The 65,350-nt window shown below is 34.6% G+C and overlaps 1 protein-coding gene across 2 annotated transcripts; it reads left to right on the plus strand.

Moving 5' to 3' along the window:
- Positions 1 to 9,658: 9,658 nt before the first annotated feature.
- On the plus strand, positions 9,659 to 52,458 carry kcnj10a (potassium inwardly rectifying channel subfamily J member 10a). Of its 2 annotated transcripts, none has more exons than XM_030162090.1 (6): positions 9,659 to 10,175; positions 34,253 to 34,649; positions 36,412 to 36,623; positions 36,953 to 37,084; positions 39,839 to 40,016; positions 51,518 to 52,458. In XM_030162090.1, exons 2-6 carry the CDS (start codon positions 34,271 to 34,273, stop codon positions 51,919 to 51,921), a joined length of 1,305 nt encoding a protein of 434 aa, XP_030017950.1. In that variant the 5' UTR covers positions 9,659 to 10,175; positions 34,253 to 34,270; the 3' UTR covers positions 51,922 to 52,458. The 2 variants fall into 2 exon arrangements, with proteins under 2 accessions (XP_030017950.1, XP_030017951.1); XM_030162091.1 differs by having other exon boundaries at positions 34,263 to 34,649; positions 51,518 to 51,921.
- Positions 52,459 to 65,350: the final 12,892 nt, after the last annotated feature.

Genomic DNA, 65,350 nt, shown 5'->3' on the forward strand with positions numbered 1-65,350 from the left:
CTTATATTACTATTATTAACACATTGCATTGTTGATGGAAACAAATGCAAAAATATATCAAATAAAAAGTTAATGTGATGAGAATAAATACTTCGATAGTATCGTCTGGTTAGTTTCGGCCTGACTACAGAAGAGAAGATACATTTTATATCACAAATCTGCTGTATATAGAATGAATAGATACACATATTTAGATTATTAATGCTAATTCATTCTTCTGAGATCAAATATGGTTTATCTTTGAGGTTTTACTCAACTCTATGGAGAAAAAGCATCCACTTTCACACAATATTCTTTATGTGAATGTCATGTCAGAGATACCAGTTCTAGCTCCGTCAAACATTAGAGGGAGGAGACGCAGAGACACTAAGGATTTGTTGGAGAAAAACCTGCCGATGAGGAAGTTCACTTCACTCAGCAACTGACACCGGGTTCAACTGAACTCACTTTGTGAAACTGAGAGAGTTTAACATGCTGTCTGTGGCAGATTCGATCATGTAGACCAGTGTTGCTCAACCTTGGGGTCACCTGGAATTCAAATGGGTCACCTGAAATTTCTAGCAATTGATAAAAATTTAAAAAACAAAAAAAATACTAATAAAAAATATATGGTGAGTTGAGAGAGACAATCTCAATCCATAACAGACATGACAAACTGTGAGTCTGAAACTGAAGCACTGTGGTTCTGTTTATCTTTCAAATGTTCATTGTGGTCGGTTTCAGATGCTGCAGCTCTTTCATAATTCATAGTTTGAGTTCTTGTTTGTTCAGTATTAATTGTCAGCCTTGTAAATCCAAGCTGGACTGACTGTACATATCCTGACCAAGGAAAATCAAATTCTCACTTTGTGCAGTAATCTACACCTGACTTTTCTGCCTCTGTCCATAATAATATACATTATATAGGCAAGGCAAGGCAAGTTTATTTGTATAGCACATTTCAGCAACAAGGCAATTCAAGGTGCTTCACACAGGACATTGAAATAAAAGAAACAAAAAGAAACACATTTAGAACATTATAAAAGAAACATATAAAAGGTGATTAAAAACAGCAAGTAAGAAAACAACACAAAAAAAAAAAAAATAAATAAATATATATATATATAGACTAAATGCCATCTAAAATTAACGTTCATTTGCATCATATTGTAGCAAACTATTACATTGTCAAAAACAAATTAATTTTAGCAAAAAATGTCTCTGTTTTGAATGTCTGGGGTCCCCAGAAATTTGTGATGTTAAAATGGAGGGGGTCCGGAGCCAAAAAAGGTTGGGAACCATTGATGTAGACCACGGGTGTCAAACTTATTTCAGTTCAGGGGCCACATTCAGCCTAATATGATCTAAAGTGGGCCAGACCAGTAAAATAATATAAATATCAGGATAAGAACTTATAAATAATGTCAAGTCCAAAGTTTTCTCTGTGTTTTTGAGTGAAAAAGTAAAATTCCATTATGAAAACGTTTACGCCTACTAACCATACGTTAACGTAACATGAACAAACATGAACAACCTGAAAATTCTTAAGAAAAAAAGTGCAATGTTAACAATATTACGCCTTAGTTGATCATTTATACATGTGCATCACAACTTAAAGATTTAGTAACAGGTGGAATATTGTTAAAATTCCACATACTTCTCTTAAAACATTTCAGATTCTTCATATTTGTTCAGGTTATTCAGATTTTTTTTTTAAAGGATAGTATATAAATGTAACTTTTTTTTCTAATTGTACTTTTTTTACACTGCAACAAAGAGGACAATTTGTAGTTTTCATTATTTATAGGTTATTATGGTAGTATTTTACTAGTCTGATCAAATTGACCTAAAAGGATTTCAACATCCTTGATTATTAATATCTTCAGTGTAATTTTTGTATTTCACAAATTCATCCTAGGGGCCAGATTGGACCCTTTGGCGAGCCGGTTTTGGTCCCCGGGCCACATGTTTGACACCTGTGATGTAGACTGTAGTGTACATACACAATAGTTTCATTTACACGCCCGAAAAGTGGTGAGAAGAAGTACAACTTTCACATTGAATCTTCCTTCTTCTTCTTCTTCATGTGTGAAGAGGTTTCTTGTGAGAAAAACAATCACCTGGGGAAACTACCAGAAAAACAGACCTGCAACGGAAGTGTGTGTCTGGAGGAGGGATGAGGGTAGTGAAAGTGACCGAATGAAAGGAGAAACAAAGAGGAACTCTAACAAGGCCAACATGTGATGGAAACATAAACGTCACTGACAGAGAGAAGGATCAACAAAGAGATGGCTGAAGAAAGGAGGAAGGTAGAGTGTACAAAAGAGGGGAGAGGATGTCCGATTGGTGGGTACTGCACCATCATGTGGCTCTGTCCTCTCCTTCCTTTGCTTTGTGTGCTGGTCAGCCTCCTTTCTGCTCCATCACAGCCTCCATTCCCTCCAGCTGCCTCTCGGCCTCTCAGCCTCACAGCATGTGTCACTCTTCTTCCTCCTCCTCCTCTTCCACCCATCCAGCCTTTCCTCTCTTGACTCGACTCCCTCTCAGTGATCCCTGACCTTTGACCTTTGCAACACAACTTTCCTAAAACTCTCGCCACTTTGAAAACAGACAGCAAACGTGTTAGGAAGGTCACATTAGTTCAGACGTACACTCTAAAAAAAAATGATTCATGGGGTTAGTAAGTTAAGCTTAAAATCAAGAGCTTTCTCTGCTTAAAAAATTAAGTTACATGTACACATTGTAATCAGTTGATAAGTTATTTTATTAAGTTGGTCTGAATGAAAAACAAGGAAAACATTCTTAACTTAAGAACATATCGATTTCGAACAGACATTTCTGCCTTTAACTTAACAAAGAAGTATATTAAGTTAGTACAACTTAAAAATCTTGTAAACTTCCTTTAAAGGCTGAGTACAAATCTGACGTACCTGGACATGTTTTACTGACAGACCACGCCCACCACAAGAAATGGAGGGAAGCACAGAAAGAAAAGGAGAAAGATGATTTTACACAGAACTTTACTAAACTTTAAGGCTTGATAGAATTTAGCTTTGTTTCTGCAACAGTAGTTTTAATTATTCAAGGACTGAATAATACACATTTAGCTCCTTTCTAATTTAAAATTGTAGTACATATTGTGGCGTGTTTGCCGCATTGCATTGTGGGTATTGGGTATGTCGTTGAAAATGTGTTATTTTCTGTGCAGGGGTTCAGCAGGGTTGTGGTGTTGGTGTTAATTTGGAGTTAATGTGTGCATGCTAATGTTTATTGGCCTTTATGTGTTTATTTTTATATTTTTATAGAAATGTACCATGAGTCAGAGCCATAGGACAAACCAGGCCTTTCCTGTTTATTAACAAGTGTAGTTGTAATGTTTAGTGCATGTCATCACTGTTAGCCAAGTATAATTTACTAATTGCAGTAGAACAGGGACAACGCTATTATGTACCATAGAGATATTAAAATACAGACGGATCTGGTAATTAAGATGCATAAAGAAGTAAACAGTTTGATCATATAATTGGAATTTTTATGTAGAATTAGTTGTGATGTCCAGAAATAAGTTAGGCCACCTCAAGAAATTAGGGTAACTACTTGTATGGACATTTTTGAGTAGAATAAAAGTAAAACAATAAGTTAGTAAAACTAAATGAAGTAGTTTTTGCACTATTAAAATTAAGTTGGTTCGACTTAATTAAGCTGGCAGAGTAAAAAGCAAATGATGTTGTTTGTACTAAACTAATAGAGTTTACTGAACTAGAGAAGTCTAGTGGCATTTAAGCAATGTGCCAAGTTGAAATAACTTAAAAAGATTAATGGAAATTGTTGCCTCAATTTTTTACGTTGAACCAACTTATCATTTTTTAGAGTGTACATGAATTAGGCCACAAGTGTCAAACATGTGGCCCGGGGGCCAAATCCGGCCCGCCAAAGGGTCCAGTCCGGCCCTTGGGATGAATTTGTGAAATGCAAAAATTACACTAAGATATTAACAATCCTTTTAGTTCAGGTTCCACATTAAGACCAGTTCAATCTCAAGTGGGTCAGACCAGTAAAATACTATCTCAATAACATATAAATAATGAAAACTCCAAATGTTTCTCTTTGTAAATGTAAATATTTTCATGTATTTACATGAAAACAAAGTATAATTTTGCAAAAAATGTGAATAACCTGAAATGTCTTAAGAGAAGCAAGTACAATTTTAGCAATATTCTGCCTGTTACTCAATGTTTTGTGTATTTGTAGATCCACTGTGGTCTGTAAGTTATAATGTATGGAAGTAAATCTGTGTCATCAAATTTTGAATTATAAAAGCCATTGAATTTCTAGCACTGATTTTTTTTTTGCACTGAAATTAAGTATCTGAATTTTTTGCACCTGAATGTTTGCATCTGAATTTTTTAAATTCTGAATTTCTGAACATAGTTGAATTCAGAGACAAACAATTCAAATACCTAATTTCAGTGCAAAAAAAACAAAAAAAAACAAAACAAATTCAGATACTTAAATTCAGTGCAAAAAAAAAAATTCAGATATTTAATTTCAGCGCAAAAAAAAAAAAAAAAAATCAGATACTTAATTTCAGTGCAAAAAAAAAGATACTTAATGTCAGTACAAAAAAAAAAAAATTCTGATACTTAATTTCAGTGCAAAAAAAAAAAATTCAGATGCTTAATTTCAGTGCAAAAACAAATTCAGATACTTAATTTCAGTGCAAAAACAAATTCAGACATTTAATTTCAGTGCAAAAAAAATTCAGATACTTAATTTCAGTGCAAAAAAAAAAAAATTCAGATACTTAATTTCAGTGCAAAAAAATTCATTGCTACAAATTCAATGTCTTTTATAATTCAAAATCTAATGACACAGATTTACTTCCATAATAATGCACATGCGTAAATGATAAACTGAGGCAGAATATTGTTAAAATTACACTTATTTTTTCAGTTTGTTCATGTTATTCATATCTTTTGAAAGGATAGTTTGTAGATGTAGATGTTCATAATGTAAATTAACTTTTTTTGCTCTAAAACATAGAGGAAAGTTTGGAGTTGACATTATTTATATATTATTATGTTATTATTTTACTAGTCTGACCCATTTCAGATCAAATTTAGCGGAATCTGGCCCCTGAACTAAAATGAGTTTGACACCCCTGAATAAGGCTCAGTATGATGCATTCACTTGTCTTTTTTCTAAGTAAATATGAACTTAAAGTTTCAGTGTTTGATATTTTGTGGCATCTAGTGGTAAAGTAACACATTGCAACCAGCTGAATTTCCCTCAGTCTCACTTTTTGTTGCTGCCAAACTGTGAAAAATGTGAAAGCCCTTGTTTTACTGTTCTAGGTTTTTTTCAGGAGATATTAATTCTTAAGATATCAACCTGCAGTTTATTTATGTTTAGGTTTTAATCTGTGGTCTTTTTTATCACTGTGTATTGTGTCCTATTGTTTTATGCATATTTATGGTATTTGACTAAATTATTTCTATCTTCTAATTTGATCATGCTCTTAGTTGTAAAGCACTTTGGTCTTCTTCATGTTGTTGTAAAGTACTATATAAATAAACTTTGATTGATTAATTGATTGATTGATTTATTGATTGATTGACTGATTGATGAATTAGAGTTACAGCAGAACTTTGAGGCTGATATGTATGCATTAGTCTTAATTTGAAAGGGAACATCCTCTAGTTTTTATGTTTAATATGTGGCTGAAACAACTAAAATCAGTTTAAACATAAATCAGGGGGTGCTATTTTGGCATGACTTATGATTGATTATTGATTGAACTATAAATTCCATTATCCTTCTCCTTTAAACTGTGCGGAGAGGAATGGAACCCCGGCATGAATAACAACCTGGACTTGACTCTACAATAAAGCTAAAAGGATTATCTTTTTTTTTTTCTTTTTTTTTTTTTTTTACCAAAGCAGCATTTATGTGTAGTTGTGTGTGTGTGGAGGGTGAACGTGGCAGTGGATCAATCAGGAAATGATGACAACTTGGGGATGACAACTTTGCAAAGAAATTTTGTGGTTTGTGTTTCTAGCTGCATAAACATGTGTGAGTCACAATGAACACTGGGTAATTTAATACTGGATTCCCATTGGTTGTTAAGTAGCTGTTGGTTCACACCACAGATACTAGGACAGAAGAAGAATCTAGAGGCTGCATCAGCTTGTTCCTGTCTCCGACCAACAGGTTCCCATACCAGGAGACCTTTTCATATATATATATATATAAACACTACCAGTCAAAAGTTTGGACTCACCTTCTCATTTAAATGGCATGAGATGGACCACAGATGACCAACAAGCGCTCAGCGTCACAGGGAACTCCTTCAAGACTGTTGGAAAACATTTCAGGTGACTACCACATGAAGCTCATCGAGAGAATGCCAAGAATGTGCAAAGCAGTAATAAAAGCAAAATGTGGCTATTTTGAAGAATCTAAAATATAAAACATGTTTGAGTTATGTCACGCTTTTTTAACTCCATAATTCCATATGTGTTCATTCATAGTTTTGATGCCTTCAGTTAGAATCTACAATGGAAATACCCCTGAAAATAAAGACAAAACAGCTGAGTTCAAACTTTTGACTGGTAGTGTATGTAGCAAAATTATTCCACATTTTCCCAGTTTCTTTGGCGTAAATGACTGTGAGAGGTCATATACTGATAAAAAAACTGACTATGAACTGTGAACTGTCAGTTATCCATTTCTATCTTATTCTTTTCAATCAACATAGTCAAAATAAAAGTGTTGAAAATGTGCCTGGGGTGACCTCTGCCCTTCTGACTCTTTGTTCACCAGTGTTTGTCTGATGTTTTGTGTCTTCAGGTGAAGCTCCTCTTCTAGGAAACAGCCCTAAGTTTCCAAATCATCATCATCAGCTGGTCTCTGGGATGGTAAACACATATATAACTGGCCCCCCTGATGCAGGGGCCCCTGTGCTCCCTGGTAATGGAGCCCCAAATTCAGCAGGATAAGAGAGGCTGATGTTTAGGAGGAACAACAGTCGCTGGCAGGTCGCCGGGGGCCCACAGATTGATGTGCGTGTGAAAGCAGTCGGGGCCAATAACGTGCAGTGCCGGGTTCATTGTGCGGCGCATCCCAGCCGCAGATTCATGCGTCTGCGCTCCGCCTGGGGCCGCATCATCTGAGCGCAGGCTGCATTTAAGACAGTGATAAGAGCAGGCTTCAATGGAGAGCTGACAAGTTGGCCTTTTCATTTCTCCACTTCATGACACTTTATAAAGCTGCTCCTATAGGGACATATATTAACTCTATGGAAAGGTGGACCTTATAAGACACATAAGGGCCGCTGTAGCACCAGGAATACTTCTACAGCATTATTATTTTTCAAAATGAGGGTTATTTGTGTCAAACATCACAGAATTAGTATATGACACTGGAATTAAGATTAAAAAACAAAGGAGCTCTTATTTTTAAATCCTGTAAAATTCATTTTAAAAAAAGAACCTATTCACAACTTGCTTTAGGAAACTGAATGGTAGAAGGTACTCAGTACAGACCGAGGTCCTGTACTTAAGTAAAAGGGCAAGACTGGTATTTCATGTCTTCATACTATTCTCTTGATGAAATATTTGTCACTGATGAACAAGGATGGATTTTTCCTTTGGCAACAATAAAGGAAACGAAAAAAAAAAAAAGAAGTATGTGAAATTCGTCCTCATGTGACAATAAAGTCATAATATTTCAACAAATAAGTCATAATATTACAAACTACAGTGGTCTTTTTATCTGTATAAATTCTGGAAATCACTAAGCAATAATTTAACTCATCAAATACAGTATAAACAGCAGCTGATGGACTCTGAGTCTGAGTCACCTGAGAATCTGAATAACTCTTATTAAAAAAAACACACAAAAGAAAAACTTGGTCATAATAGTAGAGCTACTGTACTTTTCAAGTGAAATTGTCTCATTTCTTGTAATGTTTTTGTATTTTTTGTATTTTTATTTCAGTTCTATTTATTAACCTTTATCTTGGTATATTAAATGTATCATTAACATTTTAGCATTAGCATTTTTCTATAACTTATCATTTTCATATTTTCAGTTTCATTCTCTGAATATTATAACTTTATTTCAAACTGCTTTAACTGACTTACTTTGAGAAAAAGTCAGACTAACTCACAAGAACAAATAAACATTTTTTTCCCTGAATTTTCTCATACTATTATGACTCTAGTTTCATATTTTGAAATATCACAAGTTTACTCTTGGAGCATTTCAATTTATTTCCAAATGTTATAACTTTATTTTTTTAATCAAATTTCTCTTGGTTTAAACACTTGAACATTTTTGGTGAAAATAGACTGAATTATTCCAAGAAAAAGTCAAAATTTTACAAGAAATTTTCTCAAAATAACACTTTGTTCTCATAACATTTTGACTTTTGTAACAACTTTTACTCTTAATATTACATAATTCCCAAATTATCTCAGAGTTTTTCTTGAAATATAACTTTTTTCTCTTAATATTTAACCTTTTTTTGTTTAAATAGTGACTTACTCTTGTCATATTCTGTTTTTTTTTTAATGAAATATTAGATTTCTGATTTATTTTGAACTGAAGTAATGAAAGTGCACTTATACCTCTTCTTCTGAAAACTGGTCATAGAGCTGAAATGATTAACTGATTAAATCGATTGAAGAAATTATTCAATTACATTTTTCCTGAATCAAAGCTCAGTTTCTTTCATTTTCCTCTAAACATTAGTTCCACTGTTGTGTTTCACACGGACGCTTATTGTGATGCACATGACACCATAGATGTCATTTGACTTGTTTGTTGTTTATGTATATAGATATATTTATATATACTTTAATACTGTTGTCGATGTTGTTATTTTATCTATCTATCTATCTATCTATCTATCTATCTATCTATCTATCTATCTATCTATCTATCTATCTATCTATCTATCTATCTATCTATCTATCTATCTATCTATCTATCTATCTATCTATCTATCTATCTATCTATCTATCTATCTATCTATCTATCTTTCTATCTATCTATCTATCTATCTATCTATCATTTATACTTTTTGTTGTTGCTGTTTCACCAGGTTCTGGAATAAAAGACACGTTATTTGCCTTTTTTTCACATTTTTATCACTTTTTTCACCTTTAAATAATCATTTACTCCAATCGAACTGTAGAAAATAATCAACGCATCAGTCGATTACAAAAATAATCGATAGCTGCAGTTGTAATGGATTAACAGAGCGAAGTGGTCCTGGTCGTCCTGGGCACACTGGGCACCCCCTCCTGGCAAAACCTCACAGAGATGTACCGCCGTGATGCGTTCACTGTGCACTGGCCAACGCACAACTTCGATAAAGGAGCCCTGTTTAGTCTTACTTTGATTTGTAAATACCTCCATCTGAGTGAAACAACTTCCAGGCTTGTATCTTATAATCATCAAACATTTACATGAGAAAGTTGACAAAGGCTGAAAGAGTGGAGGAGGCCCGTAACAAAGAGACCCTTTTATAGTGTACAGTGAGAGAGAGAGTCGCAGAGGGAGGGTGGGAGGACCAGCTGGGAGGAGAGTTGAATTAATGAATTAAAAATGTGGTGAAACAGCGGCGACTTGAATACTTTGGTTTTTTTTTTTTTTTTTTTTATGGAGAGGCATGCAGGGGGGTCCTGGAGGAGTGGACTTTAGGCTGATTTAACTTCCCTGTGTCTGTACGCACACTGCTCTGTCTCAGCTGCACATGCAACAAGAAGAAGAAGAAGAAGAAGAAGTGTGAACTGCACTCATCTGATTACATAATGACCCAATAACACAGAGCAGCTGGGACCGGTACTGCCAGGACCACAGTGTACGTCTGCGGGGTCACCAACATCAAGGCATCCCATCAAAAACTTCCATGGTTTTTTTACTCTGAGTTTTTATTTCTGAAGTAAAATCATGACTCCAGCACGAGAAGATTTCCAAAGACAAACAATGTGATGTCAAAAGTAAATGTCAACAAGTGCACGTCGCTCCAAACTGTACATTTTCCCCCTTTTTTTTCTTCCTTTTGAATCCTGATAGTTGATGATTTCGACCTGTTTGCCTTTTTCACATGGTTTTTGGACAGTGATATTCAGTAAATCCTCCTGTTTTGAGGCTGTGGACAAAGTGAAGTGTTCAAAGTCAACACAAAGGTAAGGATACAAGTCTTCTGTTTCAGTCACCACATTTAAAAGGATAAGGTATTCAATAAATGTAAAATATCAAGATTAACTAAACCAAATATCAGTATGAATCTAAGATTTTGCTTGGATTATATTATTTTTTTTATCTATATTATTGTTTAAAACTGCATTATCTTATTATCTGGTTTTGTTTCTGCAACTTTCCTTCTTGTATATAGGCATAAATAAGTTGTTGCTTCTGCTTACACCTTTTCACCCATGTTTAATACAGAAATCCAAACTGTATGTATGTATATATCATGTTTTGTTAAATGCACAGATAAATTACTGACTTACTTACTTACATACACACAAAAAAAGTGAGTTTCTGTTGATGTCGAATATGCAACAAAACAAAAATAATCTACTTTAGTCCTTAGAAACAAAACAGATTGCAAGAAAACATGAAAAACTAATACATATACATGAAAACAAAATATGAGAGGATGTATTTAATCCCATTTACTTGTTCATTTAGTGATGTTTGTTATGAGTTTGAGGCTACTATGGGCTATAGGTAACTTATAAACCTATAACAAAACATGCCATGTGCTTATATTGGTATTTATTTACTTTCCTACTACTTTACTCCATTTTATTCAGCTGTGTCAGTTTTTTTTTTTTTTATTAGTTTATTTAATTGGGAACATGCATGTTTATGAACACTGATGTATAAAAAAAAAATACACCGATGTAAATATGCCAAAATACATTGCTTGTTCATTTTGTATTTTACCACTGCAAATCAAAATCTACTTCATTTGTAAGTTACTGTCTTCAAAATGTCTTTAAAATGAATTATAGAGTGTCTTAACTTCTTTTTTTTTATCTATGATACATGAAGTCTGATATTATAGTATGTAATTTTTTGGGATTTTTCAAGCATGGTCGTGTGTTTGTCGTTGTCATGGAGAACAGCTGCAACTATTAACTATTATTATTGTTTGATCCGCAACAATTCTCTGATTTCAAATTCCTACTTTAATATGTTTTGTCATTTCTGTCCTCCTTTATGACTGTAAACTGAATACCTTTGGGTAGGTGATCCAGCATTTGTGGATATTTTTGATTTGTGGGGAAACACTAATTGATATATTTCACCATTTTCTGACGTTTCACAGACCAAAATAATTCATTTGTCGATCTGTGTAGAATAACGTGTGCAGAATAGTAACTTCTTTTGACTGGTTTATTAGTTCAGCAGGTGCTTTGGCTGCTGTTGTTGTGTTTACAGTCCAGAGAGAAATTAGCAGTGGGTTACAAAGCAGGAAGTACAGAGGAAACACAGAGTCTTCACTCATGGAAAAGTAATAATGGACACCACCAAGAATACACTGTGGATGAATGAAGAGTTTAAATAATTAACCCATAAAGATCCAGTGGCAGTTCCCAAATGAATTTTTCTCTCTGGTCAACCTTTCTTAAGTAATTCATCATCATTTATTATAATATTATTCTCTGTATTTTGCATTTTTCACTGTAAATCATATATTTTCCTATACTTAATTTACTTTTCATGAAAACTTAGAGTAAATTCAAAGGTTATTATATCAAACCAGAGAAAACTGAATGAAAAGTGACTTTTTCTGCAAAATATATCAATAACTGAATGTAAAAACAAGCCTCCCTATCCATTGTCATTGATCCAACTCCATGGGTTTTACCGGCTTCAAATTTCTGTGTTTAATATGTGGCTGAAACAACTAAAATCACATCAGTTTAACCCATAAAGACCCAATGCTACTTTTATGGCACTTCCCAAATAAAGTTTTCTCCATATCTCACCTTTCTTAAGTCATTTATCAACCTTTTGTTATAATATTATTCTGTTTATTTTAAGTTTTTTCAGTGTAATCATGTATTTTCCTATTTTAATTCACTGATCATGTAGATGTTCATTAAAACTCAGGTTAAAGTTGAGGGTTATTATATCAGAAACAGAGAAAACTGAAGAAAAAGTTGAAGAAAAAGTGACTTTTTCTGCAAATATATAATTAACTGAATGTAAAAACAAGCATCTCCATCTGCTATCACTGATCCAACTCCATGGGTTTTACTGGCTTCAAATTTCTGTGTTTAATATGTGGCTGAAACAACTAAAATCACATCAGTTTAACCCATAAAGACCCAGTCCTACTTTTATGGCACTTCCCCAATAAAGTTTTCTCCATATCTCACCTTTCTTAAGTCATTTATCACCATTTATTGTAATATCGTCCTGTTTATTTTAATTTTTTTCAGTGTAAATCATGTATTTTCCTATTTTAATTCACTGATCATGTAGATGTTCATTAAAACTCAGGTTAAAGTTGAGGGTAATTATATCAGAAACAGAGAAAACTGAAGAAAAAGTTGAAAAAAAAGTGACTTTTTCAGCAAATATATAATTAACTGAACATAAAAACAAGCATCTCCATCTGCTATCACTGATCCAACTCCATGGGTTTTACTGGCTTCAAATTTCTGTGTTTAATATGTGGCTGAAACAACTAAAATCACATCAGTTTAACCCATAAAGACCCAATGCTACTTTTATGGCACTTCCCCAATAAAGTTTTCTCCATATCTCACCTTTCTTAAGTCATTTATCAACTTTTTATTATAATATTATTCTGTTTATTTTAAGTTTTTTCAGTGTAATCATGTATTTTCCTATGTTTAATTCACTGATCATGTAGATGTTCATTAAAACTCAGGTTAAAGTTGAGGGTAATTATATCAGAAACAGGGAAAACTGAAGAAAAAGAGACTTTTTCTGCAAATATATCAATAACTGAATGTAAAAACAAGCATCCCCATCTACTGTCATTGATCCAACTCCATGGGTTTTACTGGTGAATCAATGTTGTAGAAGATGACGGTGTTTCCATGGTAACTATGGAGCCTCTGAACATCCAAATGGGTCATATCTGATGCAAGGTTATAATAGTTTTGGATTTTTCATTATAGTTTAGTTTTATTAAGTTTTGACAATTTTTTTCTCTAATTCAGTTAGTTTTAATTCGTTTTTTGAGCAGGTTTGCTAGTTTTTATTAGTTTTCATTTTTTTCTAAATGCTTAGTTTTAGTTTAGTTTTAGTATTACTTTTAGTTTTGTCGTATCTTTTCTCTTCTTCGTCGTTGTAGTCAAATAAATCCCAGACAGAACTCTGCTTTCTCCCAACTTTAGTCTCCATGTTTCCAGGTAGAGTGGGGACCAGAAGATGACTGGAAACCACAAGTGACGAGACGTGACAGACCGTGAAGTGTCGTATGGTGCTGCTAGCTAAAATTGCTAGAGCAAAATAAATCACTTTTGTACCAATCTGACATTGACAAAGACGAAAACGAAGGGAATTTTATCCATAATTTTTATCTGTTTTAGTTAGTTTTGTAAGCTCACAATACAGTTTCAGTTAGTTATTGTTTTTTTCTTTTAATTATAGGTTTTATTTATTTCAGTTAACGAAAATGGTTTTTCAATTCTAGTTTTCGTCATTTCGTTAGTTTTCATTAATGATAATAACCTTGATCTGATGACCATGAAAAGATGACAAACTGTATTTTACACTAATTATTTACATGTATTGATAGAATTAGTAGATCAACAGGTATTAAACTTTTCGGTTGCCGGTGGAGGTTTGGGTCTTTATGGGTTAATGGACAGACATCATCCGTTGTTTTTTTAACTGCTGTTTCAAAGCCTGAAGTTTGGGATTTAGCTGTTACTATGACAACTCTTTGAAGCCACGGACAGTCATCCTTTTGGCTCCATACTTAGCCATTCTCATTAAAGCCATTACCAATAAATAAATTAACTCAACTCAACCAACGATTTCATTAGAATGAAATGACTGTCATTACACCTGATTCAACACTACTTCAATCATACTTTATATATTCAGTATGGAAGATTCATGTCGGATTCAAGTCTGTTTTGTACTGAGAGCTGATTTTTTTTAATTTTAATTTTATTTTTTTATTTTTTTTTTTTTAATGTTCACTAACTCTACTAACTTAACAACAGTCTGGGTTGCCCACATCCATGGTAACAGCCACATTACACTGACTGCTATGTGGAGTACTCAGTTGGGTTAAATACAATATATAATATAATATAAAAACTAATTATAACCTGTATAAGGAAGGAGCTGTATCTGGGAGAATCTGACATTTATTGCCTACATGTCTAAAAACACCTGTGATTAAACAAAAAATTGCAGCATTGGGTGGATTTTCTATAACCTGAAAATACTGACAAGAAAGGGACGCAAAAATCCTCTCACACCACTTGAATTACAATATACTGAAAAGTAACAGTGGATTTTTTTTCCCAGTAACACCAAAGAACTACCAAGTACTGCAGCTTTAAGTACAATACTGCAGTAGAATTACCTCAGTACAGTCCACCTCTGAATCTGCGTCTTTGTGATTTGGACACAGGACTATGAGTCACAACATTTCAAGGTCAAGGTAACTTTATTTGTACCCGTGGGTAGATTTGTTCTGCAGTAACAGGAGAGGAACATCAGTATTATCAAGTATTCAAACAAAGCAAAACACAGACACGGAGGACAATATAAATACACATGGGCAAGGATACAGGCTCAGATAGAAGCTCAGATAAAAATGAGACATAAAATAAATTAAGATCCTAGGACAAAGAAAACGTCAAACTGTAACTACTAAAAGACTTCAGTAGAGGGTTCAAAGATTAAAAAAGTGCACAAAGACTTATTTAAAAAACAAACAGCAGCGTCAAACTGAAGAGAAAACATCAAACTGTAATAAATGGAAACAAGAGTACAAATAATCTGTACGGTGTGACTTTGTGCAATTTCTGTTGTAAATATGTATATAGTCTGTATAACCGTTTATTACTATTATTATTTTTTTATTATTATTTTTAATTATTTTATATTTTTTGTTTTTTGGCACAAAATATGCATGTACACTTGTTTCTTGCACTTTATTCATTGCTGCCTTGACCATTGAATTTCCCCATCGTGAGAATAAAATCTAATCTAATTTAATCTAATCCAATCTAATCTAATTTAATCTAATCTAATCTAATCTAATCTAATCTAATATAATATAATATAATATAATCTAGTTTTTTCTAATCCAATCTACTGTAGTCTAATCAAATCTAATCAATTCTAATCTAATCTAATCTAATCTAATCTAATCTAATCTAATCTAATCTAATCTAATCTAATCTAATCTAATCTAGTTTTATCTAATCTAATCTAGTCTAATCGAATCTAGTCTAATATAATCTAGTTTGATCAAATCTAATCTAATCTAATATACTCTAATCTGATTTGATCTACTCTAATCTAATCTAATCTAATCTAATCTAATCTAATCTAATCTAATCTAATCTAATCTAATCTAATATAATATAATATAATATAATATAAATCAATCTAATCTAAAGAGTAAACTTCAGTAAAAGGTCTTTCAAGAGGAAAACAGTAAATAATATCTCTTCATAAATATTTAGATGCATTTTGTGAATGTGTCTTAAACGTTGGAGAAGCTGCAGTCCAAGTGTCTATTGCCCTGGTCCTCATTCCTGGTCCTCCAGAGCCACTATCCTGCATGTTTTACATGTATCCCTCTTCCCACACACCTGATTCAAATGATAAGCCAATCTATTATCAAGCTCTGCAGAAGCCTGATAATGACTGTCAGGTGTGTTGGAAGAGGGAAACATCTAAAACATGCAGGATAGTGGCTGTGGAGGACCAGGAATGAGGACCAGGAATGAGGACCACGGGTCTATTGTAATAACATTGAAGAGGACAGGTGTGATGGCTGTTTGGACTCCCAGTCAACAGGAAAACCTGGGTCAGAAAAATTAGGTGAGCAGTGGAAAATAAGGAAAATAATAGGGAAAATAAGGAAAATCAAATCCTCACTTTGTGCAGTAATCTACACCAGGCTTTTCTGCCTCCGTCCATAATAATATACATTATATAGACTAAATGTTGTCTAAAATTATCATTTATTTGCAACATAGTACAGCAAACTATTACATGATCAAAAACAAATTCATTTTTAGCAAAAAAAATTGTATCCGTTTTGAATGTCGAAATTTGTGATGTTAAAATGAGGTCACAAGCCAAAAAAGGTTGGAAACCACTGCCTTTTTTTTTTTTTTTTTTTTTTTTTATTGAGCAATTAAATTATGGGTGAAAAGTGTGTTGTAACGTAAGCGCTACTGAACGTGTACTGAGTAAAATATTACTGAAAATTGATTAGTAATGCCTTACACTACTGCATTACAGCAAGAAGTAATCTGTTACTGTAATGCATTACTTTTGTAAAGCATTACTCCCAACACTGTTAGTGTTAGAGCAGTCAGATTTACAGCAGGGAGACAATCCAAAGGCTCCTGTTGATGTGACAGACAATAGTTTAGGTCTGTAGTAGATCAGAGCATGGTGGCCTGCAGCTGCTCTCATTGTCTAATGGAGGTCTGGGCTGTAATTCTTCACTGGGTAACTCTGGGCCGAGGAAGTCGAGGTAAGTGTTTGGAGTTAGTGAGACTTGAACGGTCCTCTGGGCACCCAGACATATTAAGACAAATGTCACGTCACCATGGCGACTGGCCACAGTTACTTCCTGTTCTTACAGCTCAGTATAAACTGTATTTGGCAGACACATGCAATGTAATTCAACAAAGGTTTAGGTAAAGCCGCTCAGTTTGGAGGGTGGCATCATACAGTGTTTTGGACTTTTTTTTGAAAACTTCATACACTTACTGTCAAGCTGAGCAGAGAAATAGAAACTTAAATGAACCACAATTAGACTTTGACTCTTCGACTCCAGAACATTCACATTTCTGTGTTTTCCCTACATACAGTCGGGGGGAAAATTATTAGACCACCCTTGTTTTCTTCAATTTCTTGTTCATTTTAATGCCTGGTACAACTAAAGGTACATTTGTTTGGACAAATATAATGATAACAACAAAAATAGCTCATAAGAGTTTAATTTAAGAGCTGATATCTATCCATTTTCCATGTTTTCTTGATAATAACCAAAATCATTTCAGTTCTTACATCAATATCTATGGCATTGTACTGACAAAAACAGTACTTTTAGGCATTCCATGTTTTCTTTTCTGTCTGTTTTAGTCACATGATACACACAGGAGTTAGTACTGGATTGCATAACCATTGTTTCTGTTGACTTTTGATGGTCTAATATTTTTTTCCAACTCTATCCAACACTAAAGCCCCTAAACAAACAACCATCACCCAAAGAACCTGTCAACAAACATATGCAACACAATGTTAAAAAACAGTTATGTAAGGAGGCAAAGAGAATAGGAAAGGGAATAAAACTCAAAAAAGGATGTTTAAAATGTAGAAATAAGATTGTGATACACATATATTGTGAATACAAAAGCCAAACTGTATTAGAAAATAAACAGTCAAAGTCCAGACATAGTGTCAGTATCTCTTATTGAAAAGTTCTGTGAAAATGCCAAGAGTAATATTTCATTTATTATAGTACCTGTACTTAAGTATGTAAAACTAAGTAATCCAGGTATGCACTATGCAATAATGGGCTATCCATGACTATTTCAGGTTATGGTGTTGGTAGAATATAAATCTTCACCCAAGTTGTAGTTCTCTAGCAGACTCACTCAGATTGTCTTCCAGGATTTCCTTATGTTTTGCTATTTTGCTTCATTTTAGCCGCTACCGTTAGCTGTTGACAGGCACCCCCACTGCTCAACACTGTCACCACCATGCTCCACCATGGGGATGGTGAGTTTGTGCAGCACTGGCCACCTTCAGAGAGGTGAATATTGATGCAGTCACTTATTTGCAGATGAAATACATGAAAAAAAACGGCTGATAACACTGGGTTACAAAAAAATGTTTTTTGCAAGTTGTCTACGTTTTTTTTTTAACTGAATTAGGACCATTTTGCACCGCTAAATCCAAAAATGACATCTGTTTTTCTCAATCAGGTCAGGGTTTTTTGCTAATTTGATTTTGAAAAAATTGATCTTCTCACAAAATTGATTACATTTTTGTGACTTTATCAGTTGATTTTTTATATAGTTCACACCCAAAATAGGTTTTAAGAGAAAAAAAATCATTTTCTAACAGGATGTATTTATTATTTATTATGTATTCACCGCAGATGTAGCAGAATACGTCAGGCTTATTTTTGCAAGATCTTCTAGTCGAAGCCATTTCATTCACCTGTAATATTAAAAAAAAACATTAATCATAAATTGGCAAAAGTAAAATCTTCAGAACTCGTTTATTGCAAGAAATATGAAAGAATTTTGTATCATATGATGTGAAAATACCCATAAATGTAAGCAAAAATGTTAAAAAGCCAATATGTAGCATAGTTCAGAAAATTGACCTGATTGAGCAAAATGAATGTGATTTTTGGATTCAGCACACCAAAATTATCCTAAATCAGCTCAAAAAACTTAAACAATAAATTTGTTGTTGACCAGTGTAATGTAATAAACTTGCCATTTTTAAAATGTAATAGGCCAGTAACGTAATAAAAGTCCTGAACCGATAACGTAATAGCTTTTGGCCAATGAAGTTATAAGTTATTACGTTATTGGCTCAGTTATTACATTTGTAAATAATTTTTTGTACCAGGTAAATATTGCAATAACCAGCCAATAAGTTATAACGTTACGTAATCGACCGTTATTACTTTATTGGCTGTTATTACATTATTGGCTTCTACAGACTCCATTTGAGTTCCAGGGGACCCAAGGTTGAAAAACACTGGGTCAAAAGTAAGTAAGTAAATTTTATTTATAGAGCACTTTTCACAGACAGAGTCACAAAGTGCTTTATCAAGTCAAATCAGAATCAAATCAAGTTTACAGAGACCCAACAGAATCCTCCAGGAGCAAACACTCGTGATTGGTGACAGTGGCGAGGAAAAACTGGCTGACATTAGCTTCACTTCTATCTGAAAGCCGTGTTTATATGGGTCTTCTACATACAAAGCACATCTAAGAAAGAGGTTTTCTTAAAATAATATGTCTGAGAGTGAATTCCCTCCCTGAATACAGAGTCATGGAGACAACAGCAGCTCATTAGTATGGTGATAGGCTTGGTTTTACCGCACTACGTTTGTGTTTGAGTGTGTTGTGTTGTGTTGTGTTGGCTGAGCAGAGGCCTTTTTGGCATGGCCTGTGCTGGTGTTTAGACAGTGTTTCCTTTGCGGTGCAGAGGCTGCAGTGGTGTGGACAGTGGTCACGGCCATTCATACGTTCTTCTATAGCGTCTTTTCACTGCATGTACTGGCTGCTGGGCTCCTTTATGAATGTGGCCACTGGACAGGGCACCGAGTGGAAGGGATTACTCACTGCTCTGGAATACTAATGACCATCCTTTGTCAACAGTGTCTTACTTCCACCTTCACTCCACATACTCCTTCCTCTTCTTCTTCTTCTTCTTCTTCTTCTTCTTTTGTTACCCGATGCTCCGGTCTCTCGGTCCTCCCCTCAGAACCGATTATTGTTTCTCCTCTCTCCCCCCCATTTCTGCTCCCTCACCACTGTCGTCGACCACCGCACACTCACACACCGTCAAACACAACTGGAAACAGATACCACACTCACACACACACACACACACACACACACACACACACACTTGGACACTCAGTCCTGCTTCCCTCTCCCGGTCGAACTTGTTCTCCCTTTCACTCACTCGCTCACCCAGTCGTATTTTTCAATGGTGGCTTTTGTCCCTTTCATCTCTTCAAAAACAAAGGATTCTTGTGCACACAGGACCAAGGGAAGGAGAGTGATCGAGAGCTGAACAGGGAGGAAGGGATCCTAACCTCAAGTGTGGTTGTTCAATAAATAGAAAATATCATTTCCACACTTCACAAATATTATTTTAGGCACAAATATCTGTTGTGTAATATATACACTGTAAAAAAAATCTGTAATTTAACAGAATTTTAACCGTTTTTTTTTTTTTTTTTTTTACAGATTTTTCCTGTATTTTTAAGATACAGGAAAATATCAATGAAATTACAAAAACAGACGTACAATAACATGAAAAAACTGTAACGGTGAATTACCATAAAATTTCCTTTTTTTTTTTCTTTTTTTTCTTTTTTTTTTTAAGATTTTTTTTTTTTCACAGAAAAATACAGTTAAAATACATTTGCAAATGTATCATAATTTCACAAACATTTATTTTCTATTTATGAGATTAAACTGTTAATTTAAAGTTTAACACTGTAAAAAAAATAAAATAAAACAAGATAAAATTACTGACAATTAACCGTAAAAGAAGTATTTGTTCTGTAAGTTTAACAAGACTTGTTTGTTAATTGACAAATATCTTGTGCAATTACGGGAGGTTTCACAACAAAAATGTTGAATAAATGTATTTTTGTGAATGTATAACATGTATAAGCACTGATAAACTGTCCAAATACAGTTTTTATCAGTGGATTGTTCAACTTAGTCTCATTGAAAATTATTTATATATATATTTATGGGTAATTTGATAGTTTTAATACATGTAAATATAGTAATACATGTAATATAGTTTTAATACATGTAAATATTCTTTATTAAATATTAAAAAGTCCAAAAAATATGCAAAATCTCATGTAAAGTTAGGGCAAAAAACTGTATTTTAATTATGGAAAATTACCGTATGTTTATGAGATGGTTATTTTCCGTTATTTAACAGTATTTTTTCGGCACCCTTGCTGCCGGAATATTACCGTTTTTTGTTGTTTTTTTTTTTTACTGTTTTTTGTTTTTACAGTGTATATTTTATTCAGTGTTGTAAAAGTACAAGAAAGTCACACTTGAGTAGAGGTACAGGTACTCTATAGACAAAAATGAGTTTGGTAGAAGTTCAAGTCACCAACTGAAAACTTACTCAGATTAAAGTTTTTATTTACTGTACTTAAGTATATCAAGTAATCTACCATTAAATGTGCTCAAGTAATGAAAGCAAAAGTACACAGCAAAAATCAAAATCATACCAAGTGTAGTTCTCTCATTTCTAGTCAAAGTATCTCATCACACTTAACCTCCTCAGACCCAGCTATGGGTTTTCTGTTCACATTTGGGGACAAGAGTTTTACAACTTTATACAAAAAGAAAAGAAAAGAAAAGAAAACTGTCCACCACAAAGGACATTCCATAAAAATTTTTAAAAAATTTTAACTTATATTTTTTTGTTCCATCTTTGAAATTTTACAACACAAACATTTAGAACATAGTGTCAGTTGTCCTCCTGTATATTGTCCATTTTTTCCATCGATCTTCACAGGTTGCTTGCTGTAGTCTTATGATATACATACTGGAAGTCTCTCCATGTTGTGAATTTTTTCCACAATGTCTCTCCAATTATTTAGGGTAAGGGGCTCCACTTTGCACCATTTTTGTGTGATGGCTTTTTTAGACAATGCCAAGAGGATTTTCATAAAAATTGTAAAAACTGGATCTGAAAAAACTGTTGCATCTTCATGTTCCCAATATAGGCACTTATTTAATAAAAAACAAAAAAAGCTTGTACTTTGCTGACATTTCCTGGGTCTTAGGAGGTTAAATAAGACATAATCACCTAAAGAGTAACTTGTCAGTGAGATATAAGAGCCTATTTTTAGACAATAGATCTGGAAAATCTTATTTCAAGAAATCTTACTTAAGATCATTTTCACTTGTTCCATTGGCAGATTTTTTGCTTGAATTAAGCTAATAAAAAAATCTTGACTTAAGCGTGCATTCGTGTGTGTGTCTCGGGAATCCCACAAAATCCAGAAAGTGCTGACTGCTGCAGTTTGGCATTCTTATGTATTTTTGGTCAAGGAAGACAGTAGTGAAAACAGCAAGTTGATAGGACCAATGTTTTGGGTGATATTAGTAATTTTGGAATACAATAGCCTTACAATCACGCTGCTATGCCCAGAATGCTTTGGTGGTGACTGCTGGACAAATGTGGTACAGCATGCACGGATACACAACAGCATGAAAAACAACCACATCTAGAACCTGTGGATGCCCATGGATCAACGTGTTAGTATTGTAACTAATGTGATTCACAATGACAAGGATGTCAACAACTCCTTGGCTTTTGTATGCTTTCAGGCTTCGCATTGTGTTTTTTCCCGGCGTTGAAATCAGGTTCATATAAATGTCAGGATACGTGATTTCCGGCCACATATCAATGTTCGTAGACCACTTGTTGTTTGGTAGCTTGTATGGATCCATGTCCAGTCCAATTGTCTTTAATTTCATGTTATATTCCACATTTTTCCTGGTCTCGCTGTAGTTACTGCTATGCTCCGCCATGTTGAGCCAGTTTGTTTTTGCCACTCAGTCTGACTTAGAGGGGCATGGCCCAGGGGGGAAGTGACGTATGTGCATACTGTCTATAATGCCAAACGTATCATATTTGATACTCGAGTTTTGAAGTCCTCTACATGATCAGTGTGATATTTTTTTCTTGAAAAACCTGATGTATACAATTAGATACATGCAATACACAGAAAATCCACCAGGGGGAGGAATTCATTCACCAGAGGCCTTTCCAGTGACACTACAAGACTGTCATTACTGAGGAAGGAGGAAGAACTTTGCCTATTTTGAAAATGAATTACCAATTTATTAGACATGTTTGTGTTTATTATGTTTTTGTTTGTTCAAAAATAATAATATTTGAACATTGAGACCTGATGTGTCAAATATGATACAAAATTGAAACTCATACATGGAAATTGAAATTTGAAAAAAAAAAAAAAAGTTTTCTTTGGTTGTTCAGAAGGACCAATACAGGCTCCAGTTTCAAAGAACTGGAATTTTCTGTCAGTGATTTAATGGTTCAGGCTTTGCAGGGTTAAAGGTGACTGCAACATTTAATGGAGTAATGCATGGGTCAAAAACTGCACGATAAGACTTTAATATCAGAGTACAATTCAGAGGAGTGGTTTGGTTTTGGGAGCAAAAGCTGTCGGGCAGCTTCCGATTTAGGTCAGAATGTCAGTGTGTAACACAAAGTAACACACTGTATTTCCTTGTGACAAGTAATACTGAAACAGGCAGAATGGCCTTGGTTTGGATCTGGTCTGTTCTTGGTCTGGGTTTAGTTGTTGTTGACTACAATACTACTGTCCTGTTCTGTCATCTCTTCAATTCAACACCAACCCATAAACAGTGCACTAAGAGCTGCACAAAATGTAAACGTATGCAAATATATGGCTGGAAACAACTTAATGAGGCTGTACAGTCCAACAGGCTGTAAACAGGCCGACAAAAAAACACTCAATAAGCTTTTAAAGACATAGCTCTTCAAACTGCAAAAATAGGCCCAAGTGTGTTTTTAGGAAATATGTTTGTTTTTTTTCCTGAAATGCAAAAGAATCAGTTAAAATTGAGCCAGATTTGACTAATATAGTTCGTACTTCTGCATTTAAAATATTAACTTTTGACCCATACAGACCCAGTGCTGCTTTTTTGTCAGTTCCCAAATGAATTTTTCTCTATTTTTAAACTTTCCTGAGTGATTTATCACCATTTACTCTAACATTACGTTCTGTATTTTGCTTTTTTAAATAAAAATCCATTATTGTCCCATATTTAATTCACTGATTATGTAGATGTTCATTAAAGCTCAGATTAAAGTTAAGGGTTATTATATCCAAAACAGAGATAACTGAATAAAAACATTAATTTTTCTGCAAAATATATCATTAACAAAAATGTGCAGCGCCTGAAAAATCCATCCATCAGCTTCGCTTTAATAATGAAAACATGGTCAGTATTATTTGCCAAAGAAAAAAAACTATTTACAAAAAATAATTCTTGACATGAACAAATATTGTGGGACCAAAGAGTATTTTTAGGATTTTTTTTTTTTCTGAAATACAACAGAATCAGCTAAAATGGAGCCAGATTTGACAGTAATATAATTGGTACTTCTCCATTTGAAATATTAACTTTTGACCCATACAGACCCAGTGCTAATTTTGTGTCAGTTCCCAAATGAATTTTTCTCTTTTTTTAACCTTTCCTAAGTGATTTATCATCATTTACTCTAACATTATGTTCTGTATTTTGCATTTTTAAATAAAAATCCAGTATTTTCCCATGTTTAATTCACTGATTATGTAGGTGTTCATTAAAGCTCAGATTAAAGTTAAGGATTATTATATCCAAAACAGAGAAAATTGAGGAAAAAGATTAATTTCTCATTAACTTAACATAAACCAAGTGTGTCCATCCACTGTCACTGATCCAACTCCATGGGTTTTACTGGTGAATCAGTGTTGTAGAAGATGACGGTGTTTCCATGGTAACTATGGAACCTCTGAACTCTGATGACCATGAAAAGATGACAAACTGTATTTTACACCAATTATTTACATTGATTGATAGGATTAATGAATCAACAGGTATTAAACATTTTATATCAGTGAATGATTTTGGTCGACAGTGGATTATTTTAGTCTTTATGGGTTAAACTACTGTGTTCTTTTTCCTTTAAATTTTTACTTTCTCTATTTTAAATAATTTGTCAGTGACTACACTTTTATTTCTGTTTTAATAATTTTTAAGTTAAATTTCCCTTTCCCCACAAGTAGATTTGTTTTGTTTAACATATAATCAGTCAAATATACTGAAGAACATTTGTCCTCTTTCTAGTTCTCTCTAGTTTTCGCAGTACATATATGACAAATGTTTGAAAAAGTCTATATTTCCAGTGTGTGAGTGTGTGTATATGTACTGTATATGTAGGCAGGAGAAGTGCAGGTTCAGAGTTCAGGAGGAGACGGACCCTACCAATCACATGTGCCTCCTTTTGACCCCACCTCCCTCCATTCTCACCCCCTCCACAACTTAGTATTCAGAGCACAGACGTCAACACAGATCTCTATTCATTCAGCGGGTGTGAGCACAGTGAGAGAGGGGAGAGCGCAGGGAAGGGACAGAGGGAAAGGACAGAGCATATCAGATCGGCGTAGCTCTTAGGCTTTTGTTCGTGTCGTTTTGTTTTTTTTTTTTAGTTTTGCTATATTTGCCCCGGAAGAGCAGAGGCAGTTGGAGACAAAAGGGCCATTTAATAAAACAGTGAGTGACAGTGAGCGGGAAGAAAAGAGAAAAGAGATGCAGAAAAAAAATATTTCTGCAGCCCAGATGAGGCTAAAAGTGTTTGGTTCACACAGACTGAACCATACAGAGACAATTTGTGCCCATGGTACCACCATATCCTCTATAATGGCATGAGGAGCAGGACATTCATTCAGCCAGTGCGTAAGAGTCAAGTCCAAAAGGTTCACAAACTGGTATCCTGCCTCATCATGTGATCCTACCATTCTCTGAAACACATACTCAGTTGGCATTTGTTGGAACGACAAGTTCTGAGTCTGAGCTATGACTAATCGTGTAATTGTATGCAAATGAAAGGTCAGACATAGTTGCAAGTGGCAATCTCTGGGTCAGAAATGTTATTTAGCAGGGCCGTACAGAGAGCTATAAAGGGGCAGGGGCTCAAACTTCCAAAAGGGCACATGAAAACGAATAATCACCAATTACATATGATTTGAAATAGGGCTGCTCGATTATAGAAAAAAAAAAATCACGATTATTTTAGCAATAATTGAAATCACGATTATTAAAAATGATTATTTGTTAACCTTAAAGTTTTTTTTTTTTTTCTTGCAAAACAATGTAAGATATACTCTTTAAATGTAAATAAAGCTTTTAACCATTAAAACAAAGTATGTTCACTTTTGTACGAAACAAAAAAATCTTTGAATGCAAATAAGTGTACTGTAAATTCAAGTATGTTTCCTTTTGTAAACAAATAGTGCACTGGAATTAAACTGCTCTAGACCTGCCATAGAACTGGAGCAATAAAAAAAAAAAATCACGTAAAGTGCAAATTATAAATTCAAGTATGTTCAGTGTAGTATGAAACACAGTAAATTCAGTGATGTGCCGGGAGGTTTCAGTTAGGTTAATACGGGAGTTGCAGCGTAAAGAGATTCGGAGACTGAAGATTGCATTGCGGACGAAGTTGTAGACGGAGTTTTTTTTATGTGTTTTAGTTTTTCATAAGATTATGATAACGGTCGAGGTGGTTCAACTTTAGATGGTTACAAAGGTTTGCTGTGTTACCGGTCGGTGCGGACACAACTACGAAACACTTTTTGCACATAATGGGTTTTTGCTCTTCATCAAACCCAAAGTGATTCCATACAATTGAATTTGACTTGCCTTTTTTGTTTACCAAGCACTTCTGCTGCGATTCTCCTGCTATTTTTCCAGACCGCTAGGTACAACTGTCCTCTTGGGGTGGACCTGCCGGCTAGCAGGCAGCTGTAGCTTAGAGGGGGGCGGGGCAGAGCAGGTCATGGTAGCTTGCGTGCGCGTGAATTAAACAACTCAAAATTAATAATTGTTTTTTCTTGATTACATAATTTTTGTAATCGTTGCGTGTAATAATCGAAATCGTAATTGAATTTCGATTAATTGCACAGCCCTAATTTGAAATGTTTAATAAATCATTACACAAAGTATACATTTTTATATTAGTTTGGCCGACAGCTACAATAACAATATGTAATAACTTACACAGTTGAATAAAGTGATAAAAATTAGGTTTGAAATTCTTTCTTGTTCTAGCCTCCTTGCAGGCCAGGTGAAGATCACTCTGAAAAGGATGGTCTCACTGGTCTTGAATAATCCCCATCCCAAATGTGGCAAATTCTGGAACTGTAGACATTTACAGGAACATGAGAGGGATATATTACCAGATCAATATTACCAACAGTGCTAAAAAGTATCCCCCCCCCCCCCCCCCATGGTTGAAAGATGTTTGTATGGGTGTGTGTGTGTGTGTGTGAGAGTTCTGTAAATACCTACATACATTTTCTTTCTTTCCTCCAAGTAGCTCCTTTCTTTTTTGTTTAATGGGTGTTTCTTTCATCTTCAAACTAAATAACAAAACAATAAAATATATAAGAAATACAACAAATACACCCACATACACACCATACATGTCAAGTTATTTTATTATTCATGAGTGACTGTAAGGGGTGAGTGAGTGGTTGGTGGTGGGCAGATGTGGCTACAACAGTAGTTTGCCACCAATGTGTATGGAATGAATACAAAATCCAATGAAAAGTGTCACTGAGTTTCCAAAAACGATATATAATACTGCTACATCTTCATCATCATCATCATCATTATTATTACTATATTTATTATTATCATTCAGTATTATCATTATTTTCCAGATTCCACATTCCAAGCAAGTCCTTGGAAATACCTTGTTAAAATTATTTGAAAACTGTGGGCTGGCTGTTGCTTATTTTCATTCAATAAATGTATATGACTAATTAGACTAGACTCAGACTGCACCTATTCTGTGTATAGTAGGCTATTGTAAAAGATGTGCATTTTCTACAGTGTAAAATACATATCTCTCAGTCTGTAAAGTGAGGACTATTACCATGTGTTACAATTTTGCGGCTAAAACTCAACAGTTTATGGAAATAAAACAGAAGCAAATCTGTGTGAGTGCTTCAGCAGGACTCAGACTCAGGTGGGCACCAGCTGTTAGAGTGTGTTAGCCTGTGAGCTAATTCCATAACGTGACGATGATATTGAGTTATTTACTCACTTACGATAGGTTTTTGGCCCCAAAACTATAGTTGTTGAAGAGTAGGACCAGGACCAAAAGTGACAAGTGAACGTTTTGGGCAGATAGCGAGGTGGACTCTCACGTACCTTGAATCGCGGTGCTTCCCTCCTCCTCGTTCATTCTCCAGACCGCAGAAATTAAACCACTCTTAACATTTATTACACTGGTCAGCAACAAATTTATTGTTTAAGTTTTTTGAGCTGATTTAGAATAATTTTGGTGTGCTGAATCTAAAAATCACATTAATTTTGCTCAGTCAGGTCAATTTTCTGAACTATGCTACATATTGGCTTTTTAACATTTTTGCTTACATTTATGGGCATTTTCACATCATATGATACAAAATTCTTTCATATTTCTTGCAATAAACGAGTTCTGAAGATTTTACTTTGGCCAATTTATGATAAATGCTTTTTTTAATATTACAGGTGAATGAAATGGCTTCGACTAGAAGATCTTGCAAAAATAAGCCTGACGTATTCTGCTACATCTGCGGTGAATACACCATTGTACCTAACAGGAATCCTGTTAGAAAATGATTTTTTTTCTCTTAAAACCTATTTTGGGTGAGAACTATATAAAAAATCAATATAAAGTCACAAAAATGTAATCAATTTTGTGAGAAGATCAGATTTTTCAAAATCAAATTAGCAAAAAAACCTGACCTGATTGAGTAAAACAGATGTCATTTTTGGATTAAGCGGTGCAAAATGGTCCTAATTCAGTTGAAAAAACCTAGACAACTTGCAAAAACATTTTTTTTGTAACTCAGTGTTATCATTGATCAAAATTTCAGTCACAAAAATTTTAGTCATGCAGTTTTTTGGGCAAAAAAAAAAAAAAAGAGTAAAAAGGGCACTTGTAGGCAGAGGATCAAAGCGGCAGAGGCTCAAGCCCCCCCGGTCCCCTGCTTTGCATGTGCCAGTTCTTTAGGGTCAAAACATGGTGTTCGAAATCTTTCTGATGGGACATTTTAGAGACAGTTTGACAGATTAGTGTTGCTAAATGACCCACATTTTTACTTTTAAATTCATTTTTGCTTTTGTTGGACCATAAAGGATTATTCAAAACAAGGAGCTACTTTATATTTAAATAAATGTTGGAATGGCAATCAATTAAAGTTTGTTCTCTGATGGGACATTACTGTGTTTTGACCCATTAGAGCAGAAGAACCAAAACCTACATTTGTTCTACACAGAACGTACACTGAAGTCGGTAGTCGATTTGGTGTGTTCTTCACACTTTTTTGACCATGTTGGGAGACATGTTTTCTGATCAGTTGGGCTACCTTTTCTGGCAACAATTGGCAGTCAGGTTGGTGTGTCTTCGCCCTAAAACATGCAGAGTTTAAAATTCCAATGCCCCACATATCAAAGATGGTATCTTAGACTTGAACTGATTTTTAAGTTTTATGAAACCATATGAACTTGCTTATATATAGTCTATTTGGTTGCAGTTAAATAAAATATATTCATAAACTGTAAGCCTAACAGACGACCTGCATAGTCTACAGTCTGTCATGTAGATGTTACATCAAACATTTAAAACTATAGTTCTAAACCAGTGTTTGTCAACGGACATCGTCTGGGGTGTTTGGACCAAGAAAGCTGGGGGGGGGGGGCGCGGAGACTGAAATGGGGGGGTGTTAGTATTAATATCAAGGTGGGTGTTACCTATGGAGCGCTATAATGCCCCCCCTTGCAGATTTTTTTTTTTTTTTGGGGGGGGGGGTTATAGCTACAGTGGCTACTGATGGGGTGTCCAGTGTGAGACAAACACAGAAGGGCTTTGTGAATTTACTCCAAAAGACACTGGATCGAAAGTTGCTGACGTTTCGCTTCATCTTGTACTAAGAACCAGTGTGCGCTCAAACATTTCCCCCAAATGTATGGAAGTGATGAACCCTGTTCTTCAGATAATAAAGAAAATAATGGCAAAGGGTAACAGCAAACCACCAACAGTTCTGTTCATTGTCGGATGAAGTCGACAGTGCATATTTGGATCTCCTGCTGTAGAACAAAGTCCGGTGGCTGTCCAGAGGGGAGGTCCTGAAACGCTTTACTGCTGGTCTGGAACCTGTGAAAACCTTCCTGTAGAGTAAAGGCCCCAGCTCTCCTGGACTGGGAGATGTGGACTGACTGGAAAAGTTGCACTTCAAGGTGGATATGACGAATCACTTAACCCACAAAGACCCCTGTGGTACTTTTGCGGCGCTTCCAAAATGAATTTTTCTCTATTTTTAAGTGATTAATCAACATTTTGTCTAATATTATGCTCTGTTTTTTGTATTCTTAAATGAAAATCAGGTATTTTCCTACATTTAATTTATTGATCATGTAGATATTCATAATAGCTCAGATTAAAGTTGAGGGTTTTTCTATCAAAAACAGAGAAAAATGAAGAAAAAGGGACTTTTTTTAGTGCAATATATCATTAACCCATAAAGGCCCAGTGCTGCTCTCAGTTCCTAAATTAATTTTTCCCTATATTTAACCATTTTTAAGTGATTTATTACCATTTCTGATAATATTATCCTCTGTATTTAGCATTTTTCAATGTAAATCATGTATTTTTCTATATTTAATTCACTGATCATGTAGATGTTCATGAAACCTTAGAGTAAATTGAAAGGTTATTATATCAAAAACAGAAAAAAAACTGAAGAAAAAGTGACTTTTTCAGGAAAGATATATAACTGAATGTCAAACCCACCACTGTCATTGATCCAACTCCATGGGTTTTACTGGTGAATCAGTGTTGTAGAAGATGACAGTGTTTGCTCGTTCACTACAGAGCCTCTGAAATAATCCAAATGAGTCATATGTGATTATGATTTAAAGCTGACAAACTGCATTTTATACAAATTATTCACATGTATTGATAGGATGAGTGGATCAACAGGTGTTAAACAGTTTAGATCAGTAGATGGTGTTAGTCAGTGGTGGCTCTTTGGGTCTTTATGGGTTAATTGAACACAAACCAAGTATCTCCATCCACTGTCATTTATCAAACCCCATGGTGAATCAATGTTGTAGAAGATGACGGTGTTTTCACGTTCACGACGGAGTAAGGTACTCGAACAGTATATACTCCGTTGGAGAAAAACAGAATAGAATAGAATAGAATACAATAGAATAGAATAGAATAGACGTTATTTGCCATTTGCACAGATACATCGCAGTATAGGTACATTGGAATTCTTGTGCGTTTCCCTGAGTCACGAAGTTAGAAAAAGACATGCATAAAAACAGAAACAAAACATAAACACAGCTAAAACATATAAAAACAGTTATTGCACAGACAAACACAAATACACACTTGTAAAATAGAGTACCGATCAGAAAAAAAGTAATAATAACAATAATAATAAGAAGAGTACTGGAGGGTAAAAACAAGTTATTGCACCTTTGAATGAACATGGGTTTCCAGTTGTACTTCATTGTAAATATGCAAAATCCCCTTTGGGTTACTGGTCTATAAATGACAGAATTATCATGCATAAACTTGAAGCAAAACCTGTTGACATGGATATTGCTGAAGTCTCTGCTCCATGTACTGACTACACAGATGAAGAAGTTGAACATTTTTTATGAAGACCTCAATGCTGTACTCAAATGAGAAAAAGCAATGATATTTCAGTGGTAATGACTCTGTGCCTTTTTAACTGGGCCTTGGGAATTTAAAGAAACTGAATTGAATTAAACTGAATTGAGTCAAATTGAATTGAACTGTTGACTTCAAGAAACAGTTCACAAACCATTGTTGCGTCACAGTGGCTCCAACTATCTGTTTTTTCTATACTGCATATGTTGTCACAGAAACACTCTCTAAAAATGTTCGTCTGTATTTAGTCACATGACCACTCCCACCCTCTACTGCTCTGCTACCACCAGATTTTGGAAGATAGTTTCCGTTTGCTGCACCTTCTTATATGCCATTAAGTTCAAACAAGCTAGTGTCACGATCTGAATAATGTGTACTTGTTACATGTTCTTCAAATGTAAGAAGCAGTGAAAACAGCATGTGTCTAAATGAAAGGCTAATCTGCCAGCAGGGAAAAAAAAACCTTTGGATTCCAATGTAAAGACGTCTTTTCTCTGTCTCTGTTCAGTTGATTTCAGTTGAGTAACAAACACTGGATTCTCCTCATTCTCATTCAGCGGCTGTCTCAGTAGTCGACACGTGAATGAGCCAGAACTATCACACTTTTAATGTGAAGGAGCAGCTGTGCCTTCATGCTGAAAGGGGGCTTTTATTTTGACAAGGCCAGCTGCTTGAATAGAAGAGAGAAAAGGGTCTTAAAGGACCACCATGGACAGCCTGAGCACTGTCCAGCTCAAATATGTGCCTAGTGTGTCATGCTTTTAATCCCCTTTTTCTTTCCTTGTCTTCTGTCCTTTCCTGGTCATCTCCCTGTCCTCCTAAATGTTCCACTCTGTCGTTTTTACCTCAGCAGCTGATAGGCCAGGAGGTGTTGTGAAGGTGTTATGTTCCTCATCGTCTTTGTTTGCAACTTCTTCAATCATCGCCTCTGACAAAACTACTGGTCGGATTCATTTTAAAACTAGAAAAGCACGCGGAGAGCGCAGACACCCGCCCACACCGGCAGATCAGCGCCCCCCCCCCCCCCCCCCCCCCCAATCACCACCAAATTTTAATCATTTGTTCCTTGTGCCAGTATCAACTTTTCCTGAAAATTTCATCGAAATCCTTCCATAACTTTTTGAGTTATCTTGCTAACAGACAGACAAACCTAGATGAAAACATGACTTCCACCGTTCCTTGGTGGAGGTAATTATTTATGTAGCTTCCGGACCATGTCTACAAAGGTTGTTCACAGTTTTGAGCATTTTAAATTTTTGAAATATTAAACATTTGCCTTTACTCACAATGGCTAACATGGAAATGGTTAGAGATATCAATACAGTTACTATTGAGCAGTGGTAGGAAGTCATAAATGGACATTCATTTGGGTCCATGACCTTTGACCTTGAGTGACCTTGAAGGGTCTAACTCAAGGTCACTAATGTCAAGATTTCAACAATCTTCTTCTCTGAAACTACTTGTTGGATTCATTTCAGTTTTTTATGTAGCTCCTTTGGGAGAATATCTACAAAGTTTGCTCACAGTTTTGAGAAATTTTGATTTTTGTTGAATTTCAGAATTGAATTACATTAACCCTTTCATGCATGAATTATGAGAACCTTAATCAAGATTTTTTTTTTTTCCTGTGTTTTTATTCCTCTGTAGGCATGAAAAAAAAACCAATGTGACTGAGTTTTTTCTATGAACCTATTTTCACGGAGTTACAAAATCATACGTTTAATTTTAGAAGCAAAGAAACATGTATTTACTGATATACTGTGTGAAAACTATAGAGAGATAAAAACATTTTTAATGCTGCTAATCTGATGTTTTCTCACATTTTAACAATACCTGCATGGAGATAATATGCAAAAAAAAAAAAAAAAAAAAATCCCCTTTCTATTTAAAAAAACAAAAAAACAAAAACAAAACTGTTAATTACAGTTTAATAACAATTAGCAATTTTTTTTTTTTTTTTTTTTTTTTACAGTCAAACATGTTACTGCAGATCAGGTTCATTTGGAATAGCAAATTTACAGTAATGGTCTGAATGTCAGTGTATGGGATGGTGCATAAGTGTCCACTGTGTTGGCTGATATGGAACTGAAACAACAAAACCCATAAATCTATAAGAGAACACCTTTGAACAGCTGTCCACTGTAGTGACCACTGTGCATGAAAGGGTTAAAGACTTGCCTTTATTGATAATGGTCCATATTTTGATGGTTTATAACATGTAAATGGTTACAGATATCAGTATAGTTCCTATTGAGCACTGATAGAAGTCATATATGGGCTTTCATTGAATTAGTTGAGTTCTCCTCCAGTGAAAGTACCACCCACTTGTGTTGGGAGACTGATCTCCTGCATCCAGACCACAGGACTCTGACATAGCGGCAAAACTTATGTTGAAAACAAGATGGCGCTGACTGATGGTGACACGCTACGAGCCCCTCTCTCGCTGGTCTTAGTGTTGCTTCTTTGTTTTTGTTATTTATTTTTTGATATTGGGCAGAGAGAGAGCCAGGACACACTGTGTTTCATTGCCATGGTACTTGTACCCTGAACACATACATGTATGACAAATAAACTTGAACTTGAACCTGACAACCTCACAAATTCAACTTGTTATTGATTCTTGATAGAACATGCTGGTGAGATACAGGAACATACGTCCTATTTTTTATATTCACATGGTTCTCACAAGTTCTTTATTTTCTCCTCTTGCATCTTTTCTTCCAGTCTCACATATTCTCCTCCTTTTCTTACCTCTTCATCTTTCTTCTTCTCCTCCTTCCAGTCCATCACAGCACCAGCTATGACTTCAGCCACTCCCCCGTCCTCTGAAGGCTCCTCACCACAGAAAGTGTGCCATTCCCAGACCCAGACCGACGTCACCAAGCCCCTGTTGGGTTCTCCTGGGAGCACCGGAGGTACAGGAAATGCAGACACAGGAGCCGGAGGGGCCAGCGCTCTGCGAAGGAGGCGCCGCGTCCTCTCCAAAGATGGACGAAGCAATGTACGCATTGAGCATGTGAGCGGACGAGGGGCGTTGTACCTGCGCGACCTCTGGACCACTTTTCTGGACATGCAGTGGCGTTACAAGTTCTTTCTGTTCTCTGCTACCTTTGCTGGGACCTGGTTCGTTTTTGGGGTGCTTTGGTACCTGGTAGCGATGGTACATGGAGATCTGTTAGGTAAGGATGGATGGAAGATGAAACGCTAATGACAAGGGTCAAGGTTTGAGTTGCATTTTGGTGACATTAAGGGCAAAAATTCAAGTTCTTGGTTATGAACTGAAAATATATCAGTTTAGGGTCAAATTTTCTCAGGAATCTGAATCGGAAATCATTTATGCAACATCTTTTGTGGTTTTTAAATCACTGAGCCTTTAGTGACACAAGGTTGAAACAAAAAAACATGAAATTTCGCCTATGCACGACTAGATTTAACTATTTAATTTCTGTCAAAAATCAAACATAACATGCCTTCTTCTCTTCATCTGTGAGTTTTGGATACTCCCCAGGAGGCCTTCCTCCACCCCTGGATGGCTTTGGTCTGGGCATCTTAGCCCTATTCAGTCAGTGTGAAATTTAAAAAAAATATATATATATATCAATTAGGCATTACTCCATAACATGTGTAAGAGTTGTTTTATTAGTTTAACTATAAATTGATCTATAGAAGCCTTCCTAAAGTGATTCTGGCTGCTTAAATTGGCTTCATCATTGACAGAGCAAGTCCAAATCTAACAAATTGGTGGGCAGTTTCAAAAACAAATATGAAAATTTGGTTGTAAAAAAAACTTGATCTCACTTTAGGAAAGTAAATGGGCCTAAATAATGTAAAGTAATTGTAGCCCATGTAAGTGGGCAGAATTGATTAAATTTTGGAGGCTAGATATTATAGAACGGTCTGCCAGTACAAGCCTTCTATTTGCCTTAAAGTCATATTATTTGAGGAATAACACAAAAGATCATCGTACACCTGTATTAGAATCCAAAAATATGTGAGTTTCACCCCTAGTTCTTCCCCATCTTCACCCTCTGGTCTAAAGTGGTCCCCCATTGAGGTGATTCAGAGGTAAGTGGTGCAAGATTGGAAAACAAACACGGCCTGAATACAGCGGTCTATAGGTTCAGACATGGAAGCAAAGAGGAGAGAAGGGAAGGCAGGGAGGTATTTGTAGGAATATGACAGAAGCTGGAGCGATTTGAAGTGTAGTCCTGTCCTGAAATTCAGATAAGACTATCTCCAATATGTTATCAGAGACATCAACATACGCAAGTACCTTCTGTGAATCAGACAAAATAAGGTTATAAACAGTTGACTGAGATAAGATAAGATAAGATAAGATAAGATAAGATAAGATAAGATAAGATAAGATAAGATAAGATAAGATAAGATAAGATAAGATAAGGTAATATAAGATAAGATGAGTTAAGATAAGATAAAAATAAGATAAGGTAATATAAGATAAGATGAGTTAAGATAAGATAAAAATAACATAAGGTAATATAAGATAATCTAAGATAAGAAAAGATGTGTTAAGATAAGATAAGATAAAAATAAGATAAGATAAGATAAGATAAGATAAGATAAGATAAGATAAGATAAGATAAGATAAGATAAGATAAGATAAGATAAGACTATTTATCCCACCATGGGGAAATTTCACAGCCACATACAAGCAAGTGTGAAAAAGAAAGGTTAAAAAAAAAAAAAGAAAACACAAATGAGTGAAAAATTAAATTAAAAAAAGAAACATTAAGAGAAAAATAAGATGTTTGGTTTTAATATAAATATTTATGTAAAAATAGAATTACAATTAAACTCAAATATTATTTACTTATTTACATTGTGAGGGTCTTTGAACACTGCATCAGGGAATAAACAGTTCAACCTGTAATTTGTTCGTGCTAAGTGCGTGATCGTGTGTTCTCCCCATTTTTCCTCCAGAGTTTGACCCCCCCTCCAATCACACACCATGTGTGATGGAAGTGAAGACACTGACAGGAGCCTTCCTCTTCTCTCTTGAGTCTCAGACCACCATTGGCTACGGTTTCCGGTGCATCACTGAGGAGTGTCCTGTCGCCATAGTACTGCTGATCTTTCAGCTGGTGATCACCATGGTGATGGAGATCTTCATCACTGGCACCTTCCTTGCAAAGGTAACAATGAAAAAAGGTGAAAAAAGCAGCAGTGTGAGTGTAGGGGGTGGACACTGATGTCACTGGGCCACTGGATAATAACTTTCTAGTCAGGGCTGAGTGACAAGACACACTTTACACAGAAGTGGATTATTGTGCAGATGTTCTGACCCCTCATGTAGACTGTACTCCACCTTCCTTTATGTGGGAAATTTAAGCTACAATGTGCTGTTGTGTTGAACTTCAGGTACGCAAACATCATCAAGACATTTGTATGTATCATATATCTGAGAACAAAAGTCTTAGTCGTGTTTCAAAAAGCTATAATATAATTATTCGGTCTCTGGCAGGTCGCTCGTCCTAAGAAGAGAGGAGAGACAGTGAAGTTCAGTCAACATGCTGTGGTGTCAAACCATGAGGGGCGACCATGTCTCATGATCAGAGTGGCCAACATGCGTAAAAGCCTGCTGTTAGGATGCCAGGTAAGAGAACAGTATGTGTGGATATGAAGCTCTCACAATGACAGTGTTAGGCAACTTCACAATTCATGTACAGTCACAGAAAGAATTATTATTATTATTATTATTATTATTATTATTATTATTATTATTATTATTATTATTATTATTATTATTATTATTATTATCATCATTTTCTTCAATTTCTTTTTTTTTTAAATGCCTGGTACAACTAAAGGTACATTTGTTTGGACAAATATAATGATAACAACAAAAATAGCTCATAGTAGTTTAATTTCAGAGCTGATATCTATCCATCTTCCATGTTTTCTTGATAATAACAAAATCACTTCAGTTCTTACATCTATATCTATGGCATTGTACTGACAAAAACAGTGCTTTTAGGCATTCCATGTTTTCTTTTCTGTCTGTTTTAGTCACATGATACACACAGGAGTTAGTACTGGATTGCATAACCATTGTTTTTGATGACTTTTGATGGTCTAATATTTTTTTCTGTGACTGTATTCTCAATACATAACATATAGCATATATGAATGATTGTATTTTGATATTAAATTTGTATTAAATTTGTCATACATTTTTGAAATTCTAGATTACTTCCATTTTTTGTTGAAGATGATTATTACTAAAAAAAAAAGATACACTTATGCTGGACATTTGGATACTCTGAACACAACTCCTATGTGTTGCTTTTTGGGATTTGTAGAGTTCATTAAACAAAATAAATATATTTTCATCAATGTTACAAATAAGAAAAGTCAGGAACAGAATATGCCTGAATACAGATTATCTGCAACGCATCCACATGTAAACTGTATTTTGTTAAGACATCTTCCTAACTGAATATATTTGATTATATTTGAAAAAAAAAAACAATACACAAAAAAAACCCTCCAGTTTGTGTTTATAGTTTAAGAAATGATGTCATTTCAACCCAGGTTTTTATACACAGCAGTTTCAACAGGATGCTGTGGTTTTGTATAACTTATAGTGGGTCAACACAATCCCAGAAAAGTACTGGTATTGTGTTACTTTAAGATGTGTTCCCCTTATTCTGCCCAAAAATAACACCACAACAGTCATCCACATGTATTTCTGTCTGTAAATAATGTAAAAAAAAACAAAAAAACAAAAAACAACAACTTGTAAATGAACTTGAATTTACAATTTAAAGGCTTCAACAGCCTCCATTATGCAAGGAGGCATGATAAATGAACAACATTCAGTCTATTTATTTATTTATTTATTATGTTTCATTGTGTTTTTATCTTTTTATTATGTTTTTATTGCATTTATTTTACTGTAATGCACTTTGGAAACCTTTGTCTTTGTTTAAATTTGTGCTTTATAAATAATAATGGATTAGATCGGAACCTAAATATGAAAACACTTGCCCTTGATTATATTTCACATCAGATCTATTCACACTGGCAACAATTTTGAACAGTGTCAGTTGTTCAATAAAAGATTTGAACTGTAACTATTTGCAGCAGCCAGTTCAATGAAAATAGTACTGGAGTAATGGAAAAGCCTCTATTATGAGTCTCATCCAGTCTAAATTAATATCATATCCTTTAAATGCCTGTTCAGGAGTCATAATGTAACTAAATAATGTAAAATAATGTAAATAAAATGAACAGCATAAGACATAGTGAATAAGTAAATCACACACATTCAGTTTGACACAGACTTTGGCCATTACAGGGTTAACTTTTTATATGGCACTCACTAAAATAATCTGAAATTCCAAATTTCAACCTTAGTGTGTTATTGGACATCATCATCTACCTCCTTTTGCCGTAAAACATCTGAGCAACACTTGGTAAAAAGTCAACACATGCAATAAAACACCTGTTCTAAGGTCATAAATGGACAAAAATCACTTATATTCACTATTTACAGCTTCAAAATGTCTATAAAATCCCTCTGAATCACTGTATAATGTTTAAAAAAAATAACAAAAACAACATGCTTCCTGACCTTAGCTTCATATTTAATGTCAGCAGAAATGACCAGATATAGTCACTTGCCCGATAAAGGGTTAAACCTGGGGCCTTTCAGTTACAGTACAGGTGTCAAACATGCGGTCCGGGGGCCAAAACTGGGCCGCCAAAGGTTCCAATCCGGCCCGCAGGATGAATTTGCAAAGTGCAAGTTAGGACATCGAACTCAAAAATAATATCATAATAACCTATAAATAATGACAACACCATTTTTTTCTCTTTGATTCAATGCAAAAACGTTAAATTATGAAAATATTTACATTTACAAACTCTCCTTTAACACTAAAATGTGAATAACCTGAACAAATATGAACAACCTGAAATGTCTAAAGAAAATTAGTTAAATTAAATTAATTTTAATAATTTTACTGCCTGTTACTAAATGTTTTGTGCCTTTGTAGATCTGATCTGTAATACATATGTATAAATGATAAGTTGAGGCATAATATTGATAAAATTGTACTCATATTTCTTAACAAATATCATTTTTTTCAGGTTATTCACATTCTTTTTGTTTGGATAGTTTGTAAACGTAAATATTGGCATAACTGAATGTTATTTTTTGAGCTAAAAGAATTTGGAGTTGCCATTATTTATTGGCTATCATGTTATCATTTTACTGGTTCGGCCCACTTCAGATAAAATTGGGCTGAATGTGGCCCCCGGAAAAAAATGAGTTTGACCCCCCTGGGTTACAGGATGCTTTCTCCAACGTCTTGGCTACTTTTTCTGACTCCATCTTGGCTCCCAGGTGACGGGGAAGCTGCTCCAGACGTCTCTGACTAAAGAGGGTGAGACGGTGCGCTTGGACCAGAGGAACGTCCCCTTCCAGGTGGATACGTCCAGTGATAGCCCCTTCCTCATCATCCCCCTGACCTTCTACCACATCATTGATGAAAACAGCCCCCTCAGAGCCTGGGCGGCCAAAGGTACGTACAGCAGGACAATTTGACTTCTAAGGCTATACTTCCACAAAAGACAAGATAAATCAGCTTATTTTGAGGTCAATAATATAGTCTTTAACAGCTTAACAACCGTATGTCAGAGGGGTTGATATATTTTATATTACAGGGAAAAGAGCAGTGAGTACATTAGACATTTTTAGTCCTGTCACTGTTGTATTTTTTAATACGTCTAAGTGTCAGGTGTATTTTAATAATTTTTCACTTTGATGTGTCATTAATTGTAAATTTTGTATTACAAAACTTATTATACTCATTTGTGATTAGGTATTTTAAATATATGTTTTAAAGGAGTGATACTTTGCTTTTTTGAATGGAATTATGCATTTTAAAACCTTTCTACATAAACTGTAAATGCTATGCTTGGGTCTGAATTCTTCATTATCCTCCTAAGACACAGCTATGGGTTTTCTGTCCAAATTTGTGGACAAGAGTTTCAAAACTTTATACAAAAAAAAAAAAAGAAGAAGAAAAGAAAACTGTCCACCACAAAGGAGATTCCAGAAAAAAATTAAAAACTGCATCTGAAAAAACTGTTGCATCATGATGTTTCCAATATAGGCACTTATTTAATGAGAAAAGCACTCGGAGAGCGCAGACCTCCGCCAAGGCAGGTCAGTGCCCCCCCCACCCCCACCCCCCCCGATCACCACCAAAATTTAATCATTTGTTCCTTGTGCCAGTATCAACTTTTCCTGAAATTTTCATCCAAATCCGTCCATACCTTTTGAGTTATCTTGCACACAGACAGACAAACAGACAGACAAACCAACGCTAGCAAAAACATAATCTCCTTGGCGGAGGTAAAAAAGATGATCAAGACAAAGTAGCAATTGCCATGTACACTAGTAACAAAATAAATTCAATATGTACTGCTCAAAAAGGAGTGGGAAAAAGAAAACTTATCCCACCTCCATCTTCAACCCTATTTCTGAGTAATGACACCAGAAAGGTCGTTTTGAGCACTGGCCCTTTAAATGCACATGCCCCGCCCCCTCCAGGTTGTTGGCTGTGCTGCTCTGTCCCGTTCAACCAATAACTGAACATTTTAGGTAATCGGCTCGAAGTTTGGACATATTTTCAGTTTTTACTACAACCGCTGCTGCTGATAAACAATTATGTCGTACTCGGAGAAATGTTCGTCTGAAGTCTTGACCTTATATGTGCAAATGTTGTGACATAACTAGTTATAAAACATAACAAATTAAGCAGGAATTAAAACAGGTTGTAGAAATCCACTCAATTTTTGCCAAAATGAATATAAAGATAGCTTTGCAGAAACTGGAGGGTTCAAATTCAAACTTTATGAACTATTAGGGTCCAAATACACAAATAAATGAACCAAAGACTAATAAAAGTGGGTTTAACAAAATATGACCCCTTTAAAAACTGCATCATAACTCACTGGTCACAGTGGATCTATAAAGGCAAGAAACATTTAGTAACAGGCAGAATATTGTTAAAATAAACTTATATTTTGTAAGAAATTTCAGGTTTTTCATATATGTTAAGGTTAGTTTTGTAAGTGTCGACTAGTGATGTGACATTCACAAACGAATCGAATCTTTTGAACGGCTCTTTGAAATCAACGATGGGCACCGAGTCTTTGTAAAGAGCCGTGAATTTTTTTTTTCTTTTTTTAAGGAGGGTGTGTCCGATTGCCTGTCAATTTAGCGTCACTGAAACCCTCTTTGTTTTCAATTGTTTTCTTTTTGCTAAGATTGCTTCTTTTTGTTCAGTTGTAGCAACATCCGGTGCATACATCTGCAGGCCAAAGTGTGCACATTTTTTTTTCTATTTCTCATCACAGCATTCCTTTTCTTACTACCACATTTTATTTCTACTTTGAAGAACAACCATTTGAAGATATTTGTGCATTGCGCAGCTTTCTAGTATTTACATATATTTTTGTTCATGTTGCCGGAGTTACATACAATGTAATTCCAGCATTTGCCTAATGTCACCTCTCATGTCATTTATTTAGCCCACACATTTGAACTAACTGTTCTTTTTTACGGAAAGATAATATTTACTGCCACCAATTAAACACCTTTAAAATGTAATGTCAATCATCACATGTAGCCTATTTAGTCATTAAAACATTGGTGTTTCAAAAGAATGCAAAAAACATAAAAGAGCCAGTCTTTTGAACGGCTCTTTTTAGTGAACGGCTCCTGACTGAACGGCTCCCTTCAAAGAGCCAAAAGTCCCATCACTAACTTATATTTTGTGAGAAATTTCAGGTTTTTCATATATGTTAAGGTTAGTTTTGTAAGTGTAGACATTTTCATGCAATTTTACTATTTTGCACTATAATAACAATTTGTAGTTGTTGTTGTTGTTGTTGTTGTTTACAGATTAATATTGTAGCGTAGGTGGAGGCTTGGCAGGAAGTAAACTCAGTGTCAAGTGCCAGCACAAATTGCACTTTCAATTAGATAATTGGCAAGTTTTACATCAGACTAAGCATTCACAACAGGATAGCCATTGCTCAGCCTATGGCTCTTAATCAGGGTGCAACTCTACAAAAATACAAAAATAAACACAAAAAGGCTAGTAAACATTGCCATACACATATTAAGTCAAAACTAATACTAACACAACAACCCTGTCTAACTCCTGCACATAAAAATAACACATTTACAACAACATGCCCACTACCCACAATGCAGTGCAGCAAACATGCCACAATATGTTATTATTTTACTGGTCTGGCCTACTTGAGATCCACCTGAGCTTCATGTGTCACTTGAACTAAAATGAAATGTATTATTAATATCTTTAGTGTAATTTCTGCACTTTGCTTGATTCGTAAACCTCAGAAAAGCACTGTTTTCATTTTAGATCTGACAGCTGCATCAGTAAAGTTAATTATGATAAATAAATATATGAGTCACTTTTAATACTATCAAGAATCTGATTAGGACTTATAAGAGCCTGTCCTAAATGTTCACTGAAAGGCTCTTTATTTAAACTATATCTATATTTTTATGAAATATATGTGATTGTATTGATCCTAAAGGCCTGGATGTGCCTTGGGTATGAGTGTGCAGTAGTATGTGCTGTATGTGTATGTAGGTGTTGCTCTACAGTCATGTGCTGTGTGCCTGGCGGCCTCTCGCTGTCCATAGTTGGGCTGATTTGGCATTAGAGGAGAGGGTTTCTGTAAGTGGAATGTGTGTGTGACAGACATAACCATGCAGAGACACCCCTCATTAGAGCACAATGCAGTACAGTCTGGGGTGTTCACACAAAGAGCGCACACATCCACTTATAGCAGAATGAGCCTGCAGACAGACAGACAGGCAGACAAACAGACAGACGGACAGACAGACAGGCAGACAAACAGACAGACAGACAGACAAGCAGACAGGCAGGCAGACAGACAGACAGACAGACAGACAGGCAGACAAACAGACAGACGGACAGACAGACAGGCAGACAAACAGACAAACAGGCAGACAGACAGACAAGCAGACAGACAGACAGACAGACAGACAGACAGACAGACAAACAGGCAGACAGAGAGACAAACAGACAGACAGACAGAGAGACAGGCAGACAGACAGACAGGCAGACAGAGAGACAGACAGACAGACAGACAGACAGGCAGACAGACAGACAGACAGACAGACAAACAGGCAGACAGACAGACAAGCAGACAGACAGGCAGACAGACAGACAGACAGACAGACAAACAGGCAGACAGAGAGACAAACAGACAGACAGACAGAGAGACAGGCAGACAGACAGACAGGCAGACAGAGAGACAGACAGACAGACAGACAGGCAGACAGACAGACAGACAGACAGACAAACAGGCAGACAGAGAGACAAACAGACAGGCAGACAGAGAGACAGACAGACAGATAGACAGGTAGACAGACAGACAGATAGACAGACAGAGAGGCAGACAGGCAGACAGACAGACAGGCAGACAGACATCAGTACATTTACTCCTATTGTGTCATTTAGGCTGACTTTGGTGTTATTTTTAGTTCTTTTCCTCTATTTTTATGTCTTCTAACAACTATACCTTAAAGTTTAATTTCCACCTGGTTTCTTTTAGATTAGATTAGATTAGATTAGATTAGATTCAGTTGGATTCAATTCGATTAAATGAGATGAGATTAGATTGGATTAGATTACATTAGATTACATCAGATTATACAGACTATATACATTTTTACAACAGAGTGGAATCACAAAAAGTCATACTTAATGGTCAGGGTTTTTTTTTTTTATTAGTGATAATTACTTACAGTATTTAACTTTCCTTGTAGCTGAACTTTCAGTGTCTCCAACCATGGCCTGATTTAATCCATGGGCAATAATGTCTTTATAATAGTTTATAATGCTGTTGCTTTTGTATTGTACTGTTTAGGACCCTGATTTGTGGAAAATATGTTGCACTAACCTGTAGATTATAACATTATGTGCAGTGAGTACTACAAAAGTAATATAGGATGTCTTAACCTTGTGAAGTGCACAGTGGAGTGTTTTTGAAGATAGATAGATAGATAGATAGATAGATAGATAGATAGATAGATAGATAGATAGATAGATAGATAGATAGATAGATAGATAGATAGATAGATAGATAGATAGATAGATAGATAGATAGATAGATAGATAGATAGATAGATAGATAGATAGATAGATAGATGCTTGACAGACAGTAAAAATCGAATATAAGAATAACAATAGAATACAAGAGCAAACACACGACACAAAATAAGTTCGAAGTATAAAAAACAGAACTGGTACAAAAGTCGGCCAATCAAATTCTAAGGTACAACAATGAACTGTAATGGTTAAAGTTAAATGGAAGAGCTGTAGCTGTGTATTTAGGGAGTTATAGGTTTAATTTTAATCTCTCTGCCTGACACCTATGAGAGCTATATTTAATTTAACTATAAAAACGTGTCTTGTTTTTTGTCTGGTGATAAACCCACAAACCCAAAACATGTTGAATAAACTAATACATGTTGATTTGTGAAAACCAAATGTACCCATAGATTAACCCTTTCATGCATAGTGGTCACTACAGTGAACAGTTATTCTACAGCTGTTCTCTTGTGTATTCATGGATTTTGTTGTTTTAGTTTAATATCAGCTGACACAATACACTGCAATTGATAATATTACTGTAACTTTGCTGTTCTTGATAAACCAAATCAACATGTTTGAGTGTAAATCAATTCCTTGTTATTGTTATTAGACTGTAATTAACAACAAAAGTTGTTTTTTGGGGTTTTTTTTTTTGGCATATTATCTCCATGAAGTGACTAGTATTAGAGTTCACAGCAAACAAAAAGTTAAGGATATTTCTTTTCTTTTTTTTTGTCTTTTTTTTTTTGTCATTTTTGCCATTTGTAAATAAAACTATGTCTGGTCATAAAAAAAAAATGTGTTTCAGTTCAATTCACACCAAAAAAAAGTGAAAAGCGTTGTGCAAAAATCCCAACTGAAAAAAAATAGCCCCCAAAATTTTAAATACCCATAACTTTTTGTTTGTGGTGTGTATTAGAATGTGAGAAAAAATCAAATTAGCAGCATTTAATGTCTTTATTTCATAGTTTTCACACAGTATATCAGTAAATACACATTTCGTTGCTTTAAAAATTAAACACACATTTTTGCAACTCCTTCATTAAAAAAAATATTAATCTCATTGTTTTTTAAATGCCTAAAAAGGAATAAAGAAAACAATCTTGATTAACATTCTCATAATTCGTGCATGAAAGGGTTAAATACGTTCATCATGTCTTCCATTCCAAATGTTAGTTAGAGATTTTCTTGTGATCAGAAAAGTAGAATTGAGGAAATATGGGGTTTTTACCTGCTGACAGTACAAAAACATCTTTAATCATCTTTCTGATCACAATAAAATCTCTAACTAAAACATACCCATCAAACACACAAATACACCGTATATACTTTATAATCCATACATATACACTTTATTAACCGTTTCATGCATGAATTATGAGAACCTTAATCAAGATTTTTTTCCTGAGTGTTTTTATTCCTCTTTAGGCATTAAAAAAACAATGTGATTGATTTTTTATTTTTTTTTATTTTTTTTTTTTTATGAACCTGTTTTTCATGGAGTTACAAAAATGTCCACTCAGCTGGACACCATAGGTTTAATTTTTGAAGCAAAGAAACATATGTTTACTGTCATACTGTGTGAAAACTAGGAAATAAATGGGTTTTTTTTAATGTTGCTAATCTGATGTTTTCTCACATTTTAACATACTATAATAGTAGTTATTACTCACTCAAATAATGTGCAAAAAACAACAAAACACAACAACTTAAAAAAACCAAACAAAACTGTTAATTACAGTCTAATAACAATTAGCAATTGATTTACACTCAAATATGTTGCTGCAGATCAGGTTTATCAAGAACAGGAATGTTACAGTAATGGTATGAATTGCAGTGTATCATGGGATGGTGCATAAGTATCCATTGTATTGGTTGATATGCAAGTAAAACAACAAAATCCATAAATATACAAGAGACCAGCTGTAGAAGAACTGTCCACTGTGGTGACCACTGTGCATGAAAGGGTTAAACATAATTCTTCAGAAACAACTCTGGCATGTCTTACAAATCCAAAACAATAAATGTTACAAACACAAATTCACTGGAGCTTCTGATTAAACAAGTGATTTAGTAGAAGATATGAATGAATGCAGGATCCAGGCTTTAGTCCAAAAACAGAACACCAAAGCTGAGGCCGAATGACACAATGACTGAAACAAGTCAAGCGAACACTCAGCTGTGTTCAACACCAAAGCAATAACAGTACCACCCACAAGAAGCTCAGACAGACTATTCATTAACCCAGTGCGTTGCAGTGTGTAGAGGCAGTTGCGAAATGTGGTGTTTTTGCCTGGGAGAGGTACCGGGTCTGGGTCCGGGTCTGGGTCTGGGTTAGGGCTGTTTAGACAGATGACAGAGGGTGAATTCTGAGTGAGGCCTGTTGATGCAGGTGTGTTTGTCTGAGTGCATATGCCTTCTAGTGTGTTCTCTGGGCTATGTATGATCTGTGCTGACAAACAACACTGTCATGTTACAATATACATGACTTTGAATAACGAATGAATGATGACATGATTGGAACCTCAGCTCGTGACTGTGTACGTTATTGATCTGCAATGACGCGTTTGAATTCGTTAGTGAGATTTCGAGTCAAACAGTAAATGGGGAGTGTTTTTATTTTGACAAATTCAGTGTGTGTGTGTCATTCTCGTGCTGAGTGAATCAATCTGACCTGTTGGCATTTATTCTGGGATGAAGTTCAAACATCTCATGGACTAGGATGCAAGGTTCTAATAGTTTTGGATTTTTCATCATAGTTTAGTTTGATTTAGTTTTGCCTTTTTTTTTTCTCTCTAATTCAGTTAGTTTTAATTCATTTTTAGAGCAGGTTTGCTAGTTTTTATTAGTTTTCATTTTTTTCTAAATGCTTAGTTTTAGTATTAATTGTAGTTCTGTCGTATCTTTTATCTTCTTCACCGTTGTTTTCAAATTAATCGCAGACAGGTCTCTGCTGCTTTCTCCCAACATTAGTCAGCATGTTTCCAGGTAGAGTGGGGATGAGAAGATGACTCTAAACCACAAGTGATGAGAAGTGTCAGACCGTGAAATGTCGAATGGTGCCTTTAGCTAAAATTGCTAGAGCGAAAAAAATCGCTTTCGTATCAATCCGACATTGACAAAGACGAAAACTAAGGGAATTTTATCCATAATTTTTATATGTTTTAGTTAGTTTTGTAAGCACACAATACAGTTTCAGTTAGTTATCGTTTTTTCTTTTAATTATAGTTTTTATTTATTTCAGTTAACGCAAATGACTTTTCAATTCTAGTTTTCGTCATTTTGTTAGTTTTCGTTAACGATAATAACCTTGCTAGGATGTGTGTTAACTGGTTTAGTAAATGAGGCTAATGAGTGGTGAATGTAGTGATTTTAACTCATATATCTCAGTTTCTAGTCTGGGTGTGGACCACAGTTAATATCTCCATAACCCATAAAGACCCAGTGTTACTTTTGTGTCAGTTACCAGAGAAAAAATTTCCTCTATATTTATCCATTTATCACCATTTATTGTAATATTTTCCTCTTTGTTTTGAGTTTTTTCAGTGTAAATCATGTATTTTCTTGTATTTCATTCACTGATCATGTAGATGTTCATAAAAGCTCAAAGTAAATTCAGAAAAACAGAAGAAAAAGTGACTTTTTCAGTCAATGAACATAAACCCAGTATGTTCATCCACTGTCACTGATCCAACTCCATGGGTTTTACTGGTGAATCAGTGTTTCCATGGTAACCACTGAGCGTCTAAACGTCCAAATGGGTCATATGTGATGATCATAAAAAGACGACAAACTGTATTTTACACCAGTTATATACACAGTAAAAACAGTGTCAATTTAACTCTTAAAGAGTTGAATGGCCCTGCAATGAACTGGCAAAATATCCAGGGTGTACCACGCCTTCGCCCCTATGTAGCTGGGATAGGCTCCAAGCGACCCCCGTGACCCTAGTGAGGATAGAGCGGGTTCAGATAATGAATGATTGAAGAGTTGAATTTAACTCTGGTTCAGATGACATTTGGTCCCACTCAAAATTAAATTTACTCTATGGCCAGTGTTAATTCTACCCCATTCAGTGTCAAAATTAACAATGAAATGGGTAGAAATATTTAACACTGTGGTGTGTATATATGATTACACTTTATAGAGCTATTTTCACTCCAAATTTAGTTTAAAAATAACTTTAATGTTTTAATATTTATTTCTCTACAGTGTTATTTTCTTCATCAGTTTGCATCCTTTGCTCAAACTGAAACAACGTCAAATTACAGGGGTCTCTAAGGTAGGGGTTTTGAAGGGCATAAGTTTGCTCTGTGGGTTTCAATCACTCTCAGACATGCTTTTCCTATGAAATACCAGAGTTTTGTAATTACAGTTACAATTAAAACTTCATACTGACAATCAGGTTCTGCATTGTTCTTCCTACAGGTTTGACTAATGGTGTCACATTAATAAAAAAATAAACATAAAAAGGCAAATAAACATTGTAAAACAGACATATTAACCTAAATAAACATTAACACAAACCCTCCCTTGACCCCCTGCACATAAAATAAAACACAATGAGTAAAATGTCCAGTACCCATAATGCAATGCGGCAGACTGGCACTAATCATCACTCTGTAGAGTTGAATTTGACACTGCCTCTGTGCAGAACTTTACACTGACTTTTAACTCTACTGTTAAAACTGGTTTACTCTCCATAGAGCTATAAATACTCTATCTGGGTTAAAATAGCTTCAGTCTAAAATATTGACACTGCATTTTTTTTTCTGTGTACATGTAATGATAGGATGAATGGATCAACAGGTATTAAACAGTTTAGATCAGTAGATGGTTTTGGTCATAGATGAGTGTTTGGGTCTTTATGGGTTAAAAACATCTCGAAGTAGAATCAGATTCAATCAGTTACAAAAACATCTACATCCAGATTTATCCTTTTCACATTGATTTAGAATGACTTAGAATGTATTTACAGAGACCAGCTCCTTTAGTTTTATCTCTGAATGTCTCTTTTTAGTACTGACTTTCATTGTGTTTATGTATATTAGTGTTAATGTATGGCTGTGATTTCTATTTTGTGTACCTTCTACTGCTGTCTTGGCCAGGACACGCTTGAAAATGGTCAAAACACAGTAATGTCCTGTCAGAGAGTGAACTTTAATTGACTGCCGTTCCAACATTTATTTCAATATAAAGTAGCTCTTTCTTTTGGATAATCCCTTATGGTCCAACTAAAGCAAAAATGAATTTAAAAGTAAAAATGTGGGTCATTTAGCAACACTAATCTGTCAAATTGTCTCTAAAATGTACCGTCAGAGAGCTCTTGAATAGAGTGTTTTGACCCAAAAAGAGGTTTTTAATCTCAATGATCTTTTTTCCTGGTTAAATAAAGGTTATAATACACTGTAAAAAAAAAAAACAAAAAACAAAAAACGTATTATTCCGGCAGTCGAGGTGCCAAAACAATACTGTTAAATAACGGAAAAAAACCATCTCATAAAAATATGGTAATTTTCCATAATTAAAATACAGTTTTTTGCCCTAACTTTACATGAGATTTTGCTTTTTTGTGACTTTTTAATATTTAATAAAGAATATTTACATGTGTTAAAACAATCAAATTACCTATAAATATATATGTAAATAATTTTCAGTGAGATTAAGTTGTACAATCCACTGATAAAAACTGTATTTGGACAGTTTATCAGTGCTTATACATGTTATACATTCACAAACCCACATTTATTCAACATTTTTGTTGTGAAACCTCCCGTAATTACACAAGATATTTGTCAATTAACAAACAAGTCTTGTTAAACTTACAAAACTTACAGGCTTTTTAGTCTCCCACCTGACCCAGGACCACCACAAACTGATTACACTCTATGTATTCATCATAACGTACTCCATGTGTCACCCCCCCCCCCCCCCCCCCAGTCTCTCTATATCTCTATCGCTCTCTCTTTTCTCCTCCTTTACTCTCTCTCTCTCTCTCTTTAACCCCAACTGGTCAAGGCAGACAGCCATCCTCCAGGAGTCTGGGTCTGCTCGAGGTTTCTGCCCGTTAAAGGGAAGTTTTTCCTCGCCACTGTCACCAATCACAAGTGTTTGCTCCTGAAGGATTCTGTTGGGTCTCTGTAAACTTAATTTGATTCTGATTTGAACTGATAAAGCACTTTGTGACTCTGTCTGTGAAAAGTGCTCTATAAATAAAATTTACTTACTTACTTACTTACTTACTTACTTAGAACAAATACTTCTTTTACAGTTAATTGTCACTAATTTTAACTCGTTTTATTTATTTATTTTTTTTAGTGTTAAACTTTAAATTAACAGTTTAATCGCATAAATAGAAAAGAAACATTTGTGAAATTACGATACATTCACAAATATATTTTAACTGTATTTTTCTGTGAAGAAAGAAAAAAATTCATTTAAAAAATGGAAATTTTATGGTTATTCACATTTTTTCATGTTATTTTACATTTGACACATAAAATCACAGTCTATTTTGGGAATTTCATTGATATTTTCCTGTATCTTAAAAATACAGGAAAATCTGTCAAATAAACAGTGAAAATTCTGTTAAATTACAGATTTTTTTTTTTACAGTGTAATTATCTCCTCCTGTAGGTTCTTCCATTCCAGAACATTTAAAAGCTTTCTTTCCCAGTTCTGTTCTGACTTCTGGAACTCGTACAGATAACAGATCCTAGGACCTGAACTGGACACTGTAGTTCTTGAAGTCCTTCCAACAGATGTAGACCAGTAAATAACCATAATCTGCTGCTTCGCCTCTGGATGTGACCGGAGGTAACCCACTGAACCTTTAAATAAGCTTGTGTGTCCTCCAGGTGGCGGCTGGACCGACCCAGATCTGGCTGATTTTGAACTGCTGGTCATCATGAGCGCGACGGTGGAACCGACTTCCGCCACCTGCCAGGTTCGTACCTCCTACCTCCCGGATGAGATCCTCTGGGGCTACGAGTTCCCCCCTGTGGTTTCCCTGTCGCCCTCAGGGAAATACGTGGCTGATTTTGCCTACTTCGACAAAGTAGCCAAAACCAAAACCCCACCCCACTTCAAACAGGCCCTGCCGTCAAGTCCTTCCATCCAGCCATCCGACGGTCACACGGGGGGTGGGACAGACCCCGAGAAGATGCAACTGGAGGAGAGCTACAGGGGTGAGGTGAAGGGGCGAGAGAAGGGGCGAGTCAAAGACAGCAGCCTGTTGAGTGTTCGTATAAGTAATGTGTGAACAGGAAGTAGTCACATAAAGACTGTGCACCACATTCTTCTAGGCCCATATCGGAACTGTGGACCACGTGGCAGGAAATCAAACCACCAGCGACTACAGAGATGCACTGCCAATCTGCAACTGTACGACAAGTCTGTAAATATGCCTCCAGTATCTAAAGGACTAACCTACAAACTTTTACTGGTGAAACTGGTTTTGGACAGGAGGGATTTTACTGTAACTGGAAGCATATGTGTGTGTGTGTGTGTGTGTGTGTGTGCGCCACTATTTTTTCATGAAGTGATGCGTTGACTTCCACAGTGGCACCGTCTTCCAACAGTTGTGCAGTCAGGTAATGGAAAATCAAGTGAGAAGTCATGAGAAATTTAAGTTTTACAGTTTCTCCTTTTTTTTTAGTCAAACCTGTGTCCATGAGTCTGCTAAGCTGTACAATCAGGCCATAGATAAGTGTACCAAATATTTGCTATCCTACTTTTAATTCTAAATTGGAGAATTTCTTCATACAACAAACCGTATGCAGCAACGTAGCAGGTTACCAATATACACTACAGGTTAAAAGTTTTAGAACACCCCAATTTTTCCAGTTTTGTATTGAAATTCAAGGAGTTCCAGTCCAATGAACAGCTTGAAATGGTACAAAGGTAAGTGGTGAACTGCCAGAGGTAAAAAAAAAAAAAAAAAAAAAAAAGCTAAGGTTAAACAAAACTGAATAATGTACATTTCAGAATTATACAAAAAGGTGAACAAGACATGGGTTAACAACTTAAAGCAGTTCTGCAGCAATGGAGGTTGAGCAAGCCACGAAAGTTGGTGCTACCAATTCCTCCAGGTGTCCCAACATTTGTGAATTCCTTCCAACCCCCTGTGTCTGTATAAAAGTAGAGTTGGAACACACTTTGGTACCATACCATTGTGAGCATTATTTGAACAGTATTGTACTGCAGAAAGTAGTGTGTTACTATAAAAATGAAAAGAGGAAAAGGCAATTAACAATAGAAGAGACAGAGCATCAGAACACTTAAAAATGTAGGTCTGTCCTACAGAAACCTCCAACTGGAAGTCTTCTGTTCACAGCTGAAACTTAGACTTGCTTCCTACGACCACTATCTTCACTGTGCTTTCAGCTGTTGTCCTGTCAGTCTCCTCTCACTCCAGCTGTTGAATGTCATAAACTTGTCTTCTGGTTCTGTTGTGTCTTTGGCTCTGCCACACCTCTTCTGTCAGCATTTCCTCCAGTTTCTGAGTGCCTTTGGATGGTGAAGGAAACTGGACTTACTGACACCTGGACTTTCTTGGACATTTCTCTGAAGGACAGATCTACATTTTTAAGTGTTCTGATGCTCTGTCTCTTCTATTGTTAATTGCCTTTTCTTCTTTTCCATTTTTATAGTAACACACTACTTTCTGCAGTACAATACTGTTCAAATAATGCTCACAATGGTATGGTACCAAAGTGTGTTCCAACTCTACTTTTATGCAGACACAGGGGGTTGGAAGGACTTCACAAGCGTTGGGACACCTGGAGGAATTGGTAGCACCAACTTTCGAGGCTTGATCAACCTCCATTGCTGCAGAACTGCTTTAAGTTGTTAACCCATTTCTTGTTCACCTTTTTGTATAATTCTGAAATGTACATTATTTTTCAATTTTGTTTAACCTTGCCTTTTTTTTATTTTATTTTTTTTTTTTACCTCTGGCAGTTCACCGCTTACCTTTGTACCATTTTAAGCTGTTCATTGGACTGGAACTGCTTGAATTTCAATACAAAACTGGAAAAACTGGGGTGTTCTAACACTTTTGACCGGTAGTGTATCTCTAAAAACACCCCCACAGCAGTTCAGAGAAAATAAACCTGGTTATCAATTGTTTAGTTATGATAATCATCTGCTGACAGTGATCAGTTTGGACATACTGGTCACTAAAAGTGTTTTTTTGTCACTGTTAAACTGATTTAAGTGTCAGTGGTTTTGTCTGAGCGTACACAGATTCTCAAAGTGTACAAAGGCTGCTGTTCCTTAATAAAAACTCCCTGTAATTTTTATAAATTGATTGAATAAAACAACACTAAATGACTCCTTCTGGAGAGAAAATTACTCTCTGTAACATGATGTCACCCCCAAACAACCTATTTTTTTCAACTATTTGTCTCAGTCTCTCACTGGATCAGTAAACAGAGGTTAGCTTGTTAGCTAACATTAGCTCCAACGAAAACTATAAAAGCAGAGACATGTTTCGTTCTTCTGACAAATACACCCATAAAGACCTAGTGCTGCTTCTAATAGCAGTTCCCAAATGAATTTCTTTCTCTATTGAACCTTTCTTAAGAGATTTATCACCATTTATAATATTATCCTCTGTATTTCTGTATTAAATGAAGCATTGTTCATTAATTAATTATCTGATCATGTAGATGTTCATTAAAGCTCAGATTACAGTTGAGGGTTATTATCAAAAACAGAAAAAGTGACTTTTTCAGCAATAATATCAACAACTGAACGTAAAACCAAGTGTCTCCATCCACTGTCATTGAGCCAACTCCATGGGTTTTACTGGTGAATCAATGACGTAGAAGATGACAGTGTTTCCATGGTAACTACGAAGCCTCTGAATGTCCAAATGGGTCATATCTGATGACCATGAAAAGACAACAAACTGTATTTTTACCTGAATTATTTCAACTTATTGATAAGTTTAGTGGATCAGAAGTTATTAAACATTTTAGATCAGTAGATGATTTTAGTTGCCAGTGTCTGTTTGGGTCTTTAAGGTTTAACGTCAATGTTTCAACACACTGTTACTATTAAACAAAAATGTAGTTTCACTTCATATTCACGTCAGTTGTTTGACATTGGTAAAAGTACAGATATAGAGTTTATATGAAAAAAATGAAACAGTGGTGCTTTTTGAGACACATATTTAAAACAAATGTCACTAAGATTAAATTTTATTAAATTAATTGCCAATACAAAGTGTCTAGTCTTCATATATAGAACATAGAAGTTCCTCTCCAGGTTTCTGGCCCTGGTTAGTTCATGATATGAGATGGTTCAACTTAACCCATAAAGACACCGACCAAAACCATCTACTGATCTAAACTGTTTAATACCTGTCGATCCATTAATCCCATCAATACAGTTGGTGTAAAATAGGGTTTATCATCTTTTCATGGTCATCAGATATGACCCATTTGGATGTTCAGATGCTCCTTAGTTACCGTGGAAACACTGTCATCTTCTACAACATTGATTCACCAGTAAAAACCCATAGAGTTGGATCAATGACAGTGGATGAAGACACTGGTTTTATATTCAGTTAATGACAGATTTGACTGAAAAAGTCACTTTTTCTTCAGTTTTCTCTGCTTTTGATACAATAACCCTCAACTTTAATCTGAGCTTTTATGAACATCAGTGAATTAAATTTAGGAAAATACCTGATTTACACTGATAAAATGCAAAATATAGAGATTAAGCTACCGAGACTCAAACATCCACTGGTGACTGAAACCATCTGCTGATCTAGACTTTTTAATACCTATCGATCCACTAATTCTATCAATCCATGTAAATAATCGGTGTAAAATACAGTTTGTCGTCTTTTCATAGTCATCAGATATGACCCATTTGGACGTTCAGATGCTCCTTAGTTACCGTAGAAACACCATCATCTTCTACAACATTGATTCACCAGTAAAACCCATGGAGTTGGATCAATGACAGTGGATGGGCACACTGGGTTTATGTTCAATTAATGATAGATTTTACAGAAAAAGTTGCTTTTTGTTCAGTTTTCAGTTTCTCTGATTTAATAACCTTTGAATTTACTCTGAGCTTTTATGAACATCTACATGATCAGTGATTTAAATATCAGAAAATACATTATTTACACTGAAAAAATGCCAAATTCAGAGGATAGTATTATAATAAATAGAGTTAAATTGCTTAAGAAAGGTCATATCTACAGAAAAATCCATTTGAGAACTGCCACACAAGCCACACTGGGTCTTTCTGGGTTAATATTATAATAAATGATGATAAATCATGTAAGAAAGGTTAGATATGGAGAAAATCTCATTTCGGAACTGACACAAAAGTAGCGCTGGGTCTTTATGGGTTTAAGGGGCTTTGAATAAATGTCACATAAGTGTATGAAAGTAAAGTGCTTCCTGCATTTGAACAAAGAAAAATATGAAATACTGGTACTGTAAAGGTTTTTAAGACAAGGGGTATCAACAAACTTGATAAACAGATTTTAACAGAAGCTCAAAGTATGGACGTTCATCAGTGAATCACAGTACTGTTTGTCTTAATAAATGAATTAACTGCCTGCAAAGGTGGTGAAAATACTTGGACCATATTATTGTTAACAAGTGAATTCAAGTACGTATTTTTTATTTTATGTACCGTATATTTCTTAACAGTACTACATGTTTCGTAAGAATAGCCCGTATGACGCTATTCTGATATGAATGTCATAATTAAAGTTTATTAATATTACTAAAAGCACTTTAACTTGATGGTAAAGTCACATTTCACAAGAGATGAATAGATGAACTACCGGTTGTAATTAATGCACTGCACAAAAATGATGAGATTTCCTGGTTCTATTTAGAGTATGTGTACGTGTACGAGTGTATGAACCATTTTGTGTCGACTACTGTCTTAAATTTTATGTACCCTCAACATAAATGTTCCTCTGTACATTATGTATAAATATATTTTTGTTCATTCATGCCTGATATCTTTCTAATATTTAATTTTTTTTTGCAGTTGTCTGTCAGTCTTTAAATGCATACACTTTTGTTTATACACGTCTTATGAATATACCTGTGTTTTATGCCTCTGTATATTAACATCACATCAGGTAAACTTGAACTTTTTCTTTTTTTCTTTCTTCTTTGGAAATAATAAAGCAAAAATCTAATTATTGACTTATCTAGTTTAACATCAAGAGGGAAAACCTTAGTTTTTGGAAAATGCTATTTTTGATATTTTGATTTTGTTTTAATGGTCAAAACACAACCAATGATCGTTCTTTTTTTTTTTTTTTTTTTTTTTTTTTTTTTACAATTTTACAATTTCCTGACAGTTAAAGCAACTGGGCAACTCATTTTGAAAAGTGTCATCCTCTGCTGTTCCACAGGTAGACGTAGAGTATCTACAAATACTGATGATATTTAACTTTCATTGTCTAGTCAGAGGTATAATGTGTATTTGTACTGTGTAGCATACTGTGGTGGTTCATCGTAAAACTAATTTTCAAATGCTAATGTCTTTTTAAGTGCCTTTTTCAATAAATGTGTAATTCACAAACCACAGTTGTGTATATAATGTATATATTTATATTTACCACATTAAACAAACTCTTCTCACTGCTGTGCCTTTAGTTCATTCAAAATATTTTCAGTGATTTTCTTTTTTTTTTCATCCTTTAACACAGTGTGTCTGTACATTCTCAGCCTAGATGTGTAAGTTGTAGCGTTTTGACCTAAAACTTTATGGAATAGGAAATATTATAGGTTATGGATTTACTAAATACCCTATAAAAATACACTGAGTAATCTAGCTATTTTAATTGCTCCACCAGAGAAATGTTACTTATACTTATTGTATTTTACTGCTTATATTGTTGCTTATTATTTTATGTCCCATCATCAAACGGAAATAGCACGTTTGATTACATTAATGATTGTATTTTGTAAACTGATTATTTAATATACATACTAAACCAACACTGGACAGTATTGATTTCCGAAACACACAAATATTATTGAACTTCAGCAATGGAAGGCATTATTTAGAATAAATAATTCTGAATATGTAACATTTTAACCAAAAATAATCAAGTTGTATGTAACACATACATATTCCAATCAGATTAATAACTGTAATATGATTAGGGACCACACTTAAACCAGTATGAAGGCCCTGTTGAAAATGTTATGATTACTATTCTTGAAAATTAAACACATTTTTAACCTTTATAGAACACTTCTAGAAATACTCTGGAATTCATAATTTCAACATTAGTGTTTTATTGGAGGACATAAGACTTTACTACTTTTGTGAAAGTTTTCAAAATGTTTTATTGTTATGTTGAAAATTAATGAAGCTACCATATTTGGTTCCTTAAAAAAAAAATGTTGTCAACAACGGGATCGCCCACAAACGTCACATCCGGTTTGAGCTGCCGGGGAAAACAAATCGCTCTCTGCTGTTAGCCATAATGCTAAAGAGTAGCTGTCTGCCTTTTAGCACCGCAAATAAAAAAAATTTAAAAAAAAATCACCAACTATAGTTTTACATTTTACCAACTAATAAAACAGAATCACAAAGGAGGACAAAGTGGCTTCAAGCTATCAGAAGACAGGACGAGTTTGTCAGAATATGGACCAAACTGTGGACGTCTGCAGTCAACACGTCATTTCCGGTAAGTTTAATGGAATGTGAACCATTTACAAACAAAAAGTAAACTATATCAGGGGTATCAGGAATATTAGATTAATTGTTTAAATGCTAGTGAACTTTGTACTACATTTGGAATTTGTGTAGATTTCCTCGCAACTTGTACAAAAGTACACATTCAGTACCTAAACAGAAGTACAGATACTTGTGTACAAAAGTTTGGTAAAAGTAGAAGTACTGATGAAAGTCCTCTGCTGAGTACAATATATGTAAAATAAATAAATAAATAAATAAAACTAAATAAATAAAGTGCTGGCTCTGAAGTGTATTTTAAGCTTAAAATAAAATATAGCCGTCTGTTTCTGTACAAAGCTAAAAGAACCTCACGTCATACTGGACCAACAACAGTTAGATGATTGATCGATTTATTGCCAACTTTTAAATCCGTCACCAACTGTTTTGATGTTTGTTATAAGATAAGATAAGATAAGATAAGATATACTTTATTGATCCCCTAAGTGGGAAATTCAAGTGTGTACAGCAGCACACGACAGTATGCATCAATACAATAGAAAAATAAAAAGATAAAAAATATAAACAAGTTTGTTAAAGTGACTGAAGTGACAAAAATATCAATAATAATAATGATAATGTTTAATTTGTCATTTTGAGTCATTATTAAGAAGAAAAAATCTTGTTAACGTTAGCCAAACAAGTTTAAATTCCATGTGTTTACAGTAGTGGACGGGGAAGGATTGCTTTCCCCTTTAAGTTTCCCCACCCCCAGATGTGATGTCATTGCTGACTGTGTATCTATATCTTTATCTATATCTATCTATCTATCTATCTATCTATCTATCTATCTATCTATCTATCTATCTATCTATCTATCTATCTATCTATATATATATATATATATATATATATATATATATGTCACAGTCGAAATTAAAATCCAGGCCAATTTAAAATCCGCCTAGACCAGATTAAAATTTTGATTTCGCATAGGCCATATTAAAATTTTAATTCTGCCTAGACCAGATTAAAATCTCTCTTATCTAGAATCTGGGATTTTAATTCTGCCTAGGCCAAATTAAAATTTTAATTCTGCCAAGACCAAATTGAAATCCCTATTTAAAAATGTTCCTTACTGGGTCTCAGTAGGATATATACAGTATGTAAATGAATTCAACAAAAGATCTGGAAAAATACTGTAGAACTATATTTTGTTTTATAATGCCCTATATGAACACACCGCCCATGTGTTATTTTTACAAAACAGGAACAAACTAAGAAAAACTGAAAAGGACATTTTATCAAACCAATATCATAGTCATTCAAAAGGTAATTTTTCATTGATTGGTGTTGCTTTACCACAAAATGATGAATATATAAAATTACATTATTATTATTATTATTATTATTATTATTATAATTATTGGTGATAATGTGATGACAGTGTATAATAATAATAATAATAATAATAATAATAATAATAATAATAATACACTATGGCAAAGATGTCAGATGTCATGTACAGTTTTTCAGCTGTGGTGTGTGTGTATCCAGGGTTTGCGTAAGAGCATATACGTGTTTTTTCCACTGTTATTGTGACTCCCACTGTTAACCAGAAGGTGGTGCAGCTGACCTTGTATCTGTTGATATTGACTGTTGCAAATCCAATACCTGATGTCAACTACCAGATACTGCAGCCTCACCATGAAGTATTCTGTCCACAGTAGCTGGATGTGGTCTGTCCAAACAGCTGCTGAAGATGCCAAAAAGCATTCATAACTGTCAACATCACCCTTACTATGAACAGGGGAACTGTTCTGTGGTTTGGAAACAACCAACAACCAGGAAATATTTAAGTATGAGATGATATTTTTAACCAGTTACTGTTTGAGTATTTATTACAAAGGAATATTAGGGCCACACATTTAATAGTTTGAGACTAAAGTTGAAATACAGTCGCGGAAAAAATTATTAGACCATCAAGTCATCAAAAACAATAGTTATGCAATCCAGTACTAACTCCTGTGTGTATCATGTGACTAAAACAGACAGAAAAGAAAACATGGAATGTCTAAAAGCACTGTTTTTGTCAGTACAATGCCATAGATATTGATGGAAGAATCGAAGTGATTTTGGTTATTATGAAGAAAACCATGGAAAATGGATACATATCAGCTCTGAAATTAAACTACTATGAGCTACTTTTGTTGTTATCATTATATTTGTCCAAACAAATGTACCTTTAGTTGGACCAGGCATTAAAATGAATAAGAAATTGAAGAAAACAAGGGTGGTCTAATAATTTTTTCCACGTCTGTATTCCAGTATAGTATGTAAAACATGGTGTGGAGGGATGAGGAGACCGGGTTATTCCCCTTTCTCATCCGTTTTAAATAAAAAAAACAGAATGCCATGTTTTTTCTCTTCTGTTTATTAGAGCAATGTGTACTGTAGGTTATAACACCACCTGCTGGTGACAGTATGTGCAATACTTACTGTACTTACCATGTACTGTCCTCTGCACTGTAACTAAGTATGAATGTGTGACTGTATGACTTGACTGTATGACTTGACTGAATGGGAAAAAGGCAGGGTGTTTGAGTGTGTGTGTTTTGTTTTTTTTTACTGTTTGATTCTATTTAAATATTTAGCATTGTATATTTCGTTTTTTGTTTTTTTTTTTTACTCAGTGTGCATCAGAATTTCGTTGCATATGCTCTGTGTCTATAATGACAATAAAAGTAATCTTGAATATTGATTTATTAACTGCAAACTAGTTTATGGAAAAAAATCATTTTCACTCTTGTAATTTTTCAAAAGGTTTCTTCAGATTTGCTTTGCGTTTATCAAAAACACAGCTACTGTCTCTGACTCAGTTTCTCCAAATCTTTATATTCAGACTTATACTGTTGAAAATGGTAGATTCTGGTTTCATTTAAGTTTTTTTTTTTTGTTGTTTTTGTTTTTAAGGAAAAGCTAAAATTGTGATTAAAAAAAAAAATCTGTATCATTTTACAGATCATGGGGTGATAAGAAATCACAGTGGGATATTTTCTTGGTTTTAGTTCAGTGTTTTGTAGATGTCAGTGGCAAGGATCATTTATTTATGAGGTGTGTTAGGGTTAGAAAGTCTTTTTTTCTTTCTTCTTTATTTGGATTAGATTAAATAAGATTAGCTAGAACTTTATTGATCCTTTGAACAGAACCCTCGGGAAACTGAAGTTCCAATAGCAGCACAACACTGAATGTACAGTATAAGAAACATAAGAAAATAGTAATACAATATAAAAAACTTATTTTTTTTTTACTATTATTTGTGTGTTTGTGTGCGTAAAGGTCAAGGACTTCACCTCAAATCAAACCCAACCAGGTGTAGCAGACTGAAGTATACCCCCATCTGCACTATACTGCGGCCTAAACCCAGTTATTCCCCAGGTATATAATGTTATATTTATATTATGGTTTTAGAACTGAGTTTCACTGTGTGTTTTATGAATGTTTTTAGTGCAGATGTATGGATGAAATCTCTATTGTCTGTAACTTCTGCTGCTGTCTTGGCCAGGATAATCTTGCAAAAGAGACTTTTATTCTAAACAAGTCTTTTTTTCCTGATTAAATGTTTAAAAAAAATCTGATATCGGTAGTGTTGAGTGATATACACAAGAATGACTTAATTTTTCAACATTTTCTTTGGGGTTCAGTTTTAGTCAGGTAAGTTAGTGAAAAAACTAACTGAATTAAATCTTAAAACTTTAAACAATTCTTTTTTTTTTTTTTTTTTACTTCAACCCGAGAAACTTCAATCAGTAATAAAAATATTAGACTTCCACAAAGATCAAAGATTACAACCAAACTTCTAAGTAGTGTTTACACATTAAAGGCACATTAAAAACTTACCATTATAATACAATTGGAACATAATAAAATAAGATAAGCCTTTATTAGCCTTTATCTGGGGGAAATTCCAGATATTCAATTAATTTGACTGTTTACGATATGATAAATATCATAATGTCCTGAAACTTCAAGTTCTAAGACTAGCAAGTCCTCCCTACAATATAAATGTTAACCAGAGAAGAGAACAGAAAAGAATAACAAGTGCAACAAAATAAAAACTGCAATCCAATATGTGCAACATTAAAAAAAAAAAAAAAGAATAAATAAGATGTTGAAAAATTAAGTAATCTTGTGTTTTTGTAGTCTTGTGTACATCACTCAACACTATTGATATCACTGGGGTATAATCTTTTCAATATTTAAAAAAAATTTGTGTAAAAAAAAAAAAAATCTAAGTTTCTCAAAACTGTGAACAAACTTTGTCGACATTGTCCAAAGGAAGCGACATATAAAATAATAAATTTGAATCTGACCAGTAGCTTCGTCAAAGATGTTCGAAGAAATTGCTAATAATGACGACTAAGACTAAAACTGCACAAATATTCATGAACCTGACAGTAGTTCTTGAACTGTTCAGCTATTTTTAATAAAGACGTGACAGGGTTCAGTTTATAGAATATTCACTGTGGATACCGTTGAACAGTTTATTTAAATAAGTGGGGAAAAAAAACACAGTCTGGTTGCTCATCTTTACTTCCCACTGTTTTGTTCGTGTTCCCCCATCAGGTCAAAGCATCCCCAAGAAATTCACTGTGAAAGAACGACTACACATTGAACACAGAGAGAGATTTAATGTACAGATAAAGATTTGCATCACTCAGTGCATATTAAATTAAAATTATCGTTGAAGCCTACATATTTCTACCACACCAGCTAGCTTCAACTCTAGCAGTGCATCTTATAGACATTTGCATGTAACATTAGTCTTAAAAATAAGTACAGCTTTCAAGGTTAATGTGGTGAAATGAAAAGGGGCAGCATTTTCCTCTGAAATGTAAAAGCACAGGGTTTCACAAAATGGAATTACTCACATCAAGTATTTAAAACTAACATACTGAACGTTTCTCATTACTATTATTATTGTTATTATTTTTTGTTTTGTCTCTGCCTATTTCAAACCAGCATTACTCTTTCAAATCGCAGTCAAAGGTCAACCTCTCATTGCATTTTGAAGACAAAATCTCTTAATGCCACTGCACTGAATATGGTGAAAATGTTGTAGTTTCACAGAAACAAAGTGACAGAAAAAGGCTTATCCCTTATCTGACTGATTGCTTTCTGAACATTGAAATGTGTGACACAAACACTTGTTTACTGCAGTAGATGCGTCTTTACAGTAGATGGGAGCTTATCTGTTATTGCCAAAGACAACTAAAGTGCATGCTGCTTTTCCCACTAACTCAATGGCTTGTACAGTCTTAAAACATATAGTAATTTAATACATAATCAACCCTATCATATAAACGATGTAGGGTCCGCAGCACATTGTCTTTTAATCACTTGTATACAGTGTATACAGTCATCACAAACAAAGTGCTATAGGTAACAAACAAACAAACAAAAAAAAAAGATTTCAGTAAGTGAGCGTAGCGCTAACCACTGGTATCACATGTTTTTCTTTGTGCTATGGGTAAAAAAGAAATAGGGACATTTTCCTCATTTGTAACTAAAAAAGATTGCTCATGATAAAGCTGATACAAATTAGCTGCTTTTTCAGAATGTTTCATAGGTGGAAAATATACGAGCATTCCAGCTAAAATTTGGCACTTATTTGAGTTTCTCTTTAAGCACACGATACATGTACATTCAGCGACGAAATACAAACGGGTAAAATTGAGAGGTCTTTCTCACCAACGGTATCTGATACGCATGTCGGAGGTTTGTGCGTTTAGATGAGTTTGAGGTCATCCTGGAAACATGTATGAAACACTTTCCCTTTTCCCTGATTAACTGGGATTTATTTGTTCGACTGAATGCACAAATGAATGGATAAGTAACTATAAAGTCAACTGTTGCGGTCTTATTTTCCTCCTCATCAAATACATCCTCTGTGTTAGGATTTGTCTGACTTATTAGTGACATGTCTTAACTTTATCTAATCACATTTAATGACTGTTCATGGTTATAGTAAGGAGTTAATAATGTTTTTTTTTATTATTATTATTGTTATTGGGTCAAGTCATGTGCCTATTGACTTTGAATCATAATATTAGAATTGAGATAATGATTTCAAACTTTTTGTAGTTCAGTAGTACAACATCTTAAGTTTCTAAATCCATTAAAATTTTTGCCAAAAAAGGATTTTCAAGAAAATTACGGAACATTTTATATGAACTAAATTCAGTCCCTCGGAAAGTTCTCTAAGAATGAATAATACCATAACTTATCATTGCTATAATTTGAAATCTCAATCATATATTTCTATTTTCAGTATAGTTTTATAACCTTTTATACACCCTTTTATCATTATAAAAAATCATTTTGTCTGAAAAATTGGTGTGAATTGCTTTTTTAAGCATTTGAATATCAGATGGTGCCGGTTATGTAGGGAATTTCACTTTTCTCAAAAAACATGTTTTTTTTTAAATCACTAATTAATCAAATGAGCTAAACCAATGGAAATTTCTGAAAGTAAGCATTTAACCCTCTGCTTAAGCATGGCTTCATTGGAATTTAAGATTATTTTGTTACTAATCTATAAAAAGATTTATTTTTTTCCCCTACATAACCAAAAATAGGTCTCAACATGAAATAGCTAGCTTGTGAAGGAATTTTTTCTTTCACTTTCTATAGATTTAACTTTTCAGATCAATAATTATGATATTCTGTTGTCTTCATATGGATTTGGTATACATGAATATTACATTCTCTAGAAAATATTATATATTATTTGTGCTCATGTCATTTTGTAACGTTTGTGCTGGAGTCTCTGTTGTGCTAAAGGCTGCTCTTTTGTTTAGTTTTGTAGCTAGTGTTGCATATGGTTGCTGGTGTACAGGAGGAGAAAAGAAGTATTTATAATAAAAAAAAACTACCCATATCCTTGACATAGTAATCACTATGCATTCTGTAGGCAACAGACAGCTATTAACTTAGTTGTGGAAAAAATTATC

Source organism: Sphaeramia orbicularis, chromosome 18 (assembly GCF_902148855.1).
Source record: "Sphaeramia orbicularis chromosome 18, fSphaOr1.1, whole genome shotgun sequence".
Taxonomy (NCBI): Eukaryota; Metazoa; Chordata; class Actinopteri; order Kurtiformes; family Apogonidae; genus Sphaeramia; species Sphaeramia orbicularis.

Coding starts and splice junctions, on each gene's coding strand:
- kcnj10a (XM_030162090.1), top strand. CDS start 34,271: ATGACTTCAGCCACTCCCCCGTCCTCTGAAGGCTCCTCACCACAGAAA. Junction 36,624..36,952: donor CTGGCACCTTCCTTGCAAAG/GTAACAATGAAA, acceptor GGTCTCTGGCAG/GTCGCTCGTCCTAAGAAGAG. Junction 40,017..51,517: donor CAGAGCCTGGGCGGCCAAAG/GTACGTACAGCA, acceptor TGTGTCCTCCAG/GTGGCGGCTGGACCGACCCA.